General features: G+C 39.0%; 1 pseudogene; it reads left to right on the top strand.

Moving 5' to 3' along the window:
- The first annotated feature begins 36,714 nt into the window (after positions 1-36,714).
- On the top strand, positions 36,715-61,541 carry LOC147605434 (chlorophyll a-b binding protein of LHCII type 1-like; annotated as a pseudogene).
- The last annotated feature ends 10,548 nt before the right edge of the window (positions 61,542-72,089 follow it).

Raw genomic sequence — 72,089 nt, 5'->3', positions numbered from 1 at the left:
TTTTTGTTTCTATCAGCTTCGGACTCACTTGGCCGATCTTCACTTGTGTCCCCCTCACTTTCGGATGAACTGTAGGAGGTCACCATCCTAGGCCTTGAGCACCTTGCTTCCGCACGGGTGAATATTTGATTCATCCCCCCCATCAAGCTCAGAGTTAGTTTCTTCTTGAGATTCAGACGACTCAGAGTTGCATTGGTCAGAGTCTTCACTACTGTCAGTGTCAAGGGAGTTTGCCACTTTCTCGCCACCATCAGGAGTCAAGTGCATAACACCTATCATGTTTATTGGCACTAACGGTGGCATATCTTGCCCCTCAAGTGTTACCCAACTTGTGCCTCTATTTTCCCATGTGTCTATGGTTGCCGCTAGGTGTACCCGATCCACGTTATCCGACTCAGTCATACCCGGTAGGACATCCATATAAGGAGAATCTTTTCCATCATCAGTCTCTTTTTTACATGTATAGCAATACCTTAATGGGACGGAGTGAATAGTGGTATCCGATCGATTATCGATGATAACCTTGCTTCCTAAAGGATGCACGCGACCATTCTCAAGATCAACTCGAATGACAGAGTCCTGGAATTGTAGGTAGACATGGTTTTTCGACTAGTCATGCACCATTTGTGCTTCCCTCATAAAAGGACGTCCTAAGATCATTTGATATGACATAGGATGCTTGGAGAAATCCATTACAATGAAGGTATGTCTTACCTTGTATCCCAGAACCTTAATCTTGAGGTCCCTTAACATCCCAATAGGTTTAGCAATAGTTCCGTTTGCCATCTTAACCACTATGTTTGTGACTTCGAGGTGAGGTCTTCCCATAGATTCCCAACAGTTTTTAGTCACAATGCTCACTCCAGCACCACCATCAAGGATTCCCTTTAGAGTTAATCCCTTGGTAGTAATGGGGAGGGTTGCATTAGATTCGTCACCTTCAAAGTACTGTCCCAACTTGTTAACAGGTATTTCAACGACCGAATCTTCATCTAGGTTGGGTTGTAGATCCCACCCCTTCATCTTGAAGTGTGTCGGGTCTATCCATATTTGCAAATTGTGGTAACCCTGCCTTTAGTTCTCCATTGAGAAATGCCCGAAGAGCTAAGAATAGCTCAAGATCTCCGTATAACTTGGATATGATCGTGGTTCTGATTTCAGAGGACATGAAATCCATTAGCTTGGACATATTCAATGGTACTTTTCGAGATATCGGCCCCTGGCCAGGGACTGGTGATGAAGATGGAATCACTTCCTCTTCGATGGGGTCAGGCATTCCCTCACTAAACATTCTTTCAAGAAAGAAGGGTGGTTGCCCACTTCCTGATGTCCTATCTTCACTTTCTTCCCGAATGATACTAGGTATAGCTAATGGTTTATGGCTCCTGTGAGGCTGAACTTGTGTAGGAAACACTGTGTCTGGAATTTTGATTCTTCTAGGGTCTGCTAACTCCAGTTCTCTTTGTGTTTCTTCCACCAAACCCCTTAAGTGTTGCACTTGTTCAATCTCCTCAACTGGGTTTGGGTAAGTTCCAATCTTTTTCTTGAGGGTTTTTGGCCCACGTGGCTTGTCTTGGGGAGTCTCAGTCAGTTTGGGTGGCCGAGAGGCATTAGCTGACTTGGTTGTGGGGCCAAGGAAGTTTCCTTCTGTTTCCCTTGATTTATGTATTGCTTGATTCTCCTTCGTTGAGCTCCCAAGTGGGTTCCTCACTTAAGATAGTGGCTTTGGTCCCCATGGTTTCTATTGAATCAGAATCATCTTCAGGATCATTCATTTACACGGGGTCGTCTCCTGTTCCTATGTTAGTCTTTGAACTAGGCTTGGAGCTCGTGGCATTAAGCGATCTCTTCCGTCGCGTTTTCTTTTTCTTTGCTCGATCAATTGATGCAGTATCTCTCTCTTTGAGAATGTAGTTTTGATTTTGAAGCATTGACCGTGTAACTACATTCGCGGGTACAACAGGTGTGGTTCCTCGTGCCTGGTTGGTGACCTCAACTAAATTCAATGGCATAATCTTGGGTGCACTAGGATTATGTGGACATTGAGCAATCAAACGATCTATGCCACAACGATTACATGTAAGTACTGGCATTCCCGATGTGCTCCCTTGATTTGGTTGCATTTGAGTAGCGATCTTCTGTAGCCTATTAGGGCACTCCGCTACACGATGCGGTCCACCACAATCGTAGCATTGAAGAGGTGGTCTCCTCGCCAGGGTATTAAGGTTTTGCCCTCTTGTGGCGAGAGCAGCCGCTTGATATACAGGCTTGACTTTCCCAAAATGATCCTCCATGTAGTACTGGGGAGTCATTTCAAACGTATCAATCCCATATGAAACAGTGGGGTCTATCTCCTCTTCATAATCCCCACACGCACTATGTGACTCAACCCATCTGGTTTATAGGGGTAATCCTTGGATGTGGAGGTTGTGGTCCTAGCACTCGTGGTGGTAACGGCACAGACTGGACTACATTCGGGTTCTTTGGAACTATGTGGTGTGATGGTTGCTCGACAGGTGGTGCAGGCATCAGCGCGGGTACTTGAGGTGTGTTTGACAAGGCTAGTGGTGCCTGATTTGCCAACATACGCTTAAGTACTAGGAAATCCTTAGATTGATGGCCATACTTACCACATGCATTGCAATTCCCATTGAATTTAACTCTGAATGTGGGACATTCACTCGTACTATGTGGTCCTAAGCAAACCGAACACCATTGTTGCTCTCTTCTTGGGTACATATGCCTATTTTGAGGAGCTCTATTACCCCTAAAGTATTCTTGGAGAGCCTTAGTAAGGTCATAGACATTTCGGATATCTTGGACTCCTTGGCAATAGGTTTTACCGTCATTGGCTCATGCCCAGATACTTGCGAACTAACAGATTTTGTGTCCGAAGACACCTTTTTACCTGTAATCATCAAGTTGTCTTCTAACTGAATTGCATTGGCAGTGACTGCTTCCCACATCGTAAGACCTCTAATGACTAGGCCATTGTATATGTCCTCGTGGCGCAATCCTCGGATGAATCTTCAAAGCCGTTGGTTGTCATTGAAGCGCTCATCGGGAGTGCAGCAAGAATTTAGATGCTTTAATCGACTTATAAAGTCTCTCACTGACTCCCCTTCCTCGCGTTCAGCTTTTTGAAGTTGAGATGCTACTCCCCAAAGCACACCCTCACGTATGTATTCCTTCAAAAACAATCTCTTGAGAGTGGATGCTCTTCAACCCTTAAAGTTCGATACCAATCTCTAGCTTTTCCACTCAAGGTTAAGCCTAAGGCTTTACACTTATGTAGCTCATTGTGCTCTTCCAAGGAATCACACACGTGTTCAAAGACTTCAATGTGCTTCCTAACATCTTCATTACACTAAAGTTTTGAGTGAGCTTAGCAACTTGTACCACCTTGCTTCTAGGCTCTCTCTCAGGCATGCCTCGCATGTTTTCTGTAAATAGATCATCCGATCGTCTGAGCAAACGCTGCAAGATCACCTAGGTGAGCAGGCATAGCTGGTGGAGGCACTTCCAGGATAGCCTGGTTGATAGGAGTTGGTGTTTATCTTGGTATGTATGCAGCTAACGTAGGATATGATATGTGACTAGGCCTAGCTCCTCTTGGATAAGGGTTGTGATAAGGCAGTCGTGGAGCATACGCCATTGGCATACTAAGAGGCATAGGAGCTACATGAGCATGAGTAGCGATAGGTTCATATGGTCGATAGGCACTGGCACGCACTGTTGTAGGTACTGTTCCACTAGGTAACGGTGTCATACTAACTACAGTGGTAACAGGTGCGCTTTCTGTCATGCTCATCATCAGAGTAGGCATTGTGGATTCCCTAATGGAAAGTTGAGCCAAGGTTGGAAAGCTAAAGTTACTGTTCGTGGTGGGCTCAACCTGCATTGAGACTCCAGGCGAAACAACATACGAAGGGTCTATGGGACTCACTGCCGAGGGAGTCTCCAATTGTGACAGGGTTGGTTGTTTGGCCTTGCCCGTATCCAAAAATTTCATAGGGCTAGTGGAAACTAGGTTCACTCCCCTATTTTGCCTCTCGAATTTGATAATTCTATGAATAACCTCACATATCATTTGTTGTTGCTCCTCTATATTAGTGGCACTAGATGTAGATCGTATGACTTCTCACCAACCTACATGGTATGTGTAACCCGTGTATAGGTCAGTCAGAGTCTCCGTGTGTAGATCATATTCCCAATTTTCATTGAGAAATATCCCATCCAGACTTGGTGTGCCAAACGGTTCTCTTGAAGTGGACGCAATGTCACTTCTTATGGATCGACTTCTAGGGACCTCTACTTTAGGAAGAGCATCAAAAGGTGGTAGCTCAGTAGGGCCTTCATTAAACGAAGTGGGTAGAATATCCACATGGACACTATTTGGGAGGGTAGAGTCTACATGAGATGTGAATGGCGAATCTACTACCCCTCTTTCCTCGTTTACTTCGCTTGTCGCATGTTCAGAGCGTGTAGCTCTACTAAAGGTCTCTATTAGACGACTAAACATGCTAGATCCGGGTTGTGGGGCCCAACTGGCATGTTTTGGCTTGCCTCCTCAGGGTTCTTGGTAGGGTGTCCCTCCATGGCTTCTGAGTCAGAGATTGAGTCACTATCCGCTATTCGTGGATCTTGGGTTGCACTTCCTTGGGTTCCAGCTGAAGGCCAAGATGCTAACGTGGAGGGATGGTGTGAGCCTGTGTAAACTGAAACGCTTTCTAGTGGCTCAGACTCCAGCACCGGACCAGAGCGTAGATGCATGTGACGTGGGTACCCTCCTATGGGCATTGGTAACTACCCTTGAAGCCCACACAAGTGGTTTCTCAGGTGTTTCGCACCCTGTTTTTATATTGTTTTTATATTGTTTTTAACCCATTTTTAACCCCCTTACTTATGGTCGAACCTGGACTAGGGCGTGTGATAGATCAAGACAAGCATATCGTTTTAAGGGTCCTAGCGTGCTTTACAGCGCAGTGTTCGTCTATCAGGAGCTCCTGTGGTCCTCAGAACAGTCTATTTGCTTGTGGGGGAAGGGTAAAGGCTTTATCGCACATGCTCACTCCACTTCTTGGGGGTTGGACTACATATAGAGCTCCACTTCCCTTAAGCTTTCACTTGAAAGAAAGCTATGGAGGCTCACTCTCCTATATATATATATATCAAAAGACCGAGACCGAGACCATGGTCGGGGTCGGGGTCAATTGGGGGTTTCTTCTTTTCAAAAATTTCTTTCCTCTCCACATGGGTTTCGTTTTTCGTTTTTTTTAAATTAAATTTTGTCCTTTTTTTTTCAAAAAAAGTTTTATAGGGTTTGTTTTCTAGGGTTTGGGCTTGGCCGCGGTGCTGCTCGCACACAGCGCAGGCCTAGGGATTCAAAACCCCCCCTCGTCCGCGTTCTCACACACGCACGCAACGTAGAAAACTAGAAACAGAGCACGGAACAAGCAACGCAAAAAACCAAAAACAAAACGCAGAACAAGAAAATGACCAGGGGAACCAGAATTACAGAAACAAATTACAGAACACGAAAAACATCAACAACATACACACAGTCGCCTTTCCTACAGTATAAATTTCACTTCACGCAGAAGCCCGAGCTACAAACTGGAGCTTGGTGCAGGGCATTTCCCCGGCAGCGGCACCAAAAATGTGCGCTTTTATCGCACGAGTCAGAGCTGAGGACTTGCCGAACACCGTATGCGAGCCACAAATGGCTGTAAGCATACAACCAGAAACTAGCAAGCTCAAACAGAAAGCAAAGGTGTGTCACTCATCGCTCAAACCGCCACCGTGAAGGATTCTCGCGTCGCAGTGAAGAAGGAGCCGCCGTCGCCGCTCTACCGCCTCGCCAACAGCCGTGCTGCCACACAGTGCTCGATCGCTCTCTCTCTCTCTCTCTCTCTCTCTCTCTCACACACACACACACACACACACACATACACAGGAGAAGGGGACCGAGAAGATAAGGCAAGAGCACACTTTGTATTCAACACATTGAGAATAAGAGTTTTAGGGTTACATTTGACTCTTATAGGTGACTTAGCCGTTCACACATAGGCGCCCATACATGGCCGGCCGATCCTAACCCTTATCCTGCTGATATTCAAGGTGCGCCTCTCATCGGCAATCACCCAATCCCTCTATCCTTTACCTATGGTGCCGACAAGCCCGGCCCATGACTCAGAATACTTAAATTAATAATTTCTAAAACATTGGACCAGCCATGTCATCCACTAAATACTCCTCTTGTACCTCATGAATCCAATCATGATGCACCTCCAAAATGGCATGTATAGTGTAAGCCCACATCTAGAAAGTGCATCTGCCACCACATTGTCCTTTCCCTCCATGTAAGAGATCTTGAAATCATAGTTTTGCAAGGAAGCAAGCCATCTCTTTTGCTTTGCAGAAAGGTATTGTTGAGTGATGAAGTATTGGAGTACTCGGTGATTAGTCCTTACTTTGAAATGCCCACCATACAAATAGTGATGCCACTTCTTCATGGCATGCAAAATGGCCAACATTTCTTGATCATAATCATGAAGCTCCCTCTCCTACTCGGTGAGCTTTCTACTCTCATAAGCAATCACCCCATGCTCTTGATATAGCACGGCACCAATAGGCTCTCCTACTTGCATCAGCCCGTGTAGTGAAAGGCTTAGGAAAAATTAGGGCAAACCAATATTGGAGATGAAATAAGTGCTTGCTTGAGCTCTTGGAAGCTCTTATCAGCCACAACATCCCAAAAAATGCTTCCTTCTTAAGCCTATCGGTAAGCAGAGTTGCCATGTGAGCATAATGGTGTATGAACCTCCTATAAAAGGTTATAATCCCAGGAATCCCCTTATTTAAGTAGTGTTGGTGGGTGTAGGCCACTCTTTTACACATTGTACCTTCTTGAGATCCATCTTAATGCCATCATTGCTCACAATGTGACCCAAGTATTCCACCTCTTGTGATATAAATGTGCACTTGCTTTGTTTGGCGAACAACTTGTGCTCTCTTAACACCTTCAACACTTGCTCCACATGCATCAAGTGCTCTTTCCTTGACTTGCTATACACAAGTAAGTATGTCATCAAAGAAGACCAAAACTGATTTGTAGAGGTGTGAGATCCCTGTCCCCTCCGCGCAACGAAAACAAGGATGCTAGCAACGGAAGTAGCACTTCTTGTATGGGGCAGGATCCCACACTCGGGGCCTCGCTACGGATATCTGGTGGACAGGAGACTAATCCATCTCTTCCAAAAACCGAACCCAAAAAAACTTCCCTTATCCGGAAAGCACGGGCGATTCATCCAAGATAACTTTTCTCTAACGTAGTCAAAAGCCTTAACTAACTGAACTGGTCTGACAGAACCCGTAAGTTCCTTAGTCAGATCAGGGAAAAGATTGTACTTAGATCATAGAGACCAACGCTTTTTTCCTCATTGAGAGGCACAGCCGTTGATTCTTTTCCATAGAACAATTTTTGACCGGGATTTACTTTATCTAACGTACCATAACACAATTGAGTCTCAACTTAGGGATCCATTAGTGCAGCCTAACTGCATCCAGTCCCCTGGGTTAGCCAACCGCCCAACCACTGTAGTGATGGGATCCAATTAGGAATTTGGTTAGGTTTTATCCCGGGTACCAGGGAAAAGAGTTCCCAGGCCCCCTAGTCGGATACTCATGCAAACTTAAAACTAGTCACACCACTTACACACCCAATATGAAATTGCCTTTTTCATCGATTCAACTGTCTTTAAAACAATCTTTTAATAAAACCATAATATCAATGATCAATAACCTCTAATTATCCAGTTGAATCCTAATTTCCAATTCATTCTTTCATTGGTGTACCTATGGCATCATTGGCAACCAGAACGCTCACCACCTGTCCACTCAGGGGCCTTTTCGATAGTTCCTAGCTCATAGTAACCGGCAATATATTTACATAACAAAATGGAATCTCCGTTGAAGATCAGCAAGATCAACCAACGGATCCATATAAAAGAGCCATGGACTCATCAGTTGAGGACCAGCAAGATCAATCAACCAGATCCATGCCCGAAATTCAGAAAACAACTCATACTCCTTGTTCCAAATATCTTCCCCGACGTACGTGTGGGTATCTTCGACGACCCAGAGCCGGAGCACCGTATGGTCAGCACCCTCTAGGATCCTTTGCAAGTCACCTAGTGCTTCACTCATAGGCCGCTTCCTTGGTCCCTCGCCCACCGTACCGGAAGCTCACCATTTTAAATTGAACCGAGGCTGGTGTCAAGACCTGGGCCGACTTTGCTATGCGAGATGTCCTCCATCGACTCTCCGTCAGCAGTTGCAACTTTAACATATAGGTCTCCACGACCTCATTCAAAACGGTCAAAATGCTTCCCCAGCATTCTTGACATAAAACAGTCATTTTAAAAACAGATTTCGCATACAGATACAATTCCAATAAAATTTCATCTTTTCTCATCATTCCATAATTTATCTTCATCGATCCCTATCACATTACATCATTCCCATATTAGATCACGTCATCCACACATCAATCCATATCATCCATACATCCATCCACATTATCCATACATCCATCCCCACATTATTCATACATCCATCCACATCATCCACATCACCCATACATCCATCCACATCATCCACATCACCCATACATCCATCCACATTAATCTACATCATTCACACATCAAACCACATCATCCATTCATCCATCTACATCAATCCACATCATTCACACATTAAACCACATCATCCATACATCCATCCACCCATACATCCATCCACATCATCCACATCACCCATACATCCATCCACATCAATCTACATCATTCACACATCAAACCACATCATCCATTCATCCATTTACATCAACCCACATCAAACCACATCATCCATTCATCCATCTACATCAATCCACATCATTCACACATCAAACCACATCAACTATACATCCATCCACATTAATCTACATCATTCACACATCAAACCACATCATCTATTCATCCATCTACATCAATCCACATCATTCACACATCAAACCACATCATCTATACATCCATCCACATTAATCTATATCATTCAAACATCAAACCACATCATCTATACATCCATCCACATTAATCTATATCATTCACACATCAACCATCCGATTCACATGCCGTCATTTATTCACATCCCTTATCATTCATTCATATCACGATTCACATGCCATCACATTCCTTCACATCTTATACTATTCATTCACATCCTAATTCACAGGACATTACATCCATTCATCCATTTACATTTATCTGTTTCATATCACTTCCATCCATCCATTTACATCTATCTGATTCCTATCACATCTCATCACATCTATTTATAGAATGTAAGAGAATTCTAATTTTTTTGATATAAAGATTCTTTACGCATCTAATTAGGCATAAAGACAACTTTAGTAGAAATAACACTTTTATAAAAATCCTTTTATGCATCTATTTATGCACAAATTCAATTTTAAGGAAAATAACACTTTCGAATTAAAAATAAACCTTTTATGCATTTTACTATGCATAAATTCCATTTTAATGAGAATAACACTTTCAAAATAAAAATAAATCTTTTATGCATCTATCTATGCATGAATTCAATTTCAATGAAAATAATACGTTCGAAATAAAAATAAATCTTTTATGCATCTTTCTATGCATAAAATCAAAATTGATAAGAATAACTCTTTTGGATTAAAAGTAAAATTTTTTATGCATCTATTTATGCATAAAATCAAAATTGATGAAAATAACTCTTTTGAATTAAAAATAAAATTCTTTATGCATCTTTTTATGCATAAAATCAAAATTGATAAGAATAACTCTTTTGGAATAAAAATAAAATTCTTTATGCATCTATTTATGCATAAAATCAAAATTGATGAAAATAACTCTTTTGAATTAAAAATAAAATTCTTTATGCATCTTTCTATGCATAAAATCAAAATTGATAAGAATAACTCTTTCGGAATAAAAATAAAATTCTTTATGCCTCTATTTATGCATAAAATCAAAATTGATGAAAATAACTCTTTTGAAGTAAAAATAAAATTCTTTATGCATCTTTCTATGCATAAAATCAAAATTGATGAAAAATAACTCTTTTGAGTTAAAAATAAAATTCTTTATGCATCTTTCTATGCATGAAATCAAAATTGATAAAAGTCACACTTTTACAATAAAAATAAAATTCTTTTATGCATCTAATTATGCATAAAAATCCAATTATGATAAAAGTAACACTTTTATAATCAAAATAAAAATTTCAATATGCATCCTTCTATGCATAGAAATTAATTCTAAAGAAAATAACACTTTTATAATAAAATAATTCTAGTATGCATTTTTCTATACTTAGAATGAAAAATAACACTTTAAGAATACATATACGATGGGGATTACTCTTTTTGAATAATAAAAGGTAAAACTTATTTTACACAAATTTTAGAAAATTTTGCCGTAACTTCCTTTGTATGGTTGACCATTTTTTAATTTTTAACTCTCTAAAATCAACTAGAATTTCACCAAAAGTATTTAAATCATTCTAATGTAAACAATTTCTACTTATTTAAGAAAAACATTATGAAAAACTTGATTCTATCCATTAATCATTCATCTAGGATAAAGAAGGGTTGGATTTACTAAAGAAGAGAGGGGAATGCCTTTTCAATGAGGCATAACATCATTATTCACTTTAAAGAAGACAAAAATCATAAAAACCATAAAATAAAATAGAAAAGAGAAGAATCTCTAACTTACAAGGAGAATTTGAGAGCTTTCCTTTGGCTTGATGGTTTGAGGGATCTACTCTTGTTTGAAACAAGAGTGGCCCCACCAATCTTTAGAAGAGGGAAAGGTCAAAAACTAATGAATTATGAGTAAATTCATAGTTTTTGGCTCGTGGGAGAAGTAGAGTAACAGTGCAAAAACACTATTAACCTTCAACAAAGGGAAAGGATTCTATTTATAGGAAAAAGTGAACCTCTAACCAAGCAAACTGATTCTAGAATTTTCCAGATCAGTTTGGTCAATTTTGACCATTTTTAGGTCAATTTAACTTACTTTTTGGATCTAGTTGAAACAGGAGAGAGGAGAGATAAAAATATCTCATTATTTGGGAGTTTAAAACTCTCCCACACATGTGAAATAGGTGCCTCCTTCATGAGGGGAATTCCCCCATACTGAGGTGTCAAAAATGCTTCATTTCTTCTAAATATCTCTCTTTTTTTAAAAAAAACTATTAACCTTGTCCTTAGTCAACTCTTCATCTTATGTGAGTATTTACTCATTTTTGGGGGATTTTCCTTTTATTCTTCCATTTATCTCCTCCCTACATTTGGATGAACCTTATTGGTCCATAGGAACCTTAATTTAAAAATTTAAAAAAATCTGGATTCCTACGATAAGGCCTCTTGAGAATAGATTATACTTGATTTCTAATGCACCTTCTGAAAATCTTTTTGAACTTCTGTTTCAGGAAAAATTATTTTAATAAGATGAGATATTTTTCCATCCAAAAATATTTAATAATTGAATCATCTCTCTCTAGAAGATTTTCTCTCTCTAGGCCAAAACAGGTATAAACAAGATCTTTTATATTTCTGAAGAGGGATTTGATTACAAGGGGAGAATTTAGACATCATGAGGGGTTGGGGGAGGAATCTTACAAGAGGAATGTCTTCAAAACTTTGTTCATAAGAACTTGAAATGTGGCCAGGGCATTTGATAATCCAAAAGACATAACCACCATGAATTGAAATAGACCCTATTCAGTCCGAAATGCCGTCTTAAACTCATCTCCATCTTTCATTCTTATTCGATGATACCCGGACTACTTGAGATCTATCTTGGAGAAATATTTTGCTCCTTTCAACTCATCAAGTAAGTCATCAATTCTTGGAATGGGGTATCGATTCTTTATAGTGATCTTGTTGAGATCCATCCCTATAATCGATGCACATTCTATAAGATCCATCCTTCTTCTTCACCAACAAAACGGGTGAGGTGAAGGGTGATTGGCTTGGTTGTATGAACCCCATTTATTACAAAAGCTCTTCCACTTGCTTTGCCACCTCTTCCCACTCAACCTTTGAAAGCCTATAAGGAGACTTATTGACTGGTTTTACATCCTTCTCAAGCTCTATGGTATGGTCGACTTCTCTAGTAGGTGGTAAGCATTTTGGTGCTTCAAACATATCTTTGTACTCTTGCAACAAGGTATCCATCCCTTCATCATGTATTTGCAGCCCATTGTCCTCTTCTTGGACGAGTGAGTTGTAGTATGTAAACAAGGCATAAGCTCTTCAACTCTCTCTTCATTTGCTTCATAGACACCAAGGTTAATGCATGGCTGCAAATTCCATCCAAACATAGCTCTTTGCCTTCCTGCATAAACCACATTTTCATGTGCTTCAAATCCATTGAAAACCTGCCCAAAGTGTGCAACCAATCGCATCCAAGCACCACATCAATGGGCCCCATGTCAAGCATAATTAAACGGGCATCATAGGCATAATCGGAAGATAAAGAAATCCTTGTTGCAACCCAACTCTTACTCAGCTCATGCTGTCCATTTGCAACCTCCACTTTTAGAGGCTCCATCATCTCCCATGGTGGGCATAGTCTCAAAGAATTTATTGATTTAGAGATCACAAAACTATGTGTGCTCCTCGAATCAACAAGCATGTCAATTGATCTTCCCCCAATCTTCCCCACGAGCCTCAAAGTGTTGGAACCTTTGCATCCCGCTTTAGCTTTTTGTTGTGAAATGGCACATAGCATGGCTGTCCTTTCTTTTGTTTCAACTTCTACCCAATCCTCTCCACCCGGATCAAATGGAAACTCTTGAGAAGGGTCAAGAGTAGGCTCTTCTATCACATCATTAGAACAATCCTGAAATTCAGCCACATCCATGTATTCCAACTTCATCATCAACCACCTCAAAGATCATGTTAGCCCGTACCTCCTTTGCCTTGGAAATCTTTTTATGCTCAGGACTCCATTTCTCATTGCATAGGAAGCAAACTCCCTTCTTCCTCTTCTCATCTATCTCTACTTGTGTCAATTACTTAATCACTTTGCCTTAAAGAGAAGAGTATTTAGCATCATTTTTGGGTGGAGGTTTGGCCATAGAACCACTCCATTTCACATTCGTTGGCTGTCCATACACACTAGGATATTGTTGTATGGGAGTGGAGGTTGGAGTGAAGCTTGCACAAAGTACATAAGGTGTTAAAGAGGTAGAAGTTGGCCGTTTGGTTGGGTTGAAAGTAGATGGTTTAGTTGTCCCCACATTCCATCTATTTGCAACACTCGCCTTATACTTAGATTTAAAGACCTTTGCATAATACATGGCATCTTGCAAAGTTTGAGGTCTTTGAGTCTTCACATCAATAGTGATGATTGCAACCCATGTATTTATTTCACTATTTTGTTGTACTCATTGATTCCCCCAACAAACATGGAAAGCTTTCTAAATTGGTTACTATACTCCTTGACGGAACTTCCCTTTTGCTCCAAATTGACGTACCATTGTTCCACCAATTGAGCTCGTTTCAATGGAGATGAGAAGTTTTGAAACATGGCATCCTTGAATGCCTCCCAAGTGTCAAAATCCATACCCTCATATTGAGTAAACGATGTTAAATGTTTTTTTTGAATCCTAGAATGTATAGAATAACACTAGGATTGTGTAGGAATTTTAGATAGAATGTATTTTTTACTATGCTATCATCATTGTATATATAGCATGTTGGGACTACATGAAGAAAATAGGGTGATGTTTTTTTTTGAAAAAATCTCAAGGAAATAGCCTATAAATAAATCAATGGACAATGGTGTTGATATCAAGGTCATATGTCTCGGCAATGGTGTTGATATCAAGGTCATGTCTCGGCAATGGAATCTCAAAGATTGGCAGCAAATGTGTTGAAGGGTTTCATTGTGAAAGGTACTAGCAAGATATCAATTTTTGGTGGCCAAGTTTTTTTTTCCCTCTTCAGTCATGAGGCCATGGATAAGGTTCCCCAGATTTCATCATGGACATGCTTATGGCAAGACATGTAGACATGTGAAGGGTCGGCAGCGAGAACTTTTGTTGATGGATAAATTCAAGGCAAGCTAGACTCATGTCTACATAGCATTGGCATAAAGTAAGCCAGTGTTATTACAGTTTTTGTGAGCCCTCTCTTAAAATATTTCAACATGATGAATTAAGGAGTATATGGTACCCTTTTAAAGAGGCTTAGCAAATGGACATATGGGATTCATTTATTAAAAAAGAGCTTGAAGAAGCTTTAGATTTAAGTTTAAAAAAAAAAAGAAGCAACCAATGTGTAAAGCTCAGAAAGCTGCGCTAAAAGGAGAGGAAGAAAACGTTGGAGCCCTACACTCTCGATGATGAAAGCAGAGATGAAAAATAGAAGAAGAAAGGAGTGGAAGCGCGACTGCGATATTAGAGAAAAAAACTTGGAGGAAAATAGAGGAGGCATGCAGACTCCACAGCTGGCCGCCCATCCGCCGAACTGCAGTCGCTTCAGAAGGATAGCATGGAGACAAGAGATGCGGGCCAAGCAATGAAGCCAAGAGAAAGCTATAAAAAGGGGTCACATCCCAAGAGATGGTTGTTTTATGAGTTTTTAAATAAATAAATAAATAAAACACTCTTATTTTTGCCTCTTGATTTGAAGAGAGGTGATTGTGCATTTGAGTTTTTTTTTTTTTGACACGCTGTTATTTTTTCTGCCTTAGTAAGGAGGCCTTACTTGTGGGTATAGAAGCGGGAGCTGTAAGTGTGGGTCGGGGTTTGGAAGAACTTTCTTAGAAATGTGTGGGGAGTACTTCTTCCCAAATCAAGCTTGAACACTGTCTATGTGAGGAGAATTTGAAGAGAAGATTGATGGTCGTGTGGATTCAAGGGGAATTGATTGGAATCAAGTTGTACAATCAGTATACGTTTTCTGGTTTTGTTGTTTTAAGTTTTACATGAGCTGGTCCTTGGGCGATAAATACTAGCATGTGAACTTGATTCATGAGCTTGAATTGACAAGGATATTAGAACTGAAGTGGGATTGGTTGTTGAAAGAAATTTCTATTGTGGAATCAACCTATTGTAGGTGGCAAAAATCAACCATACAATTAACAAGTGGCTACAACCACAGGTTTCTTTGGATTAGAGATCTTCTAAGATTTTTTACCACTTAGAAAAAGAATTTTGTCAACATGATCCTCTCCCTAGTGTTGGGAACTGAAATTACTAAAGTAGAATGTGTCGGGTTTTTTGCTTTTGTGTTTTTTCCCTTCAAAACTGAGTACGAGTGGTTTTTCCTTCTGCAAGTACCATAGTCTTTACAAATTATTGAGGTGGAATCTCATCTCTCAGATGAAGTCTATCATATAGAGTTATTTGAGGAGGAAGCCATATTCTGAATGCCCATTCTTGTAATAATGACCCAATGTTGAGAATCATATGTAATAAGAATGAATTCCATGTTTTCAGTTTGATATCATAGTCTGATACTCTTGATATCCAAGGTTCTTGTTCTTAAAATCTGTATCAGCAATCTTCTATTTTCCAGTATTGTGATCATTGATGAAGTGGATGTGATGTGGTGTGAGGATATATGGAGGCTTTGTGGTGCTCTACCAACTCTTAACATTCTATTTTGGTGCCCCCACTGAGGAGTCTTCTTGGAAATTAAGGTGATTGGGGCAAGGAGTCAATGTATGGAGTTGAACGAGGAAGATGAAAGAAGTACTAAAGAACAGAAGACAGAAAGTGAAAGTGAAGAAGAAGAAAGTGAAAGTGAAGAAGAAGAAAGTGATGATTCTGAGATAGAAAATGCACAAGTATCCTTTATTCTTGGAGAAGAAGATCCATAGGAAGTACAACTCATGACTATATATAACATAGCACACATAATGTACATATAACACCGACCCTCTTTCCTCACTCTCTCCTTCCTTTCCCTCCCTCCCTCCCTCCCTCTCACTCTCTCACCCTCCCTCCCTCCCTCCCTCTCCCACCCTCTTCCTTTCCTTGCCCTCTCCCACCCTCCCTATGCGCAATCTCTCCTTCCCTCTCTCTCACTCATCTTTAACCCTTCTCCCTCCCTTTGTCTCTCTTTCACCCTCTCTCTCTCTCTCTCTCTCTCTCTCACTCACCTCATCCTTGTATGCGATTGCATAGCATTGCATGTCATTGTATGATGCCTCTACATAGCATTACTCTTTGTATGTGCTTGCATTTTTTACATTTGTATGACATTCCCTACCCTTTACTATCATTTTGCATGTCAATGCATGTATGTGCTATTACATTACATTGCATTATTGCATAGCATGCCATTGCATTTGGATGTTATTACATGTGCATGTTATTGCATTGCATGGTACTACTTGCCCTTTGCATAATGTTGCATGTCAGTTGCATAGTGTTACATGTGATTACACGTAATTACATGCCTTTGCATCATGCACTTAGATAGTGTTGCATGTGATTTCATGCCTTTACACGTGATTGCATGCCTTTGCATATGATTTTATGTCATTGCATGCCATTACAATTGACAAGGTGAATAATATACATAATTATACATATAAGATAATTTCAATCTAGGAAAGATATTACATCAAACTTGCATGCTATTTCATAAAAATAATGAACAATGTAAAATTGTTAAGATTAATAATATAGACAATGAACAATGTAGTTGTAGCTTTGGACACTATTGCTTGAAATCTTGAATGTATGAACCTTTGGTGTATCTATTGACTCCTTGATGTAAGATAATGGTGGTAGCTCTTGTTAATCCTAGAATTGGATTAACATTCCCCCCTTCCTGATGATGATCGCTTCTTTGTGATTGTGTTAAAGACCTTTGTGTGGGGAGAATGAACAAGATTTGTCGATGGCTTTGATGTTGAATGACGTTCAATGGTTTTTGTTCCTTTGGAAGGAATAAGAAAGGTTAGTTAATGAATGAAGAGGTTAGTTGTGTATTGGAAATTCCTAACGGGGTGGGGGTTTTTGCAAATGATTGCATTTTTATATTTGCATGAGCGTCGTTTTTTTTCTTTTTTTGGCTCACTTTGTTTTTGGTAATCATCGGCAAGGTTACATGTGATTTTTGTTAGTGGAGACACTAAGAGATATTAATAATGGGAGAGAAGAGAGAGAAGGATCCGGAGGAACATAGACTTTATCATTAAAATGAGATGGTGATTCTCAGTTCCTCATTTGATTCATTGAAAGCGACATTCATCATTTGAAGTATTTGGCTTGTGATGATATCCCTTTGTGTGGCAGGATTCTTGTCAAATGTTGTTGAGTAGGAGGTGATCCTGTCTTCTTCTACCCATGTGCTTTTTCTGTTTTTATTTATATTTAAGTGCTCTTAGAAGCAGATTTCTATGAAGTAAAAGAATTGAGTCATATAGACTCTTATTGAACTGCTCTGTGTTGAAGTAGCGACTTGTTGTGGTGAGGATTGAAAGAATTATGTCGACTTATGAGGCTAATATAGATATCTTCATCATTAAGGATTGAAGATCATTGATTTGTGAAGATGGTGGCGTCATTTGGAGAGGTTTGTAATTTGAAGGAAAATGCAATGGGTTGTACCATTAACCAGGCTTTTCCCCACCATGGCCCCCCCATCCAGAGATGTACCTAGAAGTTGTTGATGGTGAGGCATTGGTGCAAATGTTCTCCAATGCATGAGTATGGATTCATACTCATGAAGCAGCTGCTACATTAATTTAGCCAAAAAATAGTAAGCAATAAGCTTCAATCTAGATGGGAATTTAACTGACTGTCGGTTCAGAGTTATACCTTTGGGAGTTTTTGACGGGATCCTTGGAATGGATTGGCTCCATAAAAATCAAGCTAACATTCACTATCATAATGGAACCATTTCCTTCCATGACCTCCACGAAAATAAAGTTCAAGGAACTAGAATTTCAAGATCCCCAAGTCTGCAGTTAGTAAAGGCTTCCACTGTAGTGTAGGTTTCTTTTACTGGAATCAGATGGGCAACTTTGGTTAGTCTAACAACTACCATGAAGATGGAGTTGTAACCTGATTGCACTGAAGGTAATCTAGTAATAAAATCCATACTGATGCATTCCCACTTCATATGGGATATGTCTAATGGATGTAACTTCCCAGGCATTTTAACTCTCTCGGCCTTGACTTTCTGACAGGTCAGACATTGACGTACATGATTAAGCACATCCTTTTTTAGACTAGGCCAAAAGAAGCTTTTCTTCACAGACATGGCTATTGTGTGATATGGCTTAATCCATGATGAGACTTAAATTGTGAAACTGCAGGTTCTTAAGCCACACACTATTGTGTAATCAAACGGGTGTCTGTTTGTCCTAATTAGCTTAGGCGCTACATGCACGTGAACCTCTTTTTCCGGAAAAAGTGTATGCTAGGACGAGGTCCTAAAACCTATTCTCCATCACTGTCTCAAGACGAAAAATTTTTCCGAGAATTTTTCCTGTGTTTCACAGCGCATTTTTTAGGGTGTTCCAAAAGGAATTTTGAAAAACTCTGTGTGAGGGAGTTGTAGTATTTTTGGAGTACTACAACTTTGTTTTCGTGATTCATCCATGATTTTGTCGTCTAGACCTTTAAAAAGTAGACCGAATATGGCTCATCATCGTTTTTGCACTGTTTTTTACGATTTTCATGGTTTTTGCACTGTTTTTTTTACGATTTTCATGGTTTTTGCACTGTTTTTTGCCTCTTTGGGTTGAATTTTGAGGATGCTGGTCGGAGGCCAAAACGATCGATTTTGACTTCGAATGACCAAGTCCAAAGTCGAAGAGCTCAATGTCAGCTTTTCGATGAGCCCTACAGCGCCTCGGATACACGATTTATAAGATACGGGCCTCGAAACAGGGGTGGTTTCCAAAGTCCTTTTTTTTTTCTGTCGCGTCGTGAAGTTTTGTTTCACGCGTGAACCGGACTTCACGTGGTAATTAAATTTGATTATTATTATTATTATTATTATTATCACGTGAAGCTCTATTTCACGTCGTCAAACACTCTTCACGCGTGAACCGGGAATTAAATTTGATTTATTATTATTTTTTGCCACGTGAAGTTCTGTTTCACGTCGTAAAACCCTCTTCACGTGTGAATCAAACTTCACGTGGGAATTAAACTCGATTTTATTTTATTTTTGCTGTGTGAAGTTCTGTTTCACGTCGTAAAACACTCTTCACGCATGAACCGGACATCACGTGAAAATTAAATTTGATATTTTATATTTTTTTGACGTGTGAAGTTCTGTTTCATGCCGTGAAACACTCTTCATGTGTGAACTAGACTTCACGTGGGAATTAAATTCGATTTTTTTAAAAAAAATATTTATTGGTGAAGTTCTGTTTCACGCCGTGAAACACTCTTCACGCGTAAACCGAACTACACGTGGAAATTAAATTAAATTTTTATTTATTATTATTATTATTTTTACTGCGTGAAGTTCTGTTTCATGTCATGAAACACTCTTCACACATGAACCAGACTTCACGTGGGAATTAAATTCGCTTTTTTTTTTTCGCGTGGTTCTATTTCACGCCGTGAAACACTCTTCACGTGTGAACCGGACTTCATGTGAGAATTAAATTCGATGTTTTTTTAATTTTTTGCTGCGTGACGTTCTGTTTTACGCTATGAAACACTCTTCACGCGTGAACCAGACTTCACATGGGAATTAATTTTATTTTATTTTTTACCATGTGAAGTTCTGTTTCACGCCGTGAAACACTCTTCACGTGTGAACTGGACTTCACATAGGAATTAAATTTAATTTTTATTTATTTTTTACCGTGTGAAGTTTTGTTTCACGCAGTGAAACACTCTTCACGCGGCGTGAACCAGAATTCACGTGGGAGTTAAATTCATTTTTTTTTGGCCGCATGAAGTTCTATTTCATGCCATGAAAACACTCTTCACGTGGGAATTAAATTCTTTTTTTTTTGCCGTGTGAAGTTCTATTTCACGCCGTGAAACACTCTTCACGTGTGAATCGGACTTCACGTGGGAGTTAAGTTCGATTTTTTATTATTATCATATTTTTTTCACCTGAAATTTTATTTCATGCCGTGAAACACTCTTTACATAGTGAAGCGGGCTTCACGTGGGAATTAAATTTGATTTTTTTAACGCGTCAAGTTCTATTTCATGCTGTGAAACACTCTTCACGCATCATGTGGAAATTAAATTCAATTTTTTTGTTTCCTCGTGAAGTTTTATTTCACGCTATGAAACACTCTTCACGCGTAAACTAGACTTCACATGGGAATTAAACTCAATTTTTTATTTTTTTCCATTTTCTTGTTTTTTGCTTCGCGAGGTTCTGTTTCACGCCGTGAAACACTCTTCACGCGTGAACTGGACTTCACATGGGAATTAAATTTTTTTATTTTTTTATTTTATCGCGTGAAGTTCTGTTTCACGTCGTAAAACACTCTTCACGTGTGAACTGGACTTCACGTGAGAATTATACTCGATTATTATTTTTTACCGCGTGAAGTTCTATTTCACGCCGTGAAACACTCTTCACATGGGAACTAAATTCTTTTTTTTTTTGGTCGCATGAAGTTCTATTTCACGCCCTGTGAAACACTCTTCACGTGTGAATCGGACTTCACATGGGAATTAAATTCGATATTTTTTTTTATTTTTTACTTTTACCGTGTGAACTTCTATTTCACGTCGTGAAACACTCTTTACACATGAACCGGGCTTCACGTGGGAATTAAATTCAAATTTTTTGACGCGTGAAGTTATGTTTCATGTTGTGAAACACTCTTCACGCATGAACCGGACTTCACGTGGGAATTAAATTCGATTTTTTTTATTTTTTACTCTATTAGTACTTAGAACCATTTAGATAGAATAATACATATGAGGCATTTATACATAGTTCTTCATTATAGTACATTAGTACAATTTAGATATACGTAATACATTGATAGGCATCAATACATTACATATAGTTCAATACATGGATGAGGTACTTGTTCAAAACACTTCACATTATATTTTAGATAGTGCCATAGTACTATCTCATGCTGCTATCTCAAAAAAAAAGTATTGTATAAGCAAAGTACTCTACTAGTACATAGTACTCTATGTACATAGTGCCCAATACTCTGATTGACAGTACAACATCTTGGTTTTAAGTATAGTTTAATACATGGATGAGGTACTTGTTCAAAAAAATCCATAGTATATTTTAGATAGTACCAAATACTATCTTAGTATATTTTAGATACTATCTTAGTACATAATACATGTTGCTATCTCAAAAGAAAGTATTGTATAAGCAAAGTACTCTGTTAGTACATACTCTATGTACATAGTGTGCCCAACACTCTGATTGATAGTACACAACACTTTTCAAATAGTATAGTGGGTAGTTGAGGTAATACATTCCAGTTTTGAGATGTATTGAGGCAACATTGTAGTGTAATTGGTGGCATGGGACAAGTTTTTATTTCCTTTCTTCACACTTTTTAAACTCATTGATATGATCTTTAATATAGGCCGAGTTCTTTCTAAACTTCAAAGAGTGACATCTCATCATCAAAGTTGGCTTCCATGCCTTTCACAACTTGAAGCCATACTACGTCAAAAAGCTCAAAGAGAGGAACACTTGTGTTGTGTGTATCATGCTCGCATGGATCTTCTCCATCAAGCAGTTAACTCCATGCAATCTAATGTTGTGAACTTGCATGGAGTCACTTGCGATTGTTGTGAATGCATGTTGTGCAGGCCTATGGGGACAGGGCAAGTAGAGTGCTCAGCAAGTTTACACCACCACTAACCAGTTAGTCACACATGTTGTGCAGGCCTACGGGGACAAGGCAAGTAGAGTGCTCAGCAAACACTACCACTTGCCAATCAATCACACAACTTTGGAGATCTATGGTGTGTCCAAAGGAGTCATAATTGGAATGCACAATCTACAGTGCTTGATGGGTAAATGTGGACATTGCCCCAAGCCTCCATTCTGCCCACACGAGCTAGTGATCTGATTTGGTGGAAGGCATATGAGTACGTCACAAAAAAAAAAAAAGTGAGGTGACATCAAGAAGAGAATCCAAATGGTGTACAAGGAGACCGTTCCATCAGTCTCATCATCAAGCAATTTGAAGATCTTCATCACCCACAATTTTTGCAGTCATCCGGTAGCATGCACAATTTAAAGAATACATATGTAACTCCCTTGATATTGTGATTTTTGTCATTGATTTTTATAAGAATTATACCTTCAAGATTCATAATGTAATTCAGTCAACGCACTGGCATAGCAATCAGTGCACCATTCTTGTACATATATGGTACTAGAAGGAAAATGGTGAAATAAAGAAGCAAGCCATCTTCTATATCTCCAATGACAAAGCAACATGGCATTTTATTTGTGCAGCATTGTCTCCTACTACATCACAAGTGGTTGACTAAAAAAGGCTTGTCCTTTAGATGTCATTGGGTTTGGTTGGATAGCATAGCCATCCCGATTCAAAGCAGCTTGGCCTTTCTACTCCATAGGCAAGAAACACCCTCTACATCACATGTCTCTTCAACACTTTAGTTGCTTTCTACAATAATGAATCACATAATTCATTGTTTTACCACCATGCTATGAACTCGCTACATTTACAGGTACTTGTATCTGTGATAGGTGTTTGCATGTGTTGGGGTAAGAGTAGTCATAAAGCTTGCACTTACAGGTACTTGTATCTGTGATAGGTGTTTGCATGTGTTGGGGTAAGAGTAGTCATAAAGCTTGTATCTGTGATAGGTGTTTGCATGTGTTGGGGTAAGAGTAGTCATAAAGCTTGCACTTACTATAGAACATCTTGATGCCAATGGCACAAAGTTGTAGAATGCACATGATGTTGTTGAGTGGCTCATGTGGAAGATGGGCGACGATGAGAAAGTGTAAAGACAGTTTGTAGAATTCAAGTTGGGTGATGTGGACCATAGCAATGCATGATCTTGCGACACAATCAAAGGGATGCATAGCACGCATGATGTACTCGGTTTTAGTATGAAGTATCCCACCCAAGTTTTGTTCAGGATTCCCTCATGCTTTTTTTCATTTTGCATGGACAACAAATGGGACAAGTGTGTAGCATTGACACATGCAGGCTCATGGACACTAAAGAAGCTAGAGCCCATAAAAGCACCTACTATTGATTCCCTTATGAAAATGGTGTCCTATAATATTATATGATGGAGTGCTTGGCAGATATGGTGGTGATGGGTGACAATTTTGCAGTGCTCTTTGCACCTACAAATGTAGAGAATGAGGACTACTACATTGCCCTCTATAAGACACCAAAGATGGTACTAGAGAAGCAGGTGAAGGATGGCTGGGGGGAATGTCTTCAACCTTGGTGACAAAGTTATCCACAACATGCACTACCAAAAACTACTTTTAGGCCATAGCAATTATGTGCATGCTGATGTTGTGCTTGCAATCAAGTTCTCTATGATGCGAGTGGTGCAGCGCAAAGTTAAGGGTCATAAAGTGCTTTACCGTTTACCTCCTGAAGTGCATGGCACTATCTTGCATAACTTAGAGTTATAGAAAGCCAATGAAATATTGTATAACCCCTTGAAGTGCATGGCACTACTCGATTGTCAATGTAACCTACCTTTCTAATGCATGTAACATTTTTGTCCCTTGCAACAACACTAGTTGTCCACTCTTGTAAACTGGGTAGATCATAATAAAAACTAAACTTTTTTCCCTTGCACCATACCATTACTTAAATCCACTTGTAACCAATACTTAAAACCACTTTTAAATCAATACGTACATCCACTTGAAAAGCTCTACTTTCATCCACTTGAAAAGCTCTACTTTCATCCACTTGTACACCCTACATGACATAAATTACTTATAAAATAGTACTTAAATCCACTTCAAAAGAACCACTTGTACACCATACAAGACACAAAAATCTGTCATAATCATAGCATTTGTATTACTTTGTGATTCGATTACATCACTCATTGTACACATATATAATTGCAAAACAAGCAGTAAATCATGGGTTATATCGCTAGCCTGCAAAAAGACTTTGTGCCAAAATTCTATGCTTTGATGAATGGAGTATGGTAATCTTCCTGAGGCTATGCTATGCTACAATAACAATAAAGACTATGCTGTAGCATATCATGAAGTGTTCCAAAGTTGAAACATGTTCTTCTCTTAAAGTGTATTAAGAAAATGTCAATTCTTTGGCAGTGAGGCAGCTTCAAGAGTCTATCATCACATGTGCATGGCAAGGGATCCTCAAACAGCTCCTGCAAAATGTCTCATCCCTCAGGTGTCTACTAGTCCTTAACTTCAAAGACAGCTTCCTTCAGCATTGTGCATGGACCAAAATAAGTAATTGCCTCCATAACTTGAGCAGAATTTATCTCTCTACAAACTTTGGAATAGTCCCAGTATGATTGGACAACACCCTCAAGTACGGCAACACACATTTCATCAACTCAATATCATCAATCTGCCCTTCATAACTTCTAAGAGATATACAAGTATGTTTTGGATTGAGCGCTACTTTTTGAGCATTTTTGTCACCAACAAAGGGTGCCTTTCTTGGTGGATGAAAATCAATATGAAACTCAACCACCATTGCAAATGGCTTCAAGAAAAGTAGATCCGAAGGACAACTCAGATGTGTGTGGCCTTTCATCTACCTGCAGTGACCTTGCAAAAAAAAAACTTAAACTCGGCATTGCCAAACCCTTGCCAACTATACTCTTTTTTTATAAGTTCGACAAGAGGCCATAAGTTGCATTCTCTGATAGAGGACCAGATTGCAACCTCAAAGGTCTTCAAAGAAACTACATCAGCCCTTGTCTAAAAGACACCGCATGTCTTCCACATTTATAGACATGCCCTCTCTAACAATCTGGTGCTCCACTGTACCAATGCTTTAAAAGCACATCATTTACATCCAAAATCAACAACTTTTTTGGCATTACCATGTTTGGTGATTGACCTGTACAAAGACCATTTATACAAAACACAAAGCAAAGTTTTGTAAAAGGACGTTTTTAGGTGAGATGTTAGTCACCCACAATATGCCTGATGGGACCCTTTGTGATGAACCAATCAGGGGAAAGCTCTTCAAAAGAGCAAGAGTTTGAATATGATGATGGGAAAGAATCCTTGATATCAATCACAAGGTTGAAATTTTGGAAATGGTCGAAGAAGAAGTGCAGTGAGATTTTTAGATGAGGACCCACGGATGCACAATGGATAAGATGTGTTAAAGCCATTGAAATTCATGAGGAGTTATCTAAGAATTGGGGAGAGGATTTAAGTTGTGTAATGTTACAAACACCATAAGAGCTAAAAGTAAGCCAAGACCCTCCTAAGCATACAATATTGATAAGAAGGAAACAAAACAAAGATTTGGCTAACATGGAACAAGAAGCAAAAAGAGCCTTAGTAGGCAAGGTGGAGAATGATGAGGAGCTGGATTTGGGGAAGGTTCCAAGCCATTTCAAATCCTTCAATGTTGCTGAAAGAAAAGTAGTTCACCTACAAGCACAACATTCAAAAGGTGATCAAACACAGACCTCATATGATGGACCTATGAAGGTAAAATATGTAGACATTGTAGAGCCTGGTGAGGACCCTAAACTAGTCTTCATTGCCATGGACTTAACCCTATAGGAAAGAAGAGACATTGATAAATCTTTTAAAAGAGTTCAAGGACTACTTTCCATGGAGCTATAAAGACATAAAGGGAGTGTCGCCCCAAAAGTGGTACAACACACCATCTATATCATGGAAGGTTAAAGGCCAATCAAGCAGCGTCCTTACCAAATGAATCTGAAATACTCAACAATTGTAAAGGAGGAAATTGATAAACTCATTGTTGTGGAATTCATTTACAAAATTGAATACATGGATTGGGTATCACCAATTGTGATTGTACCCAAGAAAAATGGGAAGCTTTGCATATGTGTATTGACTTGAAGAAGGTGAATGCAGCAACCCACAGAGATTATTATCCATTACTGTTGTACACGAAACCGTTTTGGGAATGTGGTTGATATGATTTTTAAATTCTGGTTGAGAACTGATGAGTTGATTTGGATTCTGATTGAAAAATGATGATCCCTGAAATTGGTTGAAATGTAATAAGCTGAGCGAAACCGCAATGAGGATGAATGGGACGAGTCCCTGTGATGATGTTCATAACTAGAATGATGTTAATAACTTGAGCAAATCACTATGAGACTAGTGGATTGTGCTGGCAGATTACTACTGTTAACTTTTGATGAGTGGATCAAGTTAAGGGTTGATAAATTAAAAATCTAAAAAATTGAAATCCCCATGGAGGATTGTTCAGATAGAAAAATTCAATCTGATGGACCATTATTGTGTTAAAGATATGAATGAGATATTCTGAATAAATTGTCAAAATTGATAATGCATTCTATATGAGTATCTTTATCCCTTGATTCTGTGGGGAGCCGACCTATTTAGAGAACCCCGGAATCAGTTGAATTAAAATTCAGATTGAATCATAAATAAAGAGACTTAACAAGAATTTTCGTATTGATAGGAACATGGACCGAGGTCGTCGTGGTAGAAATGTTAACCCCCAACTCGATGAAGAAGAGCTCGACCTGGATGTTCGTAAAACTCTTCATAGTTCACAGCCTGGATCTTTCAAAGGTGAAGGGAAAAACTTGGGCAAGGCTGTGGAGAAGTGGATCGAATCAATGGAAGAAGACTTCGATGTCACCGGGTACAATGAGAAGAGCAAAATGGCTCTTGCAAGGCTGAAGATAGTGGAGACAGCTAGAGTGGCATGGAGAAACCACTGCGAGACAAACCGTCTCGACCGAAATACCCAAACCTGGACCGATCTCAAGGCTTACCTCAGAAAGAGGTTTTGTCCCCCAGGCTTTCTTGAAACTAAGATGAATGAGTTCTTCGAACTACAGCAGGAAAGCCGGACAATTGAAGAGTACCATTAGGCTTTTGCCCTTCTCCTTAAATATTCCCCTCAATTGGATGAAGAGTAGCTGATAGCCAGGTTCATTATTCGGGGAATGAACGAGCCATTGGATACTTTAGTCAAGAATGCCAAACCTATTTCCATGGCCGAAGTAGTTCGGATGGCGAAGGATTTCGCCAAAGCCTTTGATGTCAAAGTCCCGCCAAAGCCAGCATTACCTTTCAAAAGGTTTTTATTCCCAAAAGAAGATGATTTCAACCTTCCTCTGCCTAAGAGATATCAGGGTCAAACCCAGGATATGGGAAGTTTCAGAATGGAAGAAATGTCCTTTTCCCGAAACTCAATCCCCTGGATTTCAACTTCAGAAGTTCCACCCTTGAACAAGAGAGTGAAATGCTATAACTGTCAAGGGTTTGGACATCGCAGCATGGATTGCCCAACTTCTTTTGGATCAACGTTTTCAGGGCAGGAAAATCAGGGATCAAGATTCCAGACTCCAGCCCCTTCCGTCCAGAGTAATCAGGGTTCTATCTGCCAAAATCAGGGAAATCCTAGAGGTAGACCCTCTATCCAACCTGCAGTTTCAATCCAAAGTAATGCAAGACCTCCACCTCAGAATAGGGGAAGTCAAAGAGAGTAGTTCCCAAATCGGCCGTCCACTTCCAAGGCAGTAACGCTAGAAGTGATTGAAGAAGAAGAAGAAGATGAAAGAGATCATATTCCACCTGGGAGATGAGGACATCTCGCGTTTTTTAAGTGGGGTAGAATGTAACATTCCTCCCCAACCTCTCAGGATGTCCAGTATCTTCCCTTGTAGTCAAATCCCTCTTCAGAAATATAAAAGATCTTGTTTCTACCAGTTTTGGCCTAGAGAGAGAAAATCTTCTAGAGAGTGGTAATTCAGTTTTTAAATATTTTTGGATGGAAAAATATCTCTTCTTATTAAAATAAGTTCCCCCAAAACAGAAGTTCAAAAAGATTTTGAGAAGGTACATTAGAAATCAAGTATAATCTGTTCAAGAGGCCTTATCCTGAGGGTCAAGATTTTTTCGCAATTTTAAATTAAGGTTCCTATGGGCCAATAAGATCAATCCATGTGTGGGGAGGAGATAAATCCAATTTGTAAAAGAAAAATACCCAAAAATGAGTAAATGCTCACATAAGATGAAGAGTTGACTATGTACATATTAGTAAAAAAAACTGAGTATTACTAAAAAAATGAGATATTTTGGGTATAATGATTCCATTTTAACACATGTGTAAGGAAGGGGAGTCCCTTCAAGGAGGCGCCTACTTCACATGCTTAAATGAGTTTTAAACTAAAAAATAATGTGATATTTTTATCTCTCCTCTCTCTTGGATCAAACCGAATCAAAATCGAATAAAAAAAGAACCAAACTATGTCCAAATCTAGTCCAAATTCAACCAAACTGAATCTGGAAAATTCTAGAAATTAGTTGGTCTTGGTTAGAGCCTCCCTCTCCTAAAAATAGAACCTGAGCCTTTGTAAAAAAAATAGGAGAATTATACTATGCCAGAAATTAGTTGGTCTTGGTTAGAGCCTCCCTCTCCTATAAATAGAACCTGAGCCTTTGTAAAAAAAATAGGAGAATTATACTATGCCAGAATTATGCTAAAATAATGATAATTTTTACTATTCTCTAAAATTCTCTCCAAATTGAAGAAATTGGAGCTTCCCTCCTTCTTCAATCTCCATTGGTGGCTCCATCAACACACCAAACCAATTGATTGGTTTTGGGGGCCTCTACCGTGATCAAAGAATCAAGCAATTTGTAAGGTAAAGTGTGAATTTTGATCTTTTTCCATAATTTCTCAATGTTTCTCTCTTCTCAACCCCTCTCAAGATTGAGAAGCTTAATTGGAGTTAATTGATGAATGGTAGTAAGGAAATACATAAATTCCCATTTATGCTTCATTTTAATGACTTTTATGATTTTTGTCTTCTCTAAAATGAGTGTGATGTTATGCCTCATTGAAAAAAGGCATTCCTCTCTCTTCTTTAGTAAATCCAACCATTCTTTATCCTAGATGAATGATCAATGGATAGAATCAAGTTTTTCATAATGTTTTTCTTAAATAAGTAGAAATTGTTTACATTAGAAAGATTTAAATACTCTTGGTGAAATTCTAGTTGATTTTAGAGAGTCAAAAATTGAAAAATGGTTAGCCATACAAAGGAGGTTATTGCAAAATTTTCTAAAATTATGTAAAATAAATTTTATTTTATTTTATCAAAAAGAGTAATTCCCATCGTATATGTATTCGTAAAGTGTTAATTTTCATCCTACTTATAAGAAATTACATACTAAAAATATTTTATTTTTATAAAAGTGTTACTCTCTTTAGAATTAAGTTCTATGAATAGAAGGAAGTATATTGAAATTGTTATTTTGATTATAAAAGTGTGATTTTCATCATAAATGATTTTATGCATAAATTAGATGTATAAAAGAAATTATTTTATATTAAAAGAGTGATTTTTATCATAAATGATTTGTATGCATAAACATATGCCTAAAAGATAATTTTTTTATATTAAAAGTGTGATTTTTATCATAAATGATTTTATGCATAAATTAGATGCATAAAAGAAATTCTTTTATATTAAGGGTGATTTTCATCATAAATGATTTGTATGCATAAAAGATAAATTTTTTACATTAAAAGTGTGATTTTCATCATGAATGATTTTATGCATAAAAGAAATTCTTTTATATTAAAAGAGTGATTTTCATCATAAATGATTTGTATGCATAAACATATGCATAAAAGATAATTTTTATATATTAAAAGTGTGATTTTCATCATAAATAAATTTTATGCATAAATTAGATGCATAAAAGAAATTGTTTTATTATAAAAGTGTTACTTTCATCAGAATTGAATTTATGGATAAATAGATGCATAAAAGAAAGTTTTTATTTTAAAAGAGTTATTTTTCATTGGATTTAGTTTATGCATGGAAAGATGCATAAGAGAAATTCTTTTATTCTAAAAGTGTAATTCCTACTAAATTGGATTTATGCATGGAAAGATGCATAAAGAATTTTATTTTTATTCCAAAAGAATTATTCTTATCAATTTTGATTTTATGTCTAAATAGATGCATAAAGAATTTTACTTTTAATCCAAAAGAGTTATTCTTATCAATTTTGATTTTATGCATAGAAAGATGCATAAAAAGATTTATTTTTATTTCGAAAGTATTATTTTCATTGAAATTGAATTTATGCATAGATAGATGCATAAAAGATTTATTTTTATTTTGAAAGTGTTATTCTCATTAAAATGGAATTTATGCATAGTAAAATGCATTAAAAAATTATTTTTATTTCGAAAGTATTATTTTCATTGAAATTGAATTTATGCATAGATAGATGCATAAAAGATTTATTTTTTATTTTGAAAGTGTTATTCTCATTAAAATGGAATTTATGCATAATAAAATGCATAAAAGATTTATTTTTATTTTGAAAGTATTATTTTCATTGAAATTGAATTTATGCATAGATAGATGCATAAAAGATTTATTTTTATTTTGAAAGTGTTATTCTCATTAAAATGGAATTTATGCAAGTAAAATGCATAAAAGGTTTATTTTTAATTCGAAAGTGTTATTACGAATGTGGATGTATATGTGGAATAATGAATGCGAATATGTATGTGAATGGATATGGCATCGATATGAGTGAATGGATGTGGATGCGGATGTACGAATGTGGATGTGTATGTGGAATAATGAATGCGAATATGTATGTGAATGGATATGGCATTGATATGAGCGAATGGATGAGATGAGATGTCATGTGAATCAGAATGTGAATGAATGAGATGTAATGAGAAATGGAGATGATGAAACGTAATGTAATTTAAGAAAGATAGGAATGGATGTTATGTGAAGTGAATGAATATGATGTGATGGGATGGAAAATGATGTATCTGGTTAAGAATGGATACGCATATGATTTGGATTTGGGTTAAGTAATATGGATTGATATGGAACAATCTGGAAAGACGAGAGTTCATTATAGAAACTGTATTTGTGAATTGTTTGTAAATGACTGTTTTATGTCAAGAATGCTGGGGGAAGCATTTTGACTGTCTTGAGAAGCTGGTCGTGGAGACCTACCTGATAAAGTTGCAACAGCTGACGGAGAGTCAACGGAGGACGTCTCGCATAGCAAGGTCGGCCGAGGTCTTGACCAGCCTCGGTTCAATTTAAATGGTGAGCTTCCGGTATGGTGGATGAGGGACAAAGGAAGCGGCCTATGAGTGAAGCGCTAGGTGACCTACGAAGGATCCTAGAGGGTGCTGACCATACGGTGCTCGGGCTCTGGGTCGCCGAAGATACCCACACGTGCATCGTGGAAGATATTGGAACAAGGAGTAAGAGTTGTTTTCTGAAATCGAGTATGGATCTGGTTGATTGACCTTGCTAGTCCTCAACTGATGAGTCCATAGCTCTCTTATATGGATCTGTTGGTTGATCTTGCTGATCTTCAACGAGGATTCCATCTTGATTTTTATAAGTGAATATTTGCCGGGTACTATGAGCTAGGAACTATCGAAAAGGCCTCTGAGTGAACAGGTGGTGAGTGTTCTAGTTGCCAATGATGCCATAGATACTCCGATGAAGGAATGATTGGAAATTAAGATTCAACCGGATACTTGGAAGTTTATGATCAGTAACACTATGATTTCATTAAATGACTGATTTAAATATAGTTGAATCTGGGAAAAAGGCAATTTCATATTGGGTGTGTAAGTGGTGTGACTGGAGTTAAATTTGCTTGAAACTCCGGCTAGGGGGCCTGGGAACTCTTTTCCCTGGTACCCGGGGCAAAACCTAACCAAATTATTAATTGGATCCCATCACCACAGTGGTTGGCCATGGGACTGGATGGGGTTAGGCTAGACCGATGGATCCGTAAATGAGACTCAATTTCTATTGTAGTACGCTAGATGAAGTAAATCCCGGATAGTAATTGTTTTATGGAAAAAGGAATCAACGGCTGTGCCTCTCAATGGGGAAAAAAGCGTTGATCTCTATGATCCAACTGCAAGTTTCTTCCTTGATCTGACCAAGTGACTTTAGGTTCAGTTGGATCAGTTTGGTCAGTAATGACCCTGACTACGTTAGAGTAAATTTTTATCCTGGAGAAATCGCCTGTGCTTTCCGGGCAAGGAAATTTTTTTCTAAGTTCGGTTTGGAAGAACCGAGGAATTAGTCACCTGTCCGGATATCCGTTGGGCGAGGCCCCGAGTGTAGGACCCTACCCCACGCAAGATGTGCTACTTCCGCTGCTAGCACCCAGAATCCGTTGCGCCGTGGAGACGGGGGATCTTACAGTTGGTATCAAAGTTGGTATCAAAGCTATTTGGCTAATGAGGATCAACCGAGAAACCAAATATGTCAAAAATTTATCAAGAAGCACTAAAAGGTTGTAATTGTGTGATAAAATTCATACAATTTGATATTCAAACTGAAATTCGTAAATTGGTAATTGGGTCTTCAGATGGAAGTACCGCAATTGTATGGAATCCCTGACTTGCTTGAGGCCTAGACATGATGGTATTTACCTTATAGTTCCAAGAACCATGACTACCCGTATATACCGAGGGTATAACTGCAGCTCTTTATTACTGGCAGTATATACGAGTAAATCTAAAACTTGAAGTTATAAGCATTAATGCTATCCAGTTGATGAATTCGAACGTGATTTTTAAATTCTGGTTGAGAACTGATGAGTTGATTTGGATTCGAATGAAAAATGATGATCCCTGAAATTGTTGAAATGTAATAAACTGAGCAAAACCGCAATGAGGATGAATGGGACGAGTCCCTGTGATGATGTTCATAACTGGAATGATGTTAATAACTTCAGCAAATCACTATGAGATTAGTGGATTGTGCTGGCAGATTACTACTGTTAACTTTTGATGAGTGGATCAAGTTAAGGGTTGATAAATTAAAAATCCGAAAAATTGAAATCCCCATGGAGGATTGTTCAGATAGAAAAATTCAGTCTGATGGACCATTATTGTGTTAAAGATATGAATGAGATATTCTGAATAAGTTGTCAACTAATTATGCGTTCTATATGAGTATCTGTATCCCTTGATTCTGTGGGGAGCCGACCTATTTAGAGAACCCCAGAATCAGTTGAATCAAAATTTGGATTGAATCATAAATAAAGAGACTTAACAAGAATTTTCGTATTGATAGGAACATGGACCGAGGTCGTCGTGGTAGAAATGTTAACCCCCAACTCGATAAAGAAGAGCTCGACCTGGATGTTCATAAAACTCTTCATAGTTCGCAGCCTGGACCTTTCAAAGGTGAAGGGGAAAACTTGGGCGAGGCTGTGGAGAAGTGGATCGAATCAATGGAAGAATACTTCGATGTCACCGGGTACAATGAGAAGAGCAAAATGGCTCTTGCAAGGCTGAAGATAGTGGAGACAGCTAGAGTGGCATGGAGAAACCACTGCAAGACAAACCGTCTCGACCGAAATACCCAAACCTGGATGAGGCTATGGAGAAGTGGATCGAATCAATGGAAGAATACTTCGATGTCACCGGGTACAATGAGAAGAGCAAAATGGCTCTTGCAAGGCTGAAGATAGTGGAGATAGCTAGAGTGGCATGGAGAAACCACTGCGAGACAAACCGTCTCGACCGAAATACCCAAACCTGGACCAATCTCAAGGCTTACCTCAGAAAGAGGTTTTGTCCCCCAGGCTTTCTTGAAACTAAGATGAATGAGTTCTTCGAGCTACAGTAGGAAAGCCGGACAATTGAAGAATACCATCATGCTTTTGCCCTTCTCCTTAAATATTCCCCTCAATTGGATGAAGAGCAGCTGATAGCCAGGTTCATTTGGGGAATGAATGAGCCATTGGATACTTTAGTCAAGAATGCTAAACCTATTTCCATGGCGGAAGCAGTTTGGATGGCGAAGGATTTTGCCAAAGCCTTTGATGTCAAAGTCCCGCCAAAGCCAGCACCATCACCTTTCAAAAGGTTTTTATTCCCAGAAGATGATTCCAACCTTCCTCCACCTAAGAGATATCAGGGTCAAACCCAGTATATGGGAAGTTCCAGAATGGAAGAAATGTCCTTTTCCCGAAACTCAATCCCCTGGATTTCAACTTCAGAGGTTTCACCCTTGAATAAGAGAGTGAAATGCTATAACTGTCAAGGGTTTGGACATCGCAGCATGGATTGCCCAACTCCTTTTGGATCAACGTTTTCAAGGCAGGAAAATCAGGGATCAAGATTCCAGACTCCATCCCCTTTCGTCTAGAGTAATCAGGGTTCTATCTGCCAAAATCAGGGAAATCCCAGAGGTAGACCATCTATCCAACCTGCAATTTCAATCCAAAGTAATGCAAGACCTCCACCTCAGAATAGGGAAAGTCAAAGAGAGTTGTTGACTGGCTGGACTTATGGATCCGTAAAATGAGACTTAATTTCTATTGTAGTACGCTAGATGAAGTAAATCCCGGATAGTAATTGTTTTATGGAAAAAGGAATCAACAGCTATGCCTCTCGATGGGGAAAAAAGCGTTGATCTCTATGATCCAAGTGCAAGTTTCTTCCTTGATCTGACCAAGTGACTTTAGGTTTGATTGGATCAGTCTGGTCAGTAATGACCCTGACTACGTTAGAGTAAAATTTTATCCTGGAGGAATCGCCTGTGCTTTCTAGGCAAGGGAAGTTTTTTCTAAGTTCGGTTTGAAGAACCGAGGAATTAGTCACCTATCCGGATATCCGTGGTGGGCGAGGCCCCAAGTGTAGGACCCTGCCCCACGCAAGATGTGCTACTTCCGCTACTAGCACCCAGAATCCGTGCGCGGTGGGGATGGGGGATCTTACAAGCTCTGTGTAGAATATATAAAGATTTATGACAAAGCCACAAGGCGTGGCACCGTCACGAAGGCCGACGGCACAATAGAGCAGCTCTTAATCATAGAAGAACTCATCCGTGATGCTCTATAGCTCCCACCAGCAATCAAAGTCCATGCCCATGCCTTTGACAAAATGCCTTTGGACGCTATGCTGAAGAAGAGTTCATATAACTCCAATGGGGTAGAGTATGAGAATATCCGGGATGAGGTCACGGAGAAAGCCTGCAGAGCTATGTCGTTGATCATGCAGGTGAAGCCAGTGAATCGTTATTATACAACAGGGTCCTGTTGAACAGGATTGCTAAAGTGCATGAAGAAAAGGAAGAGGACTGGGTGTATTACATACATAGGGAAATGGGAAACTATCTCAAGGCCCACCAATCCAAGGTATGCAACTCGTACTTGCTGACCCAAGTCCTCAATCATGTGGCAAAAGGCCTCTCCCAAAGCCCAAACTTGCAGAGCAGATGTAGTTAGCATTACTGCTAGAGCAACCAACATTGACAGGCTGAAGAGATGCAGGAGGGCCAAGCTGTACTAGTGGAAACACAAGCCATAATGAAGGAGATAAAGAAATGGAGGAAGAAGAAGATAGACAGAAAAATGAGGGGCATCATCCCAGACATGGCTGCAGAATCATAAAGACTAGAGGCTGAGCTGGCACAAGAAATAAGATCATACCAGGAAGCACTAACAATGCAAGAAGCCAGAGTCAGCCAGGTCACTCAAGAGCAAAACACAGCAAGTTACTCCCCCAACGAGCCCAGCACAGCTTATCTTCATGAACCTGTCCCCACTTAAGGATTCAGCCTTGGCAGACACACCTGCAGAGATAGAACCAAAACCAGCAACATCAATTCTAGTGCTGGTTGAGGAATCGCAAGACATTGAGATAGCAACGGCCCTAGTGCATGATCCAGTAGACCATATGGATACAGGCAAAAAACCAAGGAGTGAAGAGCCATCAAGCCCGAGTAAAAGATGGTGTCTGGAGGATGAAGAAAGACTACCCCAGCTTTCCTTCTTGTAGAATGTTGATTATGAACAGTTCATGCAGGAAACTATGGAAGGGTTGGATGAGCTGTTAAAACTACCACATGCTGTACTTGGAGGGGCCGCAAAGCACAAGTGCACCATGGGAGCAGGAGCAAAAAGTATGGCGTTGCCACCTCCTCACAACACACATGTTGCATGATCGTAATGTTGCACTTTGGAAGCAGGTTAACGAGTCCAACACACAAGTATAGACTTTAAAGGAACACTTGGCATAGCAGAGGCCACACATCCGGATGTCATAATAAAGAGTTTGAAGGCCACTAAGGAGCAAGAGACCAGATATAAGGCATTGGAAAGCAATAATTTGGTTCTTAGCCAGACCATTGTTCAAAGAATCAAAGAAAATATAGACCTTAAGGCAAAGTTGGAACAAGCTAAGGAGCAACTCTAGAAGGAGGTCACCCACAAGCACGAGCTCACAATCGCCCTTCATGCCCAGCAAGTACAATAACTCCAACACAATTCCATGGCCAAAGAAGAGGAGCTGCAAAGATAGATCCAAGAGTTATCCTCAAATCTGAAAGAAGCAAAAGGCAAAGCCATTCACTCAGCAAGAGAGAGAACAATCAAACAAGGCACGTGCAGAGAAAATGAGAGCACTTAACGATGCCATCAGTGCTAGTCAAGTCAAGATGCAAAGGATGGTATTAGCACACTAAGAAGCAATGGCACAAATCATGCAGAAGTTACAAGACAGTCAAAGGCAAGTTTCCAAAAGGCTCCAGAGAATCAGAGAAGCTCAAGAAAGAGAGGCTACAGCCAGGCATGCCCAAGAGGAAGCAACCCGGAGATTTGAGGAGTTGGATGCTGCAAGGATGGTCTGCGAAACCACAATATCAAACCTCCTCAACAACAATGGCTCTCGTCTACAAGCGTTGGAATGCCAGTTGGCAATACAAGACCAAAGTCAATGGCAGGAGCCTACAGATGACATGCGCCTACTCCTTGAGTGTGCCTCGGTGAGTGTGCCTCGGAGGAGTTAGGTCAGCTGGCCAGTAATCCCTCGGGCCCCTCCTCAAACCCTTACTCTGTTTTTGTCTACACTAACCCTCTCCTTGCTTCAATATACGATATAGATCTATCTGAGGACCTAGGCCTAGGTGAACTAACCCTCATTAAGCAAAATGCTGAATGCAATGCTAACCCCACAATTATAATGGAAATTTTACATGGAGATATAGTATTAACTAATCCACAAGATATCTTCTTTCATCCATTACATCCTATTGTGTTAAACCTTCATAGTCGGTGTCAGGTACTCCAAAACTCTGAAATTTTGGACAACAATGTCAAAAAATTAGACCTGTTTGTTCCAGATGACATTCTCGAGACACCGGCCAACTACAAGGTGGTAGCACAGAGTTATCAGTATTATAAGCCATGGGTGGCTCAAAGTTTACAATACTCACCAACATTTAAACTTATGCGAGTCTACTTTATATCACCCTTTTGGAATTCTAAAACTATACTCTAATATCAACAAACACGTAGAATCCATGTTAACCAATGTACTCTACAATTTTGATGCCACCTATATTGAATATCCTACCATAAATCTTGAGGATATCCTTGACCATAAATCTTGAGGATATCCCTGACCTTCAAGAGTTTATGAAATCTCACAAACCTAGCCACCCACCCCCTAGCGTAGGTCATGGTCAAGAAGAGGCATCGGAGATAAATCCAAAGAATAAAATAAAATACACAAAAATGAGTAAATGCTCACATAAGATGAAGAGTTGATTGAGTACAAGGTTTATTAGTTAAAAATTAAGAGATATTAGTAAAAACATGAGATATTTTGGAGAAATGATGCACTTTTGACACCTTGGTAAGGAAAGGGGGACTCTTGAGGTAGGTGCCTTTTTCACATGTGTGGATGAATTTTTTAATTCAAAAAAATGTGATATTTTTATCTCTCCTCTCTCTTGGATCAAACTAGATCAAAAAGGGAGCCAAACTGGTCCAAATCTTGTCCAAATTGAGTCAAACTGAACCTGGAAAATTCTAAACCCCAGTTGGACTTGGTTAGTGGCCTCCCTCACCTATAAATAGACCCTCATTCCTTTGTATTTTCATATATTGGAGCTATACCATGCCAGTATTATCTTAAAATAATCATATTTCTAGTATCCCTTAATTTTTTCTCTCTCTTGGGAGCTTGGAGCTTCTCTCTCTCTCTCCAACAACTCTTGAAGTTGTTCTTCTCCTCTTCGTGGACCAATTGATTGGTCCCAGCAGGGGGGCTTCACTGCTAATAAAGAATCAATCCAAACTTGGAGGAGGTAAAATTGATTTATATGGTTTTTTCAAATTATCTCAATGACTTTATTCTTCTCAACCCCTCTCAAGCTTGAGAAGCTTTCAAAATGCTAGTTTTTATTCAAATCAAGATTTTCCTAAGTTTCTTAATGTTTGATTAGCATTAAGTTAATCTTTATGCTTATTTATAATGCTTTCTTTAAGTAAATCTCTCTCTCTCTTTCTCTAAAAGAGTAGCCATCTTTATGGCTAAATCTCTTGGAAAAGGATGCTTCTCAATGATAGTCTCTTAATTCAAATCTAAACTCTAGGCTCGATGAGCTAAATAATAAGAATTGATATTTTCATGATTTTAGATTAGTAAAAATAATGGTTAATCCTTTTTAGATTATTTATGAGTAAATAAAGATTACTTTAATTCATTCTAAATGAGAAAAGGATTATCCTAGTAAATTGGAAAAAGAGGAATGTCTAAATTAACTTAATCTAGTGGAATAATCATAATTATGTGGGTGGTTGAGTTTATGCCTGATTTATGCATGTTTATGCATAACAATTATCTAGAGAGATCTTAGGGTTTTAATAGTGGTATCAGAGCAATTATCTAGAGAGATCTTAGGGTTTTAACAATTATCTAGAGAGATCTTAGGGTTTTAATAGTGGTATCAGAGCAATCTCTATTTAATTGTTGTTGATTTTTTTAATAGTAAATTTTAATATTTACTAATAAAAATATTATTTTATTGATTTATGTTGATGAATTGCACGTGGATCATCGATATGGTGATTGGAACGTGTGTAACTACAATTCAATGGATGAATCGACGTTGCAGGAAAATTTCGTGAGTTAATGCTATTTTTCCTATTTTTTATGGTTAAAATCGAGCATTAATGGAATTTTTTACAAAAATACCATAGAGTTTATGGTGGATATTTTTGATAGAATGGATTCCCTGAATTTCTAGAATTTTTTAGAATTTTATCCTAAAATTTTAGGAATTTTTTGAGTATTTTTATGATTAAAAAATATATATTTATACATTTTTGCGGGTTTTTTTCCGCGAAAATGCGATCAAATTTCTGTTAATTTTCTACTAAAAGCGTGTTGATGCATGAGATGCTCTCCCGTGTGCGTGGGACTCTCTCCGTCTCTCAAATCTGATTTTTCCTTCTTTTTTCATGAGAAAATCTCTTTAAAATGATTTTTTTAAACATTAATCATAATTAATGATAATTATGATTAAAAAAAGATTAATTAAAAACTTAATGAAGGATTAAAGTTAATCTATGATTGACAGAGGGGAGGAGAAAGAGATTGGAAGGAAGAAGAGGGAGAGGAAAGAGGGGACAAGAAGGAGAGGAGGGAGTTTTCACTCCCTCGAAAACTCCCTCCCTCTCTCACAGTTCTACGTGCAGGCGGCGGGAGGGGGGGGGCTGCGCAGCAGCAGCCGGCGAAAAAAATCACCCCCCTTATAAAAATCAAAATCAAAACCTTAATAAGCTTTTCTTTATTATTATTTTTATTTTTTTTAAAAAATAAGTTTTTTATTATTAAAAAAAGCTTTTGAATTTATTTCAAAAAAAAGCTTGGAAAAAGTCTAAATTTTTTTGAGAAATTACGGGATTTGAGATAAAAATCTCTGAAAAATTATTAGAAATTTTTTCTTGAAACTTTTTGGCTTTTCATCTTCCGGAAAACCTTTGGCTTTCCGTTTTCTCGAAACCTTTTGGCGTTCCGAATTCCGAAAATTTTTTTGACCTTCTGTATTTCGGAAACTTTTGACCTTTCACATTCCGATTTTTTTTGCCTTTTTATTTTCCCAAAACTTTTGGCTTTCCGTATTCCGGGAAAACCGTTGGAATTCTAAAATTTTTTGACCGTTCATATTCTAAATGCGTTCGAGGTAATTAAAAAATTTCAAAAAATTCTTGAGAAAATTAGTGAAAAATTAGACAAATGTTATTTGAAATTTCGAAAAAATGTGGGGTTGGTGTTTGGCATGTGGTGTGTCCATTCGGGCGTCCGTGACCATTCAAATTCTTTTAAAAATATATTTTTGACCCAAAAAATTAAAAAAATCCATTAAAATTATATATTTTCATTGGATTTGAGAATTGTCGGGCGGAATTGGAAATTTCGTGAACGATGGGATTCTCAAGAAAAATTAGGAATATTCTGAAATTATTTTTAGAATCCTAAAAATTGGTATTTTTTAAATATCAATGGTATTTTGGCAAATTTAATTGCTAAAAATTTTGTGGAAAAATATAGGTTTGGAATGCCATAAGATAGGTTTGGTGGAATTCAAAATTGTTATATTTTGAGGCCCTAGAAAATTAGGAAAAATTAGGAAAAAATCATGATAATTCTTTTTCTCGAGAATTTAATATTTTCTAGAGTTATTTAATGTTGAAGTACATTTTCTCGTGCTGACATTAGATAGATGCGGGTTATTCGCATATTATTAATATGATTATATCTCGTATTAATGGATATTTATGTTTGGATTAATTCTAAACGATGTATTCATGATTTTTTACCATTGTTTAGCCATTCTTTTTGGACATGTTCCTTAATTTCTTTTGATGGCTATAATTTACGTTCAAAGTGTGTTTCAACTTTGACACTTTTCCATGATAATTTATTTTGGCACTTATTAAAGTGTGGATTGTGCTTAATTTCTTAAGCCTAAGACAAATTCTATCATGGGTTAGTTGATCGGTTTGTTTTGGTGGATTTTCATTGGATGTTTTCCAAGTTTTATATGGACTCGTCAGGTTCTGCCTAGATCACTTGGGTCTAGGGGTTTTTTATTGAGTGCTACATACATGTGTTTCACTTTCTTACTTTGGAGTTTTATTTGAACAACACAATGTTCATATACTCCGGGGATTGATGAGTTGGCCACCAATTTTAATGCTTCTTTTGGCATGATTAATGTCCATTAGATGGTATGCATTGATTTTTATGATCAACTATGGTCTTTATGGATTTAAGGAGCTTCTATGCTTTTATCCATGGTTTTATAAGGATCTTTTGATCTTTTGAATAATTACATGTGCTTTGAAGGTAGCATTTGCCTTCGTTTTTTTGCACGTAATTTTGGAGTATATTTCTTGTACTCTTGTACATATTCCAACTCGAATACCTAGTTGCTTATATATCTAGGTGAGTTATTTTTCTATCCTAACTTTATTGTGTTTTGGGTAGTTATCATTAGAAAGGCGCCAATAATTCAATTTCTTTTCTAATGATGTACTCAGAAGGAGTTATTCCTTGATGTAGTCTCAAGTATATAGAGACAGGTTTAGTATGTGAAAGTCTGGATAAGGCCATCTTATTCCTTTTATACAGGATTTTATTCATATTTCCTAGACGGCATACTAGGGAGTTTCAAATTGTTAAGGTATGTATGGGTGGTATCATGGTGGTATGGGATGCTAGTGATCCCTCACATATATTATCTTATGGGATAATTTGGGCTCAAGATTGTTGCTTTGCTTACATCACTTAGCATGTTGACCTCAACATTCAAAGACAATCTTATTTTCTAAATTCACTAGAAGTTATATTGTGGGCATTCTCTAGATAAATTTCTTTTATCTATAGCCTACATGTTTTGATGAGGGAAATTTCATTGGCATTTTCACTTGTTGAAATCTCTTTCTTTAGAGTTCAAACAAGTTTATCTTGTTGTGTTCGGATAAGGAAATTTGGATTCTTCCTTTGTTGGCATTTCTTTCTCTAGTTCCGTACTTTCGGTGATCTATATAGTCAACCTGATTGTTTACGGATGGACATATGTGACACTTCGAGACGTTGATGACTCTCTATGTTGATAGATATGGGTAACTCGAGACGTCGATTATTCCATATGCAGATGTGGGTATGTCGAGGCACCGATGAATCCTTGGTTTCTGCTGTTATAATGCCATGTTTTCCTACTTTATTCCGAAAGGTTTACGAGGAAGTTACTTTGAATGTGAATTGCTCTGATCATCCGTAGTAGTCTGATGGGCAAACAGAGTGTATGAATCAGATTATAGTGTATATGCTTCGTGCATATGTCTCTAGAAAATCATCATATTGGGAAAAATATATTCCAATGATGGAATTTGCCTATAACAGTTTTAAATTTACGGCTATTATTTTTTAGTTTGTGCATACTTATGTATGGGTATCAACCCAGGGCACCTATTGATGTCGGTCTTAAGGACATCGAGCTTGATGCATCGAGGGATGTCTTGCGAGATATGTAGGAAATGCTGACCGAAGCTCGGGATTCTATCAGGAGTGCTCATGATAGGGCACGGTTTTATGCTGATAGGGGACGCTCATCTCGGTCTTTTGAACCAGGAGCGTTGGTTTATTTTAATGTTCCTAAAGATTCTCAGACTTTGTCAATGGAAAAATGCTCGAATTTATCTCCTAGATATTGTGGTCCATTTCAAGTTATACATCGGATTGGCACGGTTGCGTTTGAACTTAAAACTACCTCCACATGTTAGAGTTCATCCAGTCTTTCATATCAATAGGTTGAAAGGGGAACTGGGAGGTGAGGATAACACAGTTACTCCTCAAGAACTCGTTGAAGTCGAAAATTTATCCTATGTTCCACATGAACCTGATAAGGTACTTGAATTCAGGGGGAAAGGAAACTTTGTAGTTGACTAATCCCTAAGGTTAAAATTAGGTGGAAAGATAGGGAAATTGAGGATTCGACTTAGGAGTCGGTTGAGATTGTTCAGCACAGTTCTCCTTCTAACTTAAAGGTAAGAATTCACCTTCTATACCCTTCGAAAGAAGAATGCTAGCATGAGCAGGGAGACCAAATTTCCATATATATGAGAATCTAATAGACCAATACTTAGCGTTCCAATCGACCCTCCACCAAAATCTTGTTTAGATAAGAGAAATCAACCCTTTGAGCTATCAGATGGTTACTTACACCTCAATTGTAATAAGAGTCATCATCAAGGGAGGGTGGGTGCATCCCAAGTTCAACCCTTAATTCATTAATTGAGGTGGAGAAATTGCATAGATATTGAGCAGTTTCCTTAGAGAGGCCCTCAAACTTAGCTTAGATATTGAGTAGTTTTCTTAGAAAGACCCTCAAGCTTAGCACATCAAATTTATATCTTTTAATCATAGCCAACTGATCCTCGTATTTGGCCTAAAAGAGGGTGATCCCATAAATTGCAAAGTTTGCAAATACCCTTGTTACTCAGTCTTATAATGTTCTTTACATTTCCTAGTGCCAAAGGAGGATTGAATAAATGGGACCACCACCATATGGTGTACGTCATATCCTATCACTTCACCAAATGGAGTAAGTCTTTCAAATTTTTGGATGAGAAATCTTGCAAAGGGAAAAGAGAACATTCTCTGGTTTAACCCCAACCATTTGCCATTATACAAAACCTTCTTGCCAATAGAGGCAAAAAAGAGGATAGAGGTTATCTGATCTTTTATTTAGCATTATATCTCTCTAAGAGACAGTGAGATCAACATCCTTTTGAGATGTATCAACCCCCATGATGGGAAAGTGAAGGTGTTTGAACAATTGGCCTTTATTAAATAACTTGGCAACCCCATCTAGTAACATTAATAAACTCATATTCAATGATGCTTATGATCATGGATTTGTGAATATTGTTATTACATTTGGAGCTTGATACATTTGCAAAAGCACAAAACTAACAAAAGAGCCTTAATTACATTCTCGTTGGTGTTTACCACGTGTACATGCCACGTCAGATTGCCAACCGTCGGCAATCTGACGTGGCATTCATGTTTGGGTATTTCTAATCTTGGCGGGGCATGTGACATGCAATGTGGCGGCTCATGCAAACTTTGTAAATTTCCAATCTCAGCAGCCCATGCAATTTTGCAATCTATTAGTTCTCCTTCGTAGCACGTGCTTTCTAGGTCCGTGATTAGCAGTGGACTTCACCATTAAAGACCACCGTATCAAGTTTGTGGGAGTGGGGGCCCTAGTTGTGGTGGTGGATGTAGATGATGCTCTTCTTGAAGATGTAGAAGCGGTTGTGCTTCGCTGAGTAAAAGTGGAGATTAACAAGTAAGCCTTCATTAACTCATCCTTCTCTCGTCAAGGCTTTCAAGGCTTCATCAACTCATCCTTCAATGTGTTGTTAAACACTGGTGGTGGAGGCCCATCAACCTCAATGCAAGTGTATGTTGACACTGAGGAGACACTTATTCATCATCTTTGGAAGTGGCACAACAACATAAGTGTAATTTACTGAAGCCTTCTTCCAATTATCCTCTCACATCTTATGGTACGTGGTTTAGATTTGCTATTTTTTGCACGTTTTGCATTAGAAATCATTATTAATTTTTATTAATCCTTCTTAGGATTTTTAATCATTATTAATTTTTATTAATCCTAATTACTTTTATATTAGGGTTTTTAATCATTACTTTTTTTAATTAATCTTAATTATTCTTTATAAATATAGAGCAAACCTCCTTCATTCCATTGTAGCCTCCATTCCAAACCCTCCCGCTTGCCAGGTTCTCTCTCTCTCTCTCTCTCTCTCTCTCTCTCTCTCTCTCTCTCTTTTCTTTGTATTTATTTTTACGATCATCATGGTGTTTTGTCTTTTAAGAGCCCAACAAGTGTTGTTGTGGTGTGAGGGTAGAAGATGGCTCCTAAAACACGTTCTAAGAAGGCTCACACACAACCAGAAGGATCCAAAAGCACTGAAGTGCCTTGTGTGAGTGAGGAAGCCTCTGCAGTAGTCACACCCATGGACAAGTTACAACTTTTGGGCCACTCAATCTTTCCTGAGAGAAAGTAAGTGTCCAATACATAAGCCTTGAAAGAACATGCATATATCTCTCTTGCATTCAACCCTTATAATTTTATTTTAATTAAATCAGGAAGGAAAAGATTGTACAAGTAATTGTGGGTGGAAAACAAGCAATGATAGATGCAGGTTATGGTCATAGTGACCATATATTCTGGTCTTTCTTGTGTAAATATGTTTATTGGTATTGCGTGAAACAAACAACATTGGAGATATTTCTTGTTATTGAGTGTGAGTCTACAGAGCTTCAAAAGGCTCATGAGGATGCAATGGATCTTGGAGCTGAACCATTCTTGACTTACCTCAAGGAGTGCAAAAAGAAGCATTTTGCACATGTTTGGATCATGGCTTTCTATTATGAAGCCGTCTTATTCAACAAATGCTGTGCCACACATGATGTCAACCGCACGATGAGTTTTTATATAGGTATGAAACGAACATACATTAGTACTTTGAATATGTATACATTACATTTATACTGACATATGTTCGAATAGGTGGTGGCTAACATTTAAAGAGCAAGTTGATGTCCCTTCCCTCTACCATCCAGCTAAAGAATGGGTCACTAGTCAGGTGAAAAAGATAAGCATTTATTCTGAGATTTAGATTGAAGGACGTAAGTGAAGTAGTATTCATTTCTTTACAACAATGCATACTGACATCATGTAATAATGACAAGTATTGGTGTAGGGATTCATGGAAATAAAAGCTCGAAAGATAAAGTAAAATCACGTGTGTCGTGCAAGGCAAAGGCAAAGACAAAGCACCAGAAAAGCTCCAAAAGGGTAAGAGGCATCCAACAAAAAAGGGTAAGAGGCATCCAACAAAAAAGGCAAAAACTCAAAAGAAGAAGGGGAAAGGCCAACAAGGGGAGTCAAGTAGTGAAGAAGAGAGAGAGGATCCTCCATTAGAATTTGGCCCATCAGAGAAGGAAGATGGCGTGCACTCTGAATCTAGGCATTCAACAAAAAGACAATGGAGATCTCGAGCATCGCACTCTAATAGGGATACAGCTAGTTTTGCTGTTCCTCCACCTAGTAAGTTATTCTCTTTCTAAGAATATTTTAATCATGGCAAGTTTCATGATTTTGATTTAAAATAGCATCTCAAGATTTAAAATATTCTATTGCAAGTTTCATGGTTTTTAATATTCTATTTTGATTTAAAATAGCATCTCAAGATATTCATCCACGACATATGGTGATAGAAGAAAGCATAGTGTATGTGGCCGACATAATTCTAGGAGGATCTAGTTCATTGTGAGTGTATCAGTTATTCAAACAAATAGATCATTGCTTTGTGTCTTCTGAAAGGTCCATAATAATTGACCTTGACATTTCATGATTATTTGTAGGAGGGCCACACATATGGCAAGGTTTATTGGGGGTCTCAACAAGTATGGGAGTATTGTTCATTCGGCCGTGCACTTCAGGGATGCTCTTTAGTGTGGGCAGATTTCCCTACATCATTGATTATGGATCTAGATTATCCCATTGTGCATAGATGGAATGCTTGGACAAAGGATCTTGTGGTTGCAACATGTGTGATAGCCAATGAGATTTTAAAAGATAACGGGACAGCAGAAATCCTAATCATCTTCCAACCATTGTGGAGGTCGCAAAATCTCACAATCTCTCTCTCTGACGGACACTATATATCTAGAGATGCAAGGAACTTACCACATCAGATTGATGATGATGGAACCGAGGATGTGACCTACACAAACTATGTTTACATATAAGTATATAATAGTTTTTTCAATGGTTTGAACAAAAATGTCTAACTTGTAATTGTCGGGTAGGTGCCCATTATACTTATTGGAGTATTTGTACGTAATCCACCAAGTAGATATAGCCCATAATATATCCGAGAGAATGGAAATGATGCAGTGGATGGGAAAGGTTTTGGGCCACATTCCATTGCTGTTTCAGAGTGTGAATACTGTAACATGAAAGATAATGGGTAGGGACCGTAAGCCTCTACGAGGTCCAGCTGAGAGACCAATGGTTACTGCAAGGTATGAAACAAGAAAGAGATTTTTTATAATTTGAATTTTTGAAATCATGTTCAAGATTAGGGAATGTATCTAATTTTTTTCACTTTGTAGGTGGTTGCTTGGAACGTTCACCCACGGAGGTGGACCTTGGAAAGACCCTTATCTCCCTACGATGCAATACAGGCAAATAGAGGTTATACCTAGCTCCAATGGAATGCAAGCACTCCTTTCGTGCTAGGGACTCAACCCGGTTAGGTGCACGAAAGCTTATCCTCTAAAGGAGAGATGCCTATGGCTACCATCACAAGACACTAGATTAAGCACACACACAAGCTCAACTTGCCCTCATTCCTACACACCCATTCATTCACAAATACAAGCAAGAGGAACACAATCACTATGCATGCAAGCAAAGAGAAAGACCTCACTCCACTCCTATCTTCCTACAAGCATGCACACACTCAAGCATCAAGCTTCCATGAAAGCTTCAAATCAGCCCACATACACAAACACAAAATACTAAAAGCATGCATAAGAGCAAAATGATTAGAGAAGAGGATGAGAAAGACTCATGACATTGCTATTGATTCAATGAAGAGATTTATCTCATACAAAGATGTAAATGGGGTGAGAGAAGAGTCTTCACCTCTATGGAGAAGAGGAAGAGTAGTTCTCTCAAAGGAGCTCTTGCATGAACTTAGCCCAAAGTGTATGTGAGCTCTCAAATGAGCCACTATTTATACTAAAACTCCTAAAACTCCCAAAACCTCCCATGTGGGATTATTCTCAAGCCCGCCTACAACTTGGAACTCTCTACAAGAGCCCTAAATAAGAATGTCAAGTCTCTTGTTTTCCTGCTTCCATCTTTGTGTTGCATCCTTGCCTTGATCACCACTTGTCACGCAACATTCCCCCTTCCTATTTTGCGCACGTTCTCGAGCGCATAGATGCCAAGGAAGAATAGCATCTCCAGTGTGTACCTGTAAGCAAAACGATAGGTGGTTTGTGTGAAAGCAAAAGTACTGACAGACAATAACAAAACAAGCAATTTTACTTTAATAAGACATGGCAATAAACGTCCAATTAGCTAGAGGAAGGAAATATTGAAGCAGTGTAGAGATTGAATAGGTTAGTTCAAGCCTTAATAATTACTACCTGCAGAGCTAACTAAAGTAAAGAATGTTTTATGCCAAATGTATTGTTCTTTTCCTAGAAGGCAAAAGACAACAGTTAATCGAGGGACTATCAAGTAGTATACTGAGCCTATGCTAAGTCAAAGATGTCGGTTCAACACTAATAAATCTAACATAATTATGTAGTGGCAGACTCTTGATATTGCTTAGTGTTTTGGTTTAATATTTTAAGCACAACGGCGACCATCTTGGATTAGACAAGCATTTCTCTTGGTGCCTTTCTGTCCCTTTTTTTTTTTGGACAGGGCTCTCTTGTTTGCGCCCCCACGGTATGGCTATTCCTTACTACACAAGGCATTGGTCTGGAAAGGTATAGACCTCCCTCGCCTACCATGAATAACAAGGCATTAGGCCACAAACATATACACTTTTCTTTTATTTTTGTCATGCCAATTTTTGTTATAGAAGGTTTATTAGATTGTCCCTAAGCAATGTCCTAGTAAGGGCAAGATATCCACTGACGGTCCTATGATTAATTTAGTTTCTTTGTCCTAGGTCTAGAACTCTACCTTTAGCACAAAACACTAATTACTTTGTATTGCTAAACGGGTAAAAACAATTACGGTCAAACTTACACTATCAAGTCTAAAGCCACTAAAATGCTATCCCTACTCTAGAGACCAAAGGAGATGCATATTGCCATGCTTAGTAAAGTGAAATTTATAAACAATCAAGCAACAAGAAAAGTATAGAAAACATTAGAGATTGGCATGAGTTCACCTGTTTCTGTTAAAGCACTAGTTGTTGGTGAAGAATTGTTTGCACGTGATTGTATGACTGTCAGTTGCGGTACTGAAGCGAAAGATGTAGTTTGGTGCTTGTATCTGTTTTATTCCGACAAAACAAACCAAAGAGAAAGAAAATTAAAAAGACAAAAAATAAGAAACATTGATGCTAAACACCGGATTTGGCCGAGGGGAAAAACCCAATGGGAAAAAGTGCCCTGGCTTCTAGTTCTTATTAAGAGAGTACAAGTGCTAGTCTTGCACTGGGGGTGGATGTATGTCTGCATTCTCAGGTGGGTGGACATCAATAGCTTCAAGATGTAAAGATAACCCAGAACGTAATCCTACCCATGGAGAAGATGGCAAGGGAAGAAGTGCATCTTCACTAACATATGGTATGGGCACAGTAGGAAGGCTAAAGAGGCACCTATGGTTTTGAAACCGTTCTAAAGACTCACTCACATTGAGCCAAAACTGACATGTAGATTCATGGGGAAGAAGAACCTGCAAAATGGGAGGGGTTAGCAAACGAAGGGTGTCCTCGCGCCCTGTTTGAGCTCTTTCCTCTTCCGAGAGTCTTTGTTGGTTGGGTCCACGTTACGGCATCAAAATTGCCCAGAGATTATGTCGTTGAGGTGTGACCCCCATGATTTGCTGCATCATACCAGTGCCATAGCGACGGAAATATGTGCGACACTGCCAACATATATGGGAAGCATTCCCCAATACCATACGAGCACAATCGCGGCAGTGTGGAAACAGATGATGTTGCTGGTAGTATAACTCCACAAATTGTCTTCCACAGCAATCCTCACCCACTGGGGCATAAAAATATCGGGAGTGCGTCTGAAAAGGTGCAATGCTATAGCCCCCTTGATGGTCAGGGTGAGTGCTATCTAGGTCCAAAGATGGACTGCATGTGTCCAGCCAAGTCTCCATCTGGTTATTCTACACAACACATAAGTAAGTGTTTAGATTTTTTTAAAAAAATGCAAGTTGAACGAAGAATGCTAGTATGTACAGGCATGACGGAAATAGAGCTAATAGATTCGATAGATGAATTGCCAAAAAGTAGCTTTTGTAGCATGATAGCTCTTTTAAGAATGAGTTTGCTTTTGGATGTAACATTATGCAAATTGTTTGTGGGGTGTTGACGTATGGCACAGGTTCCTTTTTGTTGGACTCTTTTTGGTACCCATTTCAGAGTACGTGCAAGAGATTGAAGTTTTAGTCGGAGGTGAGATTTTAGCGATAGGCATAGGAAATGCATTGGGACAAATAGGAGGAGGTGTGAATGGAGATGTTTGAACACTTCTGAGCTTTGGCAACCATATGGCAGCTGTGTTCTTGCCATCCCATTGGGCTTTCAAAATTTTCTTGGGTCTTTAGAGTGCCCAACTCTAACACCTATGCCTGTAGACTTATGGCTGGTAATGTAATTTGATTAGGGAAAGAGTAGAATACCGACGACATTCCAAATAGTTGGAGTTGTAGGAAGAACGCTCTTTCCTTGATAGTCAGGGAGTCTACTTGTGTAGGAGCCTGATTGAAAGTTGTCGGCTTTGTAAGACAAACTTTGACATTGCTTGTGTTTTGAGGAATAGACTCTGAACTTGATTCGGTTGCAATATCCTCCTTCTGATGTGTTGCCTCTGAGATAGAAGTGAGTAAAGGTACCCACATACCTTTTTCTTCCCATGTCAGTTTGGAGTATCCCTTCTTGTTCGAGATCTTCTGATGATGTCTGATTGACGCGTCAGCTTGTGTTTCCACCTGGACTCTTTCAGGCTTGGTAAGGCGTGGTTTCCAGTATTGGTTTGGTTTCTGTAAGTGAGGTGGTATTGACTGCTTTTGTTCTTGAGTAGATTCAGGAACATATTTTTTTTTTTGTTGCAGTAGTCCCTGCATCCTTCTTTGGTAGCCACAAGGTAGTAGCACCCTCATAGTAGCCTTGTGCTTGCAGAACCTTCTTTGGGATCCACCGTTGTTGAGTGGTCTTGTTGGAGGTGGAACTGTTGGTTTTGGTGAACCTCCTCTTTAGCTTTGTATTCCTTGGATGTTCCTTGGCAGCATTGGTCTTGGCTTGCGAGCTGCTTTAGGTAACCAGATTTGAATTCTAAGTGCTTCCCCCCTTCCGTAGCCTTGTGCATATAAGAGAGATGTTGGCACATGCCATCCTTGAGTATTGTCATTGTCATTACTCACCCAAATCATTGGATCTTTTGAGGTTGTCTCTATCACAGTAGTGATGGTTTCCCCCTTTTGAAAAGATGGGAGTGCCGAAGCACTTGATCCTGTAAGGTGAGTAGAATTTACCAACAAGGTGTATTGTCGTGAGTTCCAGTCCATACCGCATCTGGTGGTTCTAATCCATGATCTGCCTAAAACAACATCCACCACTGCTTGGCTCTTGTTAGCAACATAAAAAGTCACGTGCATAGATTGATCCTGAATGGACATATTAATACAGCACTTGCCTAGGGCTGGGGTTTCATCACCAGAGAAACTCTGGAAGTTCAATGATGCATTGGTGAGCAAAGGTTGGCCTAATGATGTCCACGCTTCATAAGACAAAACATTGCAGTCGGCTCCCGAATCTATAAGTGCAGACGCTGCAAAGATTGCTCTTTGAGTAGGGATCCTTACTTTAATATGAAAGGGATCTACAAAGTCTTCATCATCATCCAAGTGGATGGCCATGATAGTTGCCTTGCGGCGCTCGCGTGCTAGTGCTACTCTAGCCTTAGCTTCTTCTTTTGCTTGACTTTGTAACAAAGCTTGAGCTTTTTTACGTGTCTGACTAGCATGTATGCGTATCAGCATATCATCTGTTAGAGGTTCTTCATAGCGCTTCAAGCGGCTACCATTGATGAAGTTAGTCATTGGCTCTCCATCTAAGGTTTCCAACCTTACCTCACCACTCGCACTAAGCTCGTTGATCACAAATGGACCAAGTCCTCGCATTTTCAGCTTGCGTTTTTGTTTCTTCAATGTGTAAAGCAACACTAGATCACCTCTCCTGAAGTGACCTTTCTTCACATGCGTATCATGCCAATGCTTTTGGCGTCGTTTTTCAGCATACATGCCAATGTGACTGCCAATAGCCTGTCTTCATCTAGCCTCTCCAATTCATCGATCCGTGTAGAGAATTCATGATCCATCCACTCAAGTTGTTTTGCAACTCGAAGTATAGGTACAATAAATTCTATCGGAAGGATAGCATCCAATCCAAAAACTAGATTGAAAGGTGTCATGCCTATGGACGTTTTGTAAGCAATTCGGTAAGCCCATAGAACTGAGTGAAGTTTCTGTTCCCAATTTGTTCTATGTCCCTCAACAATCTTTGTAAGCGCAGTGCAAAGAGTCTTGTTTGTGCTCTCAGCTTGACCATTTTCTTGCACGGGTGATAAGGCGCTGACCTCTTATGGATGACCATAAAGTCTTCCAAAAGAAAGGTAATGACTTCATTGATAAAATGCACACCTTGGTCACTCACAATCTCAATAGGTAACCGTAGCGTGTAAACACATGTTCGTATAAAAACTTTGCAGTGGTCCTAGCATCGTTTTTTACTGTGGCTTTTGCTTCTACCCACTTCGTAAGATAATCTATGGGGCTACAATGATATACTCAGCATGTGTATGGCGTGCTGGTGGTTTAATCGGTCCCACAAAATCAATTCCCCATTTGGCAAAAGCTCTAGCCCCCATAATTGGTCTCAATGGTATGTCCTCATACTTGGTAGGAGGTTTGGCTCTTTGACATTGATCACATCGTTTGACATTGATCACATCGTTTGACATACTCTATTGCATCATGAAAAAGCGTAGGCCACCATAGTCCTGACCATAGTATAAGTTTGGCAGTTGTTTCTCCACAGAAATGTCCACCCCCAACTCCTGAATGTGCATGAGTCGATACGCTAAGGTAGTCACTCTTACAAACACAAGTTCGTAGGTTTCCATCTTTGCCCCTTTTGTACAGCTGGCCTTCAATAATCTGAAAACTCGCTGATTCTACCTCTATGGCTCTCTTTCTATGCCTAGGCATCTTATCGTCCGTATGACCTTGCGTCAAATACTTCACAATGTACGAACTCCAATTGGGTGTTGTTGAAATATAAAATAGAGTCACATGAGGAATGGGTTTCCTTTGTTGTTGACAAATTTTACAATTCTGTACGTACTCTTCTGTATCAGCATGAAGTGTTGGCCACCAATATCCTTCCCACAAAACTCTTTTAACCGTATCCTTTCTAGAGACATGTCTGCCTCCTAAGCTCATGTGGACATATGAGATAATCTCATCATATTGATCAGGGTCAGGGCATAGACGAAGTATTCCATCTTTTCCTAATTTATACAATCGTCCAGAAAGAAGCTTATAAGGAGCACAATGCTCTAAGGTCATTATCTTTTCATTGGTGGGACTAATGGAGTTAACAATTCCTGTCGTTAAAACTTGAATGATGGGTTCTGCCCATCTTGGTGCTGTCTCAACCAAGAATAGAGTAGTGTCAGGGATATCATCATCTATACCAATGGGTGCTTCTCCTGAAGTTATCCTGGAAAGATGATCAACCCGCTGATGCATTTTTCCCTTCTTTACCGCTACTTTAAATTCAAATTCAAGTAGAATAACAAACCAGCGTACAATCCTTCCGGTTGCACATGGCTTGTTCACATGGTAAAGCAAAGCTTGATGATCTACGAAGAATGTAAATTTATTGGCCAAAAGGTAATGCCGAAACTTCTTCATCACAGCATAGATCATAGCTAAGCCTTCTCTTTCCGTGGTGGTGTAATTCTTTTCAGCACTATTCAACTGGCGGCTAGCATATGAGACTGGAAAGTCCATTTTGTTCTCGCTTGGTTGAGCTAAAATACAGCCAATTGCAAAAGCCGAAGCATCTATATGTACATGGAATAAATTATCCCAATCCGGCGACCTGAGAATAGGTGCCGTCACTAATTCTTTCTTCAGTTTTTCAAAGGCTTCTTCACAATCCTCTATCCATTCAAATACAACAAGGAGTGGTTACAATGGCTGTGCTATTTCGGCGTACATGTAGATAAATCTACGATAGTAGCCGCAATGACCCATGAAAACTTGTACCCCTTTTGCATTGTAAGGTCTAGGTAGCTCAACAATAACAGCTATCTTTTCCGCATCCGTGGATATACCATTCCTAGACATAATGTGGCCTAGAATCTTCCCTTGCCTAACCATAAACTTGAATTTATCAGGGTTAAGGCATATGTGATACACTCTGCATTTCTCAAAGATTTTTTTGAGATGCTTTATGTGTTCTTGTCTGTCTCGATGGAATGCACACACAAGTCATCCATGAATATTTCAAGAAATAATCGCAGGTATTCTTTGAACGCATGGCTCATCAACCTCTGAAAGGTGGCTGGAGCGCTAGTCAAACCAAAAGGCATGACTCTATATGCAAACACTCCCCATTCTGTAGCAAATGCGGTTTTGTGTTGATCCTTGGGATCAATAGATACCTGGTTGTAGCCCAAAAATCCATCAAGAAAACTGTATGCCTTCTTACCAGCTACCCTCTCCAATACATGATCAGTGAGTGGAAGCGGATATAGTGGTCTCGGACAGTAGCAGCATTTACTTTCTTTAGATTGACACATACTCGTAGTTTTCCATTCTTCTTAGGTACTACCACAATCGGTGAAACCCATTCTGTATGTTCAATCTCATAAATAAATACAGCCGCTAACAACTTGTCAATCTCTTCTTTGATCTTTTTGGCAAAATTATCGTTTTACCTATAAGGACGCTGCTTGGACGGCTTGGACGGCTTGGCATCTTCTCGCATGGGAATTGTATGCTGGCAGATCTTTGGATCTACCCCCTTAAGGTCTTTGTAACTCCAAGCAAATATATCTCGATACTCTCTTAGAGTAGAGATTAGCGATTCTTCCTCCGCTTGCGTTAAGTCTGTGGCAATCCACACGTTACGTGGCTCTTCGCTTGGTTCTGCCAGGTCTATTTTCTTGGCGTCCTCAGGGCCATCATAGGAAACTCCTGGTTCCTCAGAATAGGTTGTTGCAAGACTATTTTCCGATCTTGTATGGTAAATTTCTTGAAGTTTGAGGGGATATTTGTGGTATCCTCTTCTTCCTTTGAGTCATCACTCATGGAAGACTATGCTGCTTTTAGCATTCTCTTCTGTTCTTGCACTAGAGCTTTATGCTCCACTCTCGTCTCATGGTGCTTTGTTTAGTCTTGACTGAATGCACTGAAGCCTCAAATTTTAGCCTTGGTTTCCGTTTCCTCTTCTTCTTTGGGTTGTCACTCTCCTTCTCATTTAGCTTTTGCACTAATTGAAAGCCGTATCTCCATTTCATCTCGTCTTTGATGCAATCATCAGCTCCCAAGTAGTACAAGTACTCGTTCTTCCCTACAAAGGTTGGAGGTGGAATAAAGTCCTCTTTATCCACATCTTCTCTTTCTTTTTGTTGTTGTTGTCTCTTTTCCTTGACTTCCTGTTTGCAAAACTTCCGGTGACTCTTGCAAAACTTACGTTTTGGTTTGTCATTAGGAATACTTAGCAAGACCTCTCTGCCCTTTAACAACAATCTTATCTTCTCTAACTCTGATTCAGGGACTATGGCATCATCATCAGAATCCTTCCCATCAGAGGATTCTAAGCATCTACCTTCATCTCCTTTGTCAGCTGAGCTATACTCAAGAGGGGATACTTCCTCTACAGATACCATATCTCCTAGCAATAATGATTTGTTTGCTTCATACCTAGGGGCTTCTTGAGGTTCCTCTGCATAGATCGGTCTTAGCATTCTTACGGGAATAATGTCATACCCATCTGGATCACAGAACTGTGTTTGCCTTGGCAATGCACAAGTGTCTATGGTAGCTAAAACATGGTTCCATTCTAAGGGATCTATCAAGTTCTCAGGAAAAGGTATAGGGATATACGCCTCATCCGTCACACTTCTGTCTATGGTAACATTTCCAGTTTGCAAGTCTCGACAAGATGCTCCACAGATCCATAGATCAGCTCTTCCTTCTCAGACATAGTTGCTCCCGATGCTTCTGAAGAAGCGGAATCAAACTCATCCACAGGAGAGTGCGTCACATCTCGATAAGCATGGTTTTTCAGATTCACCCTCGTGGTTACATTCTCATGTCTGAGGTACAAGTAATTGTAACCCCAGTCTTGAATCATTTTGAATTGGCGCATGAGTGGCCTTCCTAGGATCACTTCGTAATTTGTGTTCTTGCCAAAGTCTACAATAGCAAAGGTATGTCCATACTCAATGCCACATGACTTGACTATAACGTTCTCAAGCAATCCTATGGGACTCTCTAGATTTTCGTCTGCCAATTGCAAACTCATCCTTGTACTTCTAATTGCAGGTTTTTCCCACATTTTCCATATAGTTTTTGTTGCTATACTCACCCCTGCTCCGCTATCTAGAATAGCTATAGATTCAATCTTGTTGATCTCCACAGGAAGCGTAGTATTTCCTTCGTCGTCTTCACAATGCTTGCCAACTTTGTTCACAGGCACCGGAATTGTTTGCTTAAGCATCGGCTCAGAAGCCTTTGCCTTCAACAACTCCTTAATCTGGATGTTCTGGTTCCACAATCCTTGCTCAGTTAATTGTGTAGCCACTTCTCCCCACAATCTTGGCCTAAGCTTTAAGAACTCTGCGAGTGGAATGGTACACGTAACTGGTGCCGACATTAAAGCTTGCAAAGTCCTGATGTCTCGTTCCTGATGAGGTTGTCGTGTCATTGATGGTACTCGCATGATTTGGCTATGTGCTTCGTACAGTCCTAAATATGAGGGCAGTGTCTTGCATGTGAGCTTGTTGCTCCGAGCTGAGACAACAGTCTGAGCATCATCTGGTAGAGATAAAGCATCTAATTCTTGAACCCTTTGATTCGAGAATTCTACTATAGAGAACGGTGGTGACTTATCAGAAGATGCTAGATCCTCAACTTGTTTTTGCACTGCTTCCCACATCTCCCTTGCTACTGCTTCCTCTATTTCAGGAATTTCATCTCCAAAATCCGCGGTAGTCAATGGTTTTGACTCGTCTGCATTGGTATGAGGTAAATCATCTCCTTCAGGCATTTCTAGGAAATGTAGAGATACAACTTCACTTCCCTTTTCCATGCTTGGCGTGGCTTCTGGTATCGTCTCTAAGTTAGGCTTCAGAGAAGCAGGTCCTCTTGCGTACATAGGTGGTGGGCCGTCTATTAGAGTTTGAGTATCCCTAATCAACTGCTTATGGATAGCCAAGTTGATTGTCTCTTCATGAGGGTTGGGATATTCTTGCAGCTTCTTAGGCAGCTCGGTGTCAGAGCTGTGATCCTACTATTATACGCTTGAAGCGCTGCATCTAAAGGCTCGTACACCTTGTCCACAAGGACTGATCCTCCTGAGCTTTCCTCAGACTCGGATGCTTTTCCCTTTTGCTCATTTTGAGTTTTCTCTCCTATTTGTTTCGTTTTCAACATTCCTTCTAGCTCTTTTGGGATAGAATTTCCTCCATCAAAGCTCTTCTGCTCCTTCGACTTCTTACTCCCCTTGCTGCGTGGTTTACGTTGAGTTGATTTCTTTCTCTCTTTTCCATCTTTGGATAGAACCTTAATCTCAGAGGGTTTCTCAACAACCTCTTTGACATTCTTTTGCGCTTGGGCTCTAGTCACTACTCTTAGCGACACTAGTTCGTTCTCCTCCTCAGATGTCGTGGGTGATGGAATCACTTCAACATAGTTGAGGGACGCTTTAGTTTTTTATGCTACCGGATCTACAGGCTTCAACAAAGCAATCCTTTGGTAGATGGTCAATGCTACACCCTTGGCAAAACCTCTCTATAGGTGGAAATATAGATGTTGTGCCTATGTTAGCTAAGAGGGGTCGTTTCTTGTTTGGACATTCTCTCGCCCAATGTGGTCCACCACATTCGTAGCATGGTCCTATTTGTTGTGTGGGGTATAGTCTCTTTGTAGGATATGGTCCTGGATAACCTTGAATCTTGGTTGGCTAAGATCCTATAAGCATCAAAGAGCTTGGGTCTCCATTAAAGTCATGAGCTAGGCTTGGTCCGGTTGGGTTCTCAAAGTAGGGTTCGACAAGAGGATGCTCCACTTTGATGTAGTATGGTTGAGAGCTAACCATCTCCATTCCTAATTCAGGATTCTCATATTCCACATATCTAAAGGAAGCTGTGCTGCCAGGTGGAGGAGGTTGAGCTCCTAGCACCGGCCGTGCTTGCTCTTGAGCAACTAAGGTTCTCTCATGGTTCACAACTTGCTGCCTAGGTGCAGAGTTAGCTGCTTGTTCCCTTTGTATCCTTGCAATGTGATTGCAGTCCGAAGTCACATGTGTGTAGTTCCATTTACAAAGCTAGCACCACTTCTTTGTTGGTTGATTTCCAACCAATGGTGAGAAGGTTGGGCACTACTCGGTTTTATGGCTACCTCCACATCCTCCACAGACGTAGGGGCCTGTAGGTACAGTATGCATGTATGATGGTTGGGGTCGGTAGGAAGGTCTGTAGTATTGCCCCATCTTTTTCAATACTATCTCGGTAATCTGATCTGGATTAACTAATGGCACACTAGTGTCAGAGCCCTTTCCAGAGCTACGTTTATCGTCCGGATGACTATCTTGGTTTCCCATGCCAGTCATGTCAAAGTTGTCATCGTAATCCATGGCATCCATGCAACACTCATTGAAGATGACATGCTTCTTTGCGTACAAGTGAGCGTGAAGCGTCTTGTTTCGTAAGCCTTATAGGAAGATAGAAATTAATCTTCCTTGGCTTGGCTTCTCATCGTCAGGGCATCGATTGATGTACTGCTTTAGCCTATTTACACAATCTCGCACAGATTCTTGATCTTTTTGCTTAAAAGCGTAAATTTGAGCTACCGCATTGTGCTTAATTCCCATTTTTGAAAACGCAGCTATAAAGCTCTTTTCCAGCCCATCGAAAGATCGCTTTGCCTCAGGCTCTAAAGTCTGAAACCATTATAAAGACTTACTCTCTAGTGTCAAGCCAAATCCTTCGATTTGCGTATGCGTATCCGTGACTTGCTCCGCATGTATAGCTTGCTTAAAAGCTGCTATATGGTCATATGGGTCACCGGATCCGTCATACTTCTTGACAAGCTTTTGCAGTGCAGATGGTCTCACTTTTCTAGAATATTCATCGTCATGTCTCCTATATGAGTCTCGGTCTCTAACTCTAGGCTCTTCAAATGTCAGTTCTCTTGGTCTATGGGGTTCTCTTGGAGGTACATATCCACTTGCTCGTGGTCTTTCTTCTCCCCTAGATTCTCTAATAGCCCCGGGTCTCCTCGTAGGATCAATCATTGGAAAGACTGGTCCTCTAGCAGTTGTGCCACACTTGGGGTTCTAGCCCATGGTGGCGCTAGTGTTTCTCCTCGAAAGGCAGATTCATCTGGACGTGCCGTGTCTAAGGTACACACCTCAGTGAAAAGGGGCCTTCCTTTCCATGTCAGTTTCCTAACCTCTGGCCATTCAAGGGTTCTAAAGTCGTTCCCCTATCTATCATGAACACGCAAACCATCTAAATGCTCTACAGTTATTGTATGCGTGACTGGAAGCTCTAAGCTCAAATGCTTAGTAGTTGCATAGTAGGTTTCTACCACATCCCTATACACCTCTTTAATTGGGTCGTCTTGATAGATTTTAACTACTGGAATTTCTTTTACTATGTCCCATGGATTTTTCTTGGTCTCTTTTTCTTTTCCCGTTCTTTCTCTATCCTCCCAATTCCTGTCAGAAAACAATTCTTCAAGTAAAGAAATGGGTGTACCAGGTCTGCGCGATGTTCCTGGCACATTTGGGTCCGATGGAAGCTCCTCCTTCTGCTTTGCTTGTGCGCTAGGTTGAAGTACACCCAAAGCATCCACTTGTTCAGGATTTTTGGTGACCTCGTAGCGTACTCCATTTCTACCCATGTACATATCGTCTTGGTAGTTTACCCATGGTGTTAGTTCAAACGCAAAATGAATGTCTGTAATTTTAACAACAAACCGGCTCATTGGATCTTTGTAGATCTCACCGCCATGCACGTTTGTATACAAGAAATGGAGTCTCATGTTGTCAATCAACTCCCCATCTGGGATTTCAAATGGATTAGCAGAATCTGCCATACCAATGGGTGTGGATGGTCTATTCATGCCAAATGACTCGTTTACGTCCATTGAAATATCACTCACGGTTCTTGAGAGGCTCTCTGTTTGAGACTCTGAAGATGTCTCGAGAATGCTCTCCAAGTTGCCAACAACCGATTGAGTGCCGCTCCCTTGAGTGGTTACCCTAGATGGTGCACTAGTGTTACGTCCCCCTAGTATTGTTCTCGAGCGTAGATGCATACGCTATTTTTAGCACGTTGCAGTGTCCAGTTTTTGATTTTTTTTAAAATTTAATATATATATATATATATATATATATAATTTTTTTAAACCCTACCTAACCACTAAATGCAACTAACATGAATATGTGTGTAAATACATATTTTATTTTATATTTTTTTAAATAATTACATAAAAATACGAATTATGTTAAAAATACTAATAATGTAGATTACACTAATTATGCAGAAAATTACAAAAATTTAAAAAAATATAGAATATGCAAAAAATGTGGACTCCAAAGAAAACACATAATTTACAGAATTTTTTAATTATTTTTATTTTTTATTTTTTATTTTTTTATTTTAAAATGTAAAAAACATGAAAATTACCTAGTATGCAGAAATTATAGATTTTGAAAAATTAAAGATTAACAAAAAACAAAAAAACAAAAAATAAAAAATAAAACACTAACCTTATCGCCTGGCACCTTATCGCTTTCGAATCATCCGGCACCTTATCGCTTTTCGCACTCTTTGCTGCCGCCATCGCCGCCCTCTCCTCCGATGCCTTCAGTGGCCAGCTGCTGTCCAAGCGTGCAGATGATGGCGACGTTCCCGGGCGACAGGGCTGGGACACTGCAGGTCTGTCTGTCGGTCCCGGGGCCTTCACACTGGGGGCCGAGCCTTGGAGGTTATCCGCTGCCGGTGGGCGATGTTGGGCGCGCTGGGCTGTGTCGCCCTGGGGCTGCTGGCCGGGGGCGGTGTGGGGTTCGGCGAGGCCATGTGGTTCAAGGCCGGTTCTCAGATTTTCTCTGAGGCGGCCTGGACTACCTAGGCAACCCCAGCCTTGTCCATGCTCAGAGTATCGTCGCCATTTGGGCCTGCCAGGTCATCCTCATGGGCGCCGTGGAGGGCTACCGAGTTGCCGGCGGGCCCCTTGGGGAGGTGACCGATCCTATCTACCCTGGCGGAAGCTTCGATCCGTTGGGCCTGGCTGACGATCCCGAGGCCTTCGCCGAGCTGAAAGTAAAGGAGATCAAGGATGGCCGCCTCGCCACCAACTTCGCCCGCTCTACCTTGGCCAATAAACTCGTTGCCTGCTAGCGCTTCCCTGCAATAGCTTAGAGTCTAATTATCCTACTCCTAATGATGTTTAGAATGTAATGGCTGCCAAGGGTCCTCAACCAACCGTAGGTCGTTTCCCCGGTAGCAGCGGTGCCAATGGAAAGACCCTTATCTCCCTACGATGCAATACAGGCGAATAGAGGTTATGCCTAGCTCCAATGGAATGCAAGCACTCCTTTCGCGCTAGGGACTCAACCCGGTTAGGTGCACGAAAGCTTATCCTCTAAAGGAGAGATGCCTATGGCTACCATCACAAGACACTAGATTAAGCACACACACAAGCTCAACTTGCCCTCATTCCTACACACCCATTCATTCACGAATACAGGCAAGAGGAACACAATCACTATGCATGCAAGCAAAGAGAAAGACCTCACTCCACTCCTATCTTCCCACAAGCATGCACACACTCAAGCATCAAGCTTCCATGAAAGCTTCAAATCAGCCCACATACACAAACACAAAATACTAAAAGCATGCATAAGAGTAAAATGATTAGAGAAGTGGATGAGAAAGACTCATGACATTGCTATTGATTCAATGAAGAGATTTATCTCATACAAAGATGTAAATGGGGTGAGAGAAGAGTCTTCACCTCTATGGAGAAGAGGGAGAGTAGTTCTCTCAAAGGAGCTCTTGCATGAACTTAGTCCAAAGTGTATGTGAGCTCTCAAATGAGCCACTATTTATACTAAAACTCCTAAAACTCCCAAAACCTCCCATGTGGGATTATTCTCAAGCCCACTCCCACACTCACCTACAACTTGGAACTCTCTACAAGAGCCCTAAATAAGAATGTCAAGTCTCTTGTTTTCCTGCTTCCATCTTTGTGTTGCATCCTTGTCTTGATGACCACTTGTCACGCAACAGACCTAGTTCTTGATTGCTTTGCAGGGACAGGTAGCATGGCAAAGGCATGCAAGCAGATGCTCCAACATTGTATAAGCATTGAGGATGATTTAATATGCCATGAAATTGAGTTGGGAGGGCTTGAAGACATGCCTGAAGACCTCGGTGACAATGAATTCATTGGCAAGGAGACAGAGGCATTGCAAAGGGCACAAGTGGAACCTATGATGGCAACTATGCGACCTTTGCCACCATGGAATCAAGGTCTTAGGCCATATGCACATCCCTCCCCATCTATGCGACCTCCATTTTATCCAATGCCATCTAATGCACCTTTTCCTTACAATGTTCCTCCATGTTTTATGCCAATCCCGACATATCCTCCAAATTGGATAGCACCATCATAGCCCCTTCCTTTTGAAGGGCCACATAACAGAATCAGGACTCAAGTATGCCTCCACATTCTTGAATGATTCTAGGAATGGAGGTTTTATTTTTCACTACTACGATTCTCATGACATCTTCTTTTGTTATTTATGAATGACTCTAGGAATGGAGGTTTTATTTTGTTATTTTGAACTATATTCTCATGGCATCTACTTTTGAACTATGATTCTTATGGCATATTCTTTTGACATTGTATAAATGAGACTCTAGTAATGGAGGGTTGTTGAGAAATGTGGTGCCAAAGAGTACAAGGAAAATATGGACTGAGTGTGAGAAGCCACATCACCAAAAGATAATTATTCCACATGCAAGAGAAAGGCCATGTTGTACTCTCCTCATATAAAAGGAGGACATTTCAAACAATGGAATACAAGCACAACATCTCAAGTCTTTTTATGAGTACATGTTTTCATCATGTAACCTAACTGAACTTGAGTCTGAACTTAATTAGCACACACTCATCACAATGAGTCTTGTTCATTTTTATCCACCTTAGATTAGTGTTGTCATTAGTTGTAGGATTAGTATATGATTAGATAAATGTCTTGTCATTAGGAAGTTGTTTAGGAGAGCTCAATCCATGTATCTCAACATGCTATCAAAGCTTAGGTCTAGCTCTCCTATATTAGCTTAGTTGCAACTTATTAGTGATTAGGAATGTCAGGTTGTTAATCTCATTATAGTATTCTTACCTTGCCATTAGGGTTTCCGTGCTTTCAATTATCATTAGATTCAAGCTTTTTAGAGGTCTTTCTTGTGAGGTGCTTGTTTTCATGTCTCTGGTGTGTTTAGAGTTATTAATCTTCTTCTAATATAGCATTTATCCTCTAACAAAGGGTGAGAAAGAGCTGTTCTTTTTGGAGATAAGAGCTGAAGCTCTTTGGCCAATTTTTTTCTCTCTTCTCTAGCTACGTAGCTACGTACAACCTAACAATAGCTTGGAGAGACGAACACGCTTATCAAAGCCTTACATTGTTAATCCAATTCTAGGATTAACAAGACCTACCGCCATTATCTTACATCAAGGAGTCATGGTAGAAACACCAAAGAGTCATACATTCAAGATATGAAGCAATAGTGTCCAAATCTACAACTTGGATGGGTGCCCGTAATGGTGTGATAGAGTATTTACGGCGATTCCTGCTTCAAGAGCATGTGGTAGCAAGTTAGGATGAAGTCCTAAGTGATGTACTTCATGGATATATTATGAGAGTAGTCATTGTAATAGCATTAGGCCTCTTATGAGCCTAAAGTGCCTTGGCTGGCCACACTTTAAGTGAGTATGAACACTTATGGCCATGTATATAAGTGAATTTCTCTCATAATACAACATACTCTCCCATTGTGCAATTGAGTCTTGCTCTTGCTAATCCCTCTCCCTAATGCATGCTAGTGAGTGTGTGTGAGTGAAGTGAGGTGAGAGGAGGGACGAGGACCCGTGCGCAACGCGGCGGTGTGACAACGCTCGTGCGAGATGCGATGGAATTGCTTTTCAAGGAGTTGTAGAGCTTGGAGACCTCAAGGGTTACGAGCTCGGCCATTGGAAATATCCTCACGACAGTTGCGGTTCACAAGGTAATCTCTTTTTGGATGTGTTTCAAGGAGGGTTAGAGTGAGCTATAACATTTTTGGCATCGCTGTCGGGGAGCCATCCCTTAGCTTTTTCCATCGTTTTGCCTCTAATCTAGGCATAACCCATTGCCCATTATCTTGATTAATGGTTTTCCATGAAAAAGATGTGGATTTGATGGTGATTTGTGTGAGATTGGGTGTAGAATAGCTCTCTTTTTTGTTTTTGAAAAGAATGTTTTTTGCTTACTTTTTAGATTGATTTGTGTTTTTGTTGTTGTTTTTATGGTTTTTCATGTTCTTAGGGCTTGCACATAGTTTGTATTAGGCTTAGTTTATAACCATTGCATCAAACAATGCAAGAGAATGCAATTCTTAGTGAATGTTAGCTCTCTTTAGTTTTTTTAAACATAGATCTAAGATCATTAATTTTAGTTTAATTGTGTGTTTGTTGTTGAAACTGTTTGGACTAGAGTGTTAGCAAGCATTAGGAGTAGCTTAATCTTTCAAAAAATTTCTTAAAACTATAAAAAAATCCTTGAATTTGACTAATTTCTCTTAATGGACTGGTTTTTGTCATTAAGGGTAATTAATCTTGTTCAAGAGGCTAATAATTTAGAAAATGTGTTAATTGGTGTAAGATCCCCGTTTCCACTGCGCAACGGATTTTGGGTGCTAACAGCGGAAGTAGTACATCTAGCGCAGGGCAGGGTCCTACACTCAGGGCCTCACCCCCACCACGGATATCTGGACAGGTGACTAATTCCTCGGTTCTTCCAAAACGAACTCGGAAAAACTTCTCTTGCCCAGAAAGCATAGGCGATTCCTCCAGGATGAAATTTTACTCTAACGTAGTCAAGAGCCTTAACTAACTGAGCTCATCTGACCGAACCCGTAAGTCCCATAGTTAGATCTCAGGGAAAAAGACTGTACTTGGATCATAGAGACCAACGCTTTTTTCCTCATTGAGAGGCACAGCCGTTGATTCTTTTCCATAGAACAATTTTTGTCCGGGATTTACTTCATCTATCGAACTAAACAAAAATTGAGTCTCGATTTACGGATCCATCAGTCCAACCTAACCCCATCTAGTCCTATGGGTTAGCCAACCACCCAACCACTGTAGTGATGGGATCCAATTAGGAATTTGGTTAGGTTTTGTCCCGGGTACCAGGGAAAAGAGTTCCCAGGCCCCCTAGCCGGATGTTCATGCAAACATAAACTAGTCACACCACTTACACACCCAATATGAAATTGCCTTTTTCTCAGCATCAGCTATCTTTAAAACAATCCTTTAATGAAACCATTGTGTCACTTATCACAATCATAAAATCTCTGGTTGAATCCTTATTTTCATCGGTGTACTTATGGCATCATTGGCAACCAGAACGCTTACCACCTGTTCACTCAGGGGTCTTTTCAATAGTTCCTAGCTCATAGTACTCGGCAATATAATCACTTATAAAAATCAGGATGGAATCTTCGTTGAAGATCAGCAAAATCAACCAACAGATCCATATAAAAGAGCCATGGACTCATCCGTTGAGGACCAGTAAGTTCAATCAACCAGATCCATGCCCGGTTTCAGAAAACAACTCTTACTTCTTATTCTAATATCTTCCACGATGCACGTGTGGGTATATTCGGTGACCCAGAGCCCGAGCACCGTATGGTCAGCACCCTCTAGGATCCTTCGCAGGTCACCTAGCGCTTCACTCATAGGCCGCTTCCTTGGTCCCTCATCCACCGTACCGGAAGCTCACCATTTAAATCGAATCGAGGCTGGTCAAGACCTCGGTCGACCTTGCTACGCGAGACGTCCTCCATTGACTCTCCGTCACAGCAGTTGCAACTTTATCAGTTAGGTCTCCACGACCTTAATCACAAGACGGTCAAAATGCTTCCCCAGCATTCTTGACATAATACAATCATTTACAAACAGTTTACAAATACAGTTTCTATAATGAACTCTCATCTTTTCACATTATCTCTCATCAGTCCACATTACTTATTCCACATTCCATTCATGTGTGTACTCGTTCTTATCTAATCACATCATTTTTCATCTCATCACATCAGATTCATTCACATCACATATCATTTATTCACATCCCAATTTACATTCCATCACATCATCTCATCCATTCACTCATATCGACGACACATCATTTCACATACACATTCGCATTCATTATTCTACATACACATCCACATTTGTACAACCACATCATACATCCAATTCCACATTCGCATTCATACATACACATCCATATCCACATCCACATTCATACATCCAGATCCACATCCACATCCATACATCCATTTCCACATCCACATCCACATGCATACATCCATTTTCACATCCACATTCATACATCCACATCCACATTCCATATCTACATCTATACATCCACATCCATACCCACATCCATACATCCACATTCACATTCACATCCATACATCCATATCCACATTCCACATTCATATATCCATATCCACATTCCACATTCATACATCCATTTTCACATCCTCATTCATACATCCACATCCACATACATACTTCCATACATCCACATCCACATACATACTTCCATACATCCACATCCACATCCACATTCACATCCATACATCCATACATCCACATACATAGTTCCATACATCCACATCCACATCCACATCCACATCCACATCCATACATCCATTTCCACATCCACATCTACATCCATACATCCACATCTGCATCCATTTTCACATACATATATCTACATCCATTCTTTCACATACGTACATCTCCATCCATTCTTCGTTCTTTTTCATCTATCTGATTCATTTCACATCCTCATATCTATTTATAGAATACAAGAGAACTCTTATTTTTGATATAAGATTTCTTTACGCATCTATTTATGCATAAATTCCATTTTAAGGAGAATAACACTTTCGAAATAAAAATCAATCTTTTATGCATCTTCCTATGCATAAATTCATTTTAAATGAGAATGACACTTTTGAATTAAAATTAAATCTTTTATGCATCTTCTCATGCATAAAATCAAAATTGATGAAAATAACTCATTTGAACTGAAAATAGATTTCTTTATGCATCTTTCTATGTATAAAATCAAAATTGATGAGAATAACACTTTTGGGTTAAAATAAATTCTTTATACATCTTTCCATGCATAAATCCAATTTCGTAGGAATTACACTTTTAAAATAAAAGAATTTCTCTTATGCATCTAATTTATGCATAAAATCATTTATGATAAAAATCACACTTTTAATATAAAAAAATATCTTGTATACATATGTTTATGCATACAAATCATTTATGATGAAAATCACTCTTTTAATATAAAAGAATTTCTTTTATGCATCTAATTTATGCATAAAATCATTTATGATGAAAATCACACTTTTAATATATATATATATATATATATATATATATATATATATATATATATAATATCTTTTATGCATATGTTTATGCATACAAATCATTTATGATGAAAATCACTCTTTTAATGTAAAAGAATTTCTTTTATACATAAAATCATTTATGATAAAAATCACACTTTTAATATAAAAAAATATATCTTTTATGCATATGTTTATGCATACAAATCATTTATGATGAAAATCACTCTTTTAATATAAAGAATTTCTTTTATGCATCTAATTTATGCATAAAATCATTTATGATGAAAGTAACACTTTTATAATAAAAAAAATCTTTTATGCATACTTTTATGCATGAAAATCAAATATGATAAAAGTAACACTTTTATAATAAAAAATAATCTTTTATGCATACTTCTATGCATGAAAATCAAATATGATAAAAGTAACACTTTTATAATAAAAAAAATCTTTTATGCATGAAAATCAAATATGATAAAAGTAACACTTTTATAAAAAAAAAATCTTTTATGCATGAAAATCAAATATGATAAAAGTAACACTTTTATAAAAAAAATCTTTTATGCATACTTCTATGCATGAAAATCAAATATGATAAAAGTAACACTTTTATAATAAAAAAATAATCTTTTATGTATACTTCTATGCATGAAAATGACACTTTAGAATATAGAAATCATAAGGACTACTCTTTTAGAATAATGAAAGATAATACTTATTTCCAAATTTTTGAAAAATTTTGCCATAACCTCCTTTGTATGGCTGACCATTTTTCAATTTTAAGTCTCTAAAATTAATTAGAAATGCATCAAGAGTATTTAAATCATTCTAAAGTAACATTTTTCTACTTATTTAAGAGAAATATTAAGAAAAACTTGATTTTATTCATTAATCATTCACCTAGGATAAAGAATGGTTGGATTTACTAGAGAAGAGAGGGGAATGCCTTTTGCAATGAGGCATAACATCATTTGCAATGTAGAGAAGACCAAAATCATAAAAAAACCATAAAATGAATGGGAAAGAGAAGAATCTCCAACTTACATATATAATTTGAGAGCTTTCCTTTGGCTTGATGGTTTGAGGGTCTCTTGTTTGAGACAAGAGTGGCCACCAATCTTTTGGAAGAGAGGGAAGGTCAAAAACTAATGAATTATGAGTAAAATTCACTGTTTTTGGCACTTGGGAGAGGCAAGGTAACAGTGCAAAACACTATTGAGTTTCAAAAAAGGGGAGGACTTCTATTTATAGGAAAAAGTGAGCCTCTAACCAAGCAAACTGATTCTAGAATTTTCCAGATCAGTTTGGTCAATTTTTGACCATTTTTAGTCAGTTTTGCTCACTTTTTGGATCTAGTTGAAACAGGAGAGAGGAGAGATAAAAATATCTCATTATTTGGGAGTTTAAAACTCATTCAAGAATGTGAAATAGGCACCTCCTTCATGAGGGGAATTCCCCCATACTGAGGTGTCAAAAATGCATCATTTCATCTAAATATCTCTCTTTTTAAACTATTAACCTTGTCCTTAGTCAACTCTTCATCTTATGTGAGTATTTACTCATTTTTGGGGGATTTTTCTTTTATTCTTCTATTTATCTCTTCCCTACATTTGGATGAATTTTATTGGTCCATAGGAACCTTAATTTAAAATTTCAAAAAAATCTTCACCCCCAAGATAATGCCTCTTGAACAGATTATACTTAATTGCTAATGCACCTTCTGAAAATCTTTTTCAACTTCTGTTTCAGGGGAACTTATTTTAATAAGATGAGGTATTTTTCTATCCAAAAATATTTGAAATTTGAATATTCTCTCTCTAGAACATTTTCTCTCTCTAGGCCAAAACAGGTAGAAACAAGATCTTTTATATTTCTGAAGAGGGGATTGATTACAGGGGAAGATACTGGACATCCTGAGAGGCTGGGGGAGGAATCTTACATTCTACCCCACTTAAAAAACGCGAGATGTCCTCATCTCGCAGGTGGAGTATGATCTCTTTCATCATCTTCTTCTTCTTCAATCACTTCCAGCGTTACTGCCTTGGAAGTGGATAGCCGATTTGGGAACAAATCTCTTTGACTTCCCCTATTCTGAGTTGGAGGTTTTGCATTACTTTGGGTTGAAACTGCAGGTTGGATAGAGGGTCTACCTCTGGGATTTCCCTGATTTTGGCGGGACGGCAGTAGAGGTTGTGACCTCGGGGACTATAGTGGTTGCGATTTTGGGGATGGTGGGGGCTGTGATGACCAACGATTTGGGGGAGGCATGATTCCTCCCCAAATCAGCTTGCACGTTTTTCAGAAGGATACCCTATAGGCCTGTACTTTTTTTGTACACCATCCTATAGGTCTATGCGAGGCCATGCAAGATGAACTGATAGAGATTAAAAAATGCAAACTATCTAATATCCACGGCACGGAGACCACTTCCCTACGGGAGACTTTATGGATAAGCTCGCGTTCAAGAATCAGGAATCACGACAAGTTGACCTACAAAGAAAAGGTCAAAACAATACATCCTAATAAAGCAATTGAGGAGGTATATAAGTAGACGTGAAAAATTCCTAAATAAGAAAAACTGAATAATAAGTCGACCCTTTTAAATATAAGTTGACCCTTGATTTTAAGTGGGTATCCAATGAGATAACCGCAATTCTATTATATGCACATTATGTGTGCATATACTAGGAGACTAACCCACATTAGGCTTGTGAGCATGGGAGCATGGGTTAGGACTAACCTTAAGGGTTGAGGTTAGGGTCAGGCATCCAAGGGTCACACATGGGAAATGGAGAGTCAAGAGTCACTTGAGGGCCCTCCTATATAATAGGGGCATGGGGCACACTCAAGGGAGGATAGGCTGGGCTAGGTTATGTTATGTTCTCTTGTGTGAAGGATTGTAACTACTCACCTACCATTTCACACTACAGCTACATGCTGCTGGATTGGAGTCATACCTCTTGATGGTATGGAACATCAAGGTAAAGGTATGATGCACTTTATTATAATTCATGTGTGCATTCCTTAGTCTCGGGGGTGGTCGGGTGGATGAGTTTATGCCTGATTTATGCATGTTTATGTAACAATTATCTAGAGATATCTTAGGGTTTTAACAGTGGTATTAGAGCAATCTCTAGTTAATTGTTGCTATTTTATCTTTCTTATTCTAAATTTTAGCATTTTTTAAAGTAAATTTTAATATTTACTAAATAAAAATGTTATTTTGTTGATTTATTTTTATGATTATCATGTGGATTGTCGATATGGTGGTTGGAACGTGTGTTTCTTCTATTCAATGGACGAATCGACATTGCAGGGAAATTTCGTGAGTTTAATGCTATTTTTTTCAAAAAACTTTAGTTTAAAACAAGCATTTATGGAATTGTTACCAAAATACCGCACATTGTTTTGCGGATATTTGTGGTAGAGTGAATTCCCTAAATTTCTATAATTTTGGGAAATTTTTCCTGATTTTTTAAAATTTTTTAGAGTATTTTTATGAAAAAAAAATATATTTTTGCATTTTGGTGGGTTTTCCGCAGTGATGCTATCGATTTTCTGTAAAATACAGAGTGGGGTAGCCAATTGATGCATGGAGTGCTCTTGCGTGTGTGGAATTTTCTTCTCCTCTTAAATCTGAATTTTTTCTTCTATTTCTTCTCTCGCGCGTGTGAATGCCTCTTAATAGGCACATTTTTATTAACCATTAATCATAATTAATTTTTAGTTATGATTCAGTAATTGTTAATTAAAGATTAATCTTCCTCTTAGTTAACAGAGAAGGAAGGGGTGGAGAGAGAAGGTGGGATTGAAGAAGATGGAGAGAGGAGAGAGACTCTCCTCTCTCATATCTCATAATCACACTACGCGGGCGCGACCGGGGGGGGGGGGGGGGTGCAGCATTGGGCGAAAATCGCCACCCCCCCTTTAAAAAAAATTTACAAGCTTTAAGCCTTAAAAGCTTTTATTTAAATTTTGATTTTTTAAGAGTTTCCTTTATTTTAAAAAAAACTTTTGCTTGAAAAAAAAGGAGAAAATATGAGAATTGAGAAAAAAAATGTGTTTCTCTAAAAAAAAAATCTGAAAAATTATTTTCTTGGAGCTTTTTTGGCTTTCCATCTCCCGGGAAACCTATTGGCTTTCTGAATTCCGGAAAATCTTTTGACCTTTCGGATTCTGGAAACTTTTGACCTTTCACATTCTGATATTTTTTTGTCTTTTCATTTTCCCAAAACTGTT

Source organism: Cibotium barometz, chromosome 59 (genome assembly GCF_041138505.1).
Source record: "Cibotium barometz isolate CiBa-2024 chromosome 59, ASM4113850v1, whole genome shotgun sequence".
NCBI lineage: Eukaryota > Viridiplantae > Streptophyta > Polypodiopsida > Cyatheales > Cibotiaceae > Cibotium > Cibotium barometz.
The sequence above is the reverse complement of the archived record's forward strand: the minus strand, read 5'-3'. Positions and strand labels throughout refer to the sequence as shown.